Source organism: Helianthus annuus, chromosome 13 (genome assembly GCF_002127325.2).
Source record: "Helianthus annuus cultivar XRQ/B chromosome 13, HanXRQr2.0-SUNRISE, whole genome shotgun sequence".
Taxonomy (NCBI): Eukaryota; Viridiplantae; Streptophyta; class Magnoliopsida; order Asterales; family Asteraceae; genus Helianthus; species Helianthus annuus.
Genome location: NC_035445.2, coordinates 143,270,395 through 143,342,483, shown reverse-complemented (window position 1 = coordinate 143,342,483; position 72,089 = coordinate 143,270,395). Strand labels below are relative to the sequence as shown.

General features: G+C 36.6%; 1 protein-coding gene across 1 annotated transcript; it reads left to right on the top strand.

Moving 5' to 3' along the window:
- The first annotated feature begins 30,611 nt into the window (after positions 1 to 30,611).
- LOC110899599 (serine carboxypeptidase-like 13) lies at positions 30,612 to 64,723 on the top strand. Its single transcript, XM_022146483.2, has 14 exons — positions 30,612 to 30,782; positions 30,933 to 31,078; positions 58,018 to 58,079; positions 58,177 to 58,299; positions 61,697 to 61,799; positions 61,899 to 61,933; positions 62,132 to 62,233; positions 62,314 to 62,400; positions 62,482 to 62,556; positions 63,497 to 63,568; positions 63,648 to 63,796; positions 63,872 to 63,985; positions 64,089 to 64,143; positions 64,435 to 64,723. Exons 1-14 carry the CDS (start codon positions 30,652 to 30,654, stop codon positions 64,528 to 64,530), a joined length of 1,350 nt encoding a protein of 449 aa, XP_022002175.1. The 5' UTR covers positions 30,612 to 30,651; the 3' UTR covers positions 64,531 to 64,723.
- The last annotated feature ends 7,366 nt before the right edge of the window (positions 64,724 to 72,089 follow it).

The following is a 72,089-nucleotide window of genomic DNA, read 5'->3' as shown; positions in this document are numbered from 1 at the left end:
ATCAAAACATTGGTCATGCTTTAAGTAAAATTAGTTCATGCTCGTCCTCCCCGGTACGGTGTGAGGGTGCCAAACCTAATAGCGCTATCAACTAATAACCTCGTTGCCTCCCCGGCAACTATGGGTAGATGTAAGGGGTCTTATATGATAGAAACTGAGTATAATAACAAATATCCCAATAACCTAACATTCCTCCCCGGAACGTTACCCGATATCCCTCCCCGGGATGCATGCTTGGAAAAAGAGCAGTGAACTCACCTTTGGTGTGCTCGGTAAGATTAGCGTATGTGTTCCCAGTTGATCAACTAACCCCTATTGTGGTTACCAAATCAGCCAGTTTTGTGCAAACATAACACAAGTGTTCTTTGCATTCATTACACAGGTTGCAACCAAGCAAAATATATTTCATCACGCAAGTCACAGTAAGTATCCGTATCATTAAACATCGTATTCATAACATAGTGAGTGTTCGGTTCATAAGTGATCCACATTACCAGTCCACACAACTCATGGCAACTAAACCATTCAACGATTACCCTAGTGTTTGACTTAACCGTATTAATGGCCCAAATACAATTTATCATTCCACTTTAATATTAATACTTGTTTACCAAATTAAGACTAATATCGGTCCATTTGGTTTCGGCCCAAACTAACACTAAATCACAACCCAATAGAAAGATAATACACCATGTTTCATGAGATGTGCGACCCGTCAACGAGTAGGGCCCAATACCATTAATCTTATGCATAAGGCCCCATAAGTCATTTGGTTTTTGCTCGGCCCATAAGTCTTATTACTAATTCAGTTATCAATTATCACATGCCTTATACATTCTGAAATAATCATGTGCATAGACTCGGAACCAGGAATCTTGTATAACTCAGATTTTATAACTAACCTTGGAACAAATAAACTCAAGCCAACATCACAAATTAAATCAACAATATAACTATCATCATACAATAATTATCATACTTGTAGATATATGTTTAGGGACCTCAAGCTTCACATAATCCGATCACGAGTTTACATTAACATAAGATGACCAATAAAACACATGATCAAAGGACTCACCAATTAACAAATACATATCACATATCTTTACAAATTAACCTAATGTTACCTATAACCTATCCTACTATTGACTCCCTGATCATATTTCAAATAGCATGCATACTATCATGTAGTCCTTGTCGTTCACGAGTACACGTCGACATCAGTTTACATATAACACATACCATTTATTCAGTCAAGATTTCTTTTATTACATCACCAATTTATATATATATATATAGTACGAACATAATGATATCATCATGTGATCTTTAACTCTAGATTGACATCCTATCTAATCAATTGCACTAGACCCAAGAACATCCACCTATTAACTCTAGTGCACATGGACTCTAGATGATAACCGATCCACCCCTTTGAATTTGTGACATGCTAGCACATGGGTGGACCTCCAAATCTTTCCACTAACAGGTACAATCAAATGCAAAAGTCCAAGCCCACAATCAATCATCATGCACCACATTCATGCAATGGTCAGTTTGACAACACATTCATGCGCATACATATATACTTTGACAACAAATACATTACAATGATCAGTTTCATGTTATCAAATATTCATGCAATTAAATGTTTTATGGTTAATCCGAAACATACCCGAATATAAGGGAAAGAAGGAAGGCTTCGGTTATAGCCGTCGTTTGCAAGAGGGTGGGTATTTAGGGTTTGCAATGTTTATTAATGATTGTGCAATCAGAACACAAATGTGTACGCATACATAAAGAGAGGAAACTTGGGCCGAACCACTTAAGGTGTCACACCCCCAAAATCCACCCGCGGTGTACCACCGCTTGGAGGCGTGACATGACCAGGATCAAGCCACCAATCATATTGAACATGTAAATAAGTAGTAATAGTTATCCATCAATACGAAAGGTGTGTATCAAAACCAACATAATCAAGTGTAGCGGAAGCATTAATGTAAAAACCCAAACATAAGTATTAAGTGTGTAATGTCATAAACGTTTAATAAGCATTCACGTTCCATGCCCACAACGACCTGCTCCTCCTTGTGCAAGCTCTATAAGTACCTAAGGTCCTGCAAGGCATGCAGCAGAGAGTCAACAACTAGTTGAGCGAGTTCACAGAAAGTAAGTTCAGTAATTGCAACAGTATGAGTAGCATTATGTTCGTTCGTTTAGTCATGTATCGTATTAGTTTCCATCGCGGCCTCCCAGGCAGGTATGCGAAGATATTAGGGGATGTTCTTCCCACGTATTCTAGACTAGGTTTATTCGTATCGCGGCCCCCAGGCAGGTGTGCGAAGATTAGTAAATTTAGTTCGCGGCCTTCCTAAGGCAGGTATGCGAAGTCAGTCATAATATCGCGGCCAACCCTTGGCAGGTATGCGAAGATCAGTTCAATAAGTGTTACTAGTCTAGCCGTATCTTGTCGTTAGGTTCTATCATCCGAGTATATACAATAAGTCATCCAATCCCGTTCCCACCCGGGAACCCTATGCCTTGGCTGTGTGAACTCACCTTGGTTTGCTCGGCAGATACACAGAAAGTTCGAGTAAGCTATAGGGTGATCAACCACGTCCTAGCATGGTTATCATACACGTCAGGTTCGTATTCGAATATAGCACGTATGTTCTACACGTAATGTACACAAGTAAAATCATGGCATGCACAAGTATTCATAGCAGTCCAATAGCAGACACGTAAACAAGTCCAAGTACCCGGCCCAAATCAATTGGGCTCGTGACAGTGCAAGTCCAATAATAATGTGCAAGTGTTCACGGTCTCGAGTCGAGACTAACGATCCCGAGTCGAGACTAAGCGGTCTCGAGTTGTACTGGTTTCGAGATCTCGAGTCGCAACAAGGAGGTCTCGAGTGGTCATGGTCAAGTCGAGACTACACGGTCTCGAGTCGCAACGGGACTCGCAAACGCTGGTCTCGAGTTGTGCTGTTTGTGTGCGAGTGTTGTGGTCTCGAGTCGAGACTAAGGGTTCTCGACTCGCAACCCATGTCAAGACAAAGTGTAACAGATTTCCTTAATTAATCAGTAACAATCATTCCGTAATGTTAGCAAACAGATTTGGCAGTTTCACAATCAGATCAAATCAACAACATTCACAGTTTCATAACATCTTCAAACATGTTCATATACGTTCATATCATATTCAAGAACAACCATTTACCAACATGCAGAACATATGATCGGATTCATGTGATTAACCAAGTTATAAACTATCATGCAACCTAACTCATAGTCACAAATCATAACATCACAGCCGACTAACACCCATACACTCAAACCGATTAGCATATTACCAATCCATGTTAATCATACAATCTTAGCATCATACAACCCTTGTATAGCATCTAAACACATGAACCGAATACCTAGTATTATCAATCAATATTACTAGTATAAAACCCTAGTTTATACATGACAAGATCACCTAGCATGGCAACTAGATAACAATGAAATACTAACCAGAAGTATGATTTGACAAGCTTGATCGTGAGAAAAGGCTTCGAGAGAAACAAGGGCTGCCTTCGGTTCGGTTAGAGAGAGAGAGAGAGAGTGTGTGTGTGTGTTCTAGGATTTGTGTGTGTGAGGATGTTTTTGTAAAAGTGTGAGATAGTTACCACATCTCAAAGTTTATGCGATTAGGGGATGGGCCGAACCCTCCCTTGGGCTGCCCCATGGTCTCGAGTCGGATGTGTGTGGCCCGAATGGGCTTGTGTAGTCGAGTGGGTCACGCAAACATATAAACAAACATTCACAATTTCACACAAGGCGCGTATAACATGTTATTCAAATAGAGTTCACATAATCACGTAACGTTACACAAAAGTAGGTTCGAAATACGAGTTGTCACATTATCCCCAACTTAAAAGAAATTTCGTCCCGAAATTTGGTACGCACTCACTGAGGAAGCTAGGTGAGTTGTATCGTTCACTGGTTTTCCTGGGGTGTCACATCCTCCCCCCGTTGATCTGGAATTTTGTCCCGAAATTCCGCAGTAGTAGCTTCAGCCTCAGTAGTGGTTGCATTGGTTCTGAATAACTGGGGATACTTTTCTGTCATCTGGTCTTCGCGTTCCCAGGTGTACTCTGGGCCATGTTTGTAGTTCCAACGAACTCAGACAAGAGGGATTCTCTTGTGTTTGAGGACCTTAACATCCCGGTCCGTGATTTCAACTGGTTCCTCGACGAAGTGCAACTGTTCGTCGATAGTGAGTTCCTTAAAGGGGATTATGAGAGTCTCATCTGACAAGCACTTCTTCAGATTCGACACGTGGAAAACGTTGTGAACTGCCCCGAGTTCAGCTGGTAGGTTCAGTCTGTAGGCTACTTTTCCTATTCTTTCTATGATCTCGAATGGTCCGACATACCGCGGATTGAGTTTGCCCCGCTTACCAAAACGAACCACACCCTTCCAGGGTGAGACTTTAAGTAAAACCCGGTCCCCGACCTGAAATTCCAAAGGCTTCCTACGCTTATCCGCGTTGCTTTTCTGATGGTCGCGTGCTGCCGCCATGCGTTGCCTTATCTGTGCAATCTTTTCCATGGTGTCCATTATAAGTTCTGGACCCGTGATCTGACTATCCCCCACCTCTGCCCAACAGAGAGGTGACCGGCATTTACGCCCGTACAATGCCTCGAATGGAGCGGCTTGTATGCTGGTGTGATAGCTGTTATTATACGAAAACTCCACCAAAGGGAGATGCTTTTCCCAGCCGTTGCCGAAATCGATAACACACGCCCGAAGCATGTCTTCTAGAGTTTGAATCGTGCGTTCAGACTGTCCATCCGTCTGAGGGTGATATGCTGTGCTCATGTCTAACTGTGAGCCAAAAGCTTTGTGCATTGCTTGCCATAGTTCTAAAGTGAATCGTGCATCGCGATCCGAGATAATAGAGGTGGGCACCCCGTGCCTTGAGACTACTTCCTTCAAGTATATGTCTGCAAGTGTGGAAAACTTGTCCGTTTCTTTGATTGCCAAGAAGTGAGCAGACTTGGTGAGTCGATCCACGATCACCCAAATAGTATCGTTCCCACGCTGAGATCTAGGCAGGCCTGTAACAAAATCCATGGAAATTTCCTCCCATTTCCACTGTGGTATCTTTGGTTGCTGAAGTAAGCCTGCTGGTTTCCGATATTCTGCCTTGACTCTTGCACAGGTCAAGCATTTGCCGACATAAGTGGCAATGTGGGCCTTCATGCTAGGCCACCAATACGTAGTCTTGATGTCGTGGTACATTTTATCCGACCCTGGATGTACCGAGTAGCGAGACTTGTGCGCTTCGTCCATCACAAGTTCGCGTAAACCGCCATATAGTGGGACCCAAATACGCCCCGTTACGTAGTAGGCACCGTCTTCCTTCTGCTCTAGTCGTTGCCTTGAGCCGCGTAGGGCTTCAGCCCTGACGTTTTCTGGTTTCAATGCTTCTACCTGAGCATTTCGTATCTGTGCAGGAAGACTAGACTGAATCGTAAGCTGTAGCGCTCGTACGCGCCTAGGTAGAGTGTCCTTTCGACTGAGAACGTCAGCCACAACGTTGGCTTTGCCTGGATGGTACTTGATGGTGCATTCGTAATCATTAAGTAGTTCAACCCATCGACGTTGACGCATGTTCAAATCCTTTTGCCTAAGGATATGCTCGAGACTCCTGTGATCGGTGTAAATAGTACACTTGGTACCGTACAGGTAGTGTCGCCATATCTTAAGCGCGAAAACAACAGCTCCCAGCTCTAAATCGTGCGTCGTGTAGTTCCGTTCGTGAACCTTGAGTTGGCGCGAAGCATAAGCAATGACCTTGTCGCGCTGCATTAATACACATCCAAGACCCTGAATGGATGCATCACAGTAAACCACGAAGTCGTCTGTGTCCTCTGGCAATGAGAGGATAGGTGCACTGCAGAGTCTATCCTTTAAGTGCTGAAAAGCAGTTTCCTGAGTATTACCCCAACGGTAGGTGACACCCTTCTGTGTCAGTAGTGTGAGCGGCTGTGCGATCTTTGAAAAGTCCTTGATAAACCGTCTGTAGTAACCTGCCAATCCCAAGAATTGGCGTATTTCCGTTGGTGTACGCGGTGCAGGCCAGTTCCTAATCGAATCTACCTTGGATGGATCAACATGAATCCCATCCTTGTTTACCACGTGGCCTAGGAAATGGACTTCACGAAGCCAGAAGTCACATTTCGAGAACTTGGCGTACAGCTGTTCCTTTCGAAGAAGTTCCAAGATAAGCCGTAAATGCTGCTCGTGTTCCTCCTGACTCTTGGAGTAGATCAGAATGTCGTCGATGAAAACAATCACGAACTTGTCAAGATACGGTTTGCATACTCTGTTCATTAGATCCATAAATACAGCAGGCGCGTTCGTTAACCCGAATGGCATGACAAGAAACTCGTAGTGACCGTAGCGAGTTCTGAAAGCGGTTTTAGAGACGTCCTCATCCCGGACTCTCAACTGATGATACCCTGACCTCAAGTATATCTTGGAGTAGTAGCTCGACCCTTGCAATTGGTCGAATAAGTCGTCTATGCGTGGAAGAGGATAACGGTTCTTCACCGTCACCTTGTTGAGTTCACGGTAGTCGATGCACATCCTGAAAGTGCCATCCTTCTTTTTCACGAAAAGTACTGGAGCTCCCCAAGGCAAAGAGCTTGGACGAATAAAACCCTTTTCCAAGAGCTCTTGTAGCTGCTTTGACAGTTCTTCCAGTTCAGTTGGAGCTAAGCGATACGGTGCTCGAGCTATAGGTGCTGCTCCAGGAGCTAACTCAATCTGGAATTCGACTTGGCGGTGAGGCGGTAAACCGGGTAAATCTTCAGGAAACACCTGAGGAAAGTCACGTACAACTGGAATATCCTCCAGCTTCTTTTCCTTTGCTGATGCGTCAGTGACAAGTGCCAGAATTGCAGTGTGCCCCTTTCGTAAACATTTCTGAGCCTTCAAGAAAGAGATGATGCCAACCACAGCACCACTCTTGTCGCCTTGAACTTCGAGAGGTTCTTGACCAGAACGGGGAATACGAATGATCTTCTCGCTGCATAAGATTTCTGCCTGATGTTGGGATAACCAATCCATCCCTATAACGATATCGAAACTACCCAAAACTATGGGAATAAGGTCGATGGAGAAAGCTTGACCAGCTAAGACAATACTACAACCCTTGACTACCTGCGTGGCTTCTAGGCTCTTAACATTAGCTAGTTCTACTACATGCTTGGTGTTTAGGGGTGTTGGTGCACGTTTTAACAATTTACTGGCTTTCACAGATATATAACTTGTATCCGCACCCGAATCAAATAAAACAGTAACATAAATATCGTCGAGGAGAAACTTACCCATAACCACATTGGGATCGTTCATTGCGTCTCTTCGCCCCAGCACGAAAGCACGACCCCTTGCCTCGTTGCCATTGTTGTTGTTGTTTCCCCCGTTGTTGTTGTTCCCGTTACCCTGATTATTGTTGTTGTTGCGATTCTGGTTCTGGTTCAATTGAGGGCAATCACGTTTGTAGTGGCCTTCTGCCCCACACTGGAAACATCCCCGGTTCCCACGCTGTGGCTGCTGCTGCTGGTTCTGTGGAGCTGGCGGTGGGAGTTGCTGGTTCTGATTTGCTGGCCGTGAGCTTCTACAATCCTTAGCCTCATGACCCATCTTGAGGCATCTTTGACAACATTCCCTGCAACATCTTCCACTGTGGTGTTTGTTGCACCTACTACACCATGGGTGATTTCCCCGAAATCCACCCTGTCCCTGACTGCCTGATGATTGCTGATTCGGACTCTGGTAGTCATTTGTCTTGCGCTGCTGTGCTTGAGACTGAACAGAAACTGATCCCTTGCTGGAATCCCCCTCCCATTTTCTCTTGTTGTCACTGGGGGTAGCAGAAGTAGTGACAGCAGTAGTGGTAGCACTGACGCGTTTGGGCAGCTTGTTCTGTTCCACCGCCTGATCCGTAAGGCGATGAGCAAGACACTGAATGTCTTGGATGTTGTCGAGGTTTGCCGATGTAACATGGCTCTGAATCTCTGAGGCTAGACCCTTGAGGTACAATTCGATACGCTTGATTGGAGGGTCCACCATGGTTGGACACAAGATGGCCAGTTCGTTCGACCGTTTCGTGTAGGCTTCAATCTCTGCCCCGTCATCTTCAAGTGGTATAACTCATCCTCCAACTTGTGGATGTCGTCTCGCGTGCAGTATTCTCGTTTGATCAGTTCCTTAAAATCGTTCCAGGGGGTGGCGTTAGCAGCTGCCAACCCTAGGATCTGTACTTGCGCGTTCCACCAGGTTAGCGCGATTCCTTCCAACGTGCCAGTGGCGTACTTAACCCTGCGAGCCTCAGGGCATTCACACATCTCGAATACCGATTCGAGCTTCTCAAACCAATGGAGTAGTCCCACTGCTCCTTCCGTGCCACTGAATGTGCTTGGACGACAGTCCATGAAGTTCTTGGATGTGCAGACAGGTTGCTGTGCGGGTTGACCTATTGTGTACGAATAGGACAAAGTTTAAACACGAGAGTTGGTTTAGGAGTGTAGGATCTAATGATCCTGGTGTGTGCTATGACTACAGGATATACCTCCTGCTTGTGCGGCTGCAAGTGCCGCAGCAACTTGTTCGTTAATGAGAGCCGTCAACTGGGCTTGAGTCATGTTAATTCGTCCAGACATGATCTTCATAGCAAAGATAACATCGGTAAGAGAGAGGTTCGCGTAAAGTGCGATGACAGAAGAGTGTATGCACATAGGTATTCTCATGTAATAGGGTCATGTGTATCTAGGCATACTACGAGCAAAGTTCTATATAATTCTAGTATGTAGGCAATAAACATAAACCATATCACCTAGGATGTCGAGTCTTGCACGTGGAGCGAAGCGTCGTTGTGGATCGTTGAGAGCACTGTTCTGGTTATAGTCTGGTTTTAATAAAAACGTTTTCCCCCATATTAAAACCAAGTTCTCTATAACTAATGGCTCTGATACCAATCTGTCACACCCCCAAAAGCCACCCGCGGTGTACCACCGCTTGGAGGCGTGACATGACCAGGATCAAGCCACCAATCATATTGAACATGTAAGTAAGTAGTAATAGTTATCCATCAATACGAAAGGTGTGTATCAAAACCAACATAATCAAGTGTAGCGGAAGCATTAATGTAAAAACCCAAACATAAGTATTAAGTGTGTAATGTCATAAACGTTTAATAAGCATTCACGTTCCATGCCCACAACGACCTGCTCCTCCTTGTGCAAGCTCTATAAGTACCTAAGGTCCTGCAAGGCATGCAGCAGAGAGTCAACAACTAGTTGAGCGAGTTCACAGAAAGTAAGTTCAGTAATTGCAACAGTATGAGTAGCATTATGTTCGTTCGTTTAGTCATGTATCGTATTAGTTTCCATCGCGGCCTCCCAGGCAGGTATGCGAAGATATTAGGGGATGTTCTTCCCACGTATTCTAGACTAGGTTTATTCGTATCGCGGCCCCCAGGCAGGTGTGCGAAGATTAGTAAATTTAGTTCGCGGCCTTCCTAAGGCAGGTATGCGAAGTCAGTCATAATATCGCGGCCAACCCTTGGCAGGTATGCGAAGATCAGTTCAATAAGTGTTACTAGTCTAGCCGTATCTTGTCATTAGGTTCTATCATCCGAGTATATACAATAAGTCATCCAATCCCATTCCCACCCGGGAACCCCATGCCTTGGCTGTGTGAACTCACCTTGGTTTGCTCGGCAGATACACAGAAAGTTCGAGTAAGCTATAGGGTGATCAACCACGTCCTAGCATGGTTATCATACACGTCAGGTTCGTATTCGAATATAGCACGTATGTTCTACACGTAATGTACACAAGTAAAATCATGGCATGCACAAGTATTCATAGCAGTCCAATAGCAGACACGTAAACAAGTCCAAGTACCCGGCCAAAATCAATTGGGCTCGTGACAGTGCAAGTCCAATAATAATGTGCAAGTGTTCACGGTCTCGAGTCGAGACTAACGATCCCGAGTCAAGACTAAGCGGTCTCGAGTTGTACTGGTTTCGAGATCTCGAGTCGCAACAAGGAGGTCTCGAGTGGTCATGGTCAAGTCGAGACTACACGGTCTCGAGTCGCAACGGGACTCGCAAACGCTGGTCTCGAGTTGTGTTGTTTGTGTGCGAGTGTTGTGGTCTCGAGTCGAGACTAAGGGTTCTCGACTCGCAACCCGTGTCAAGACAAAATGTAACAGATTTCCTTAATTAATCAGTAACAATCATTCCGTAATGTTAGCAAACAGATTTGGCAGTTTCACAATCAGATCAAATCAACAACATTCACAGTTTCATAACATCTTCAAACATGTTCATATACGTTCATATCATATTCAAGAACAACCATTTACCAACATGCAGAACATATGATCGGATTCATGTGATTAACCAAGTTATAAACTATCATGCAACCTAACTCATAGTCACAAATCATAACATCACAGCCGACTAACACCCATACACTCAAACCAATTAGCATATTACCAATCCATGTTAATCATACAATCTTAGCATCATACAACCCTTGTATAGCATCTAAACACATGAACCGAATACCTAGTATTATCAATCAATATTACTAGTATAAAACCCTAGTTTATACATGACAAGATCACCTAGCATGGCAACTAGATAACAATGAAATACTAACCAGAAGTATGATTCGACAAGCTTGATCGTGAGAAAAGGCTTCGAGAGAAACAAGGGCTGCCTTCGGTTCGGTTAGAGAGAGAGAGAGAGAGTGTGTGTGTGTGTGTGTGTTCTAGGATTTGTGTGTGTGAGGATGTTTTTGTAAAAGTGTGAGATAGTTACCACATCTCAAAGTTTATGCAATTAGGGGATGGGCCGAACCCTCCCTTGGGCTGCCCCATGGTCTCGAGTCGGATGTGTGTGGCCCGAATGGGCTTGTGTAGTCGAGTGGGTCACGCAAACATATAAACAAACATTCACAATTTCACACAAGGCGCGTATAACATGTTATTCAAATAGAGTTCACATAATCACGTAACGTTACACAAAAGTAGGTTCGAAATACGAGTTGTCACATAAGGGGAGTGGGCCTGAGAGATAGGATGCATGAGGGGATTGAGTTATGTTATTTTTAAGTGCGGTAGTGGCCCAAAAGTACGTTGTGTGTGACCCATTCTATTCGTGGTCCAACTACACCCGCAGCCCAAAGATACAAACACCAAGCACACAGTCATACTCACTTACGTTTACATTTAGCATAAGAATAAAGCGTTTAACAGGTTTAATATAAATAAGGAAGCGTTGTAGAGGAATAATTAGAAGTTAAATATTACAGAACGAAATGAGATTAACCTTGGAAGTTCGGGCTGTCACAATCGAGCTCCTTGTAACTGATCAAACAAATCATCAATTCTCGGTAATGGGTACCGATTTTTAATCGTGACTTTGTTTAATTCACAGTAATCAATGCACATTCGCATCGACCCGTCTTTCTTTTTAACGTATAAGATCAGTGCTCCCCATGGCGATGAACTTGGCTGTATGAATCCTTTTTCTAACAGTTCGTCTAACTGTTTCTTCAGCTCTTACATTTCTGCGGGTGCCAAACGGTAAGGGGCTTTGGCAATTGGTGTTGTTCTTGGTAGCAGATGGATTCTAAATTCGACTTCTCTGTCTGGCGGTAGCAATGGTAGTTCTTCTGGAAATACATCTGAAAATTGAGATACTACGGGGATATCCTTTAATTCTTTTCCTTTAGTGCTAATGATTATAGAAATCATATACACTAGTGATCCTTTCCTTACACAACTTGCTGTTTTCATCACAGAGATGAATTTTGTGGATCTAGATGGCTTATCTCCTTTAATTGTGATCTTTTCACCCTTTGGTGAATTTACCTGAATTGACTTTTGATCACATAAAATATTGGCTTTATTGGTTATTAACCAATCCATTCCTAATACAACATCAAATCCTGCCAGATTCATTGGGTAAAGATTTGCAATAAACTTTTGATTTAAAAATTCTATTCTTGTTCCCTGCAAGATTTTGGTAATCTTAATGGATTCCCCGTTTGCCGTTTCTACTAGACATTCTTGTGCGAGTTTAGTTAATGGTTGATTGAGAAGTTTGCAAAATGAAGTATTAATAAAACTTTGGTTCGCACCAGAGTCAAATAATACTTTAGCAAAAACATCATTAACTAAGAACGTACCGGCAATCACGTCCGGGATCATCTTTTCTTCTTCGGCTGTCAGAACAAATGCTCTAGCATTCTTAGTAGTTTTGTTGTTCATGGCTGGAGCTAGTTTCGGACAATTTGGCTCAATATGACATTTTTCTCCACAATTGAAGCATACTCCGTTACTGGGTTTCTTCCTACAGTCTTCTTCCTTGTGTCCGGGTATCTTGTAGAAATTGCAGTAAGTGGAGCATCTTCCTAAATGCTTCTTCTTACAGGCTTTACAGTAAGGTGTCGAGGTAGAACCTATGTTTTTCCCATGGTTGGAATTACCGAAGCGGAATTCTTGGGTAAGCCTTTGAGCTAGGTTCTTCCTTTGGTTTTCATCTGTGTACGCACCAGTTCATCTGTCAAGGTATTAGCTAGTTCTACTGTTTCTTCTATAGTTTGTGGTCTAGCTGCCTTGACTACATGTCTAATATCACAGATTAATCCCTAGATGTAACGGGAGATTAATACTGGTTCTGGTGATGCTAGGGTTGGCACTATTCTAGCATATTCAAAGAATGTAGTAGTGTTAACCCTTACTATCTACTCCAGTCATTCTAAGGTTTAAGAATTTATTTGCTATCTGTTCCTTTTCATTGGGAGGACAGAATTTCCTTTCAACCATATTTTTAAACTCATTCCATTCCATATTATAGGTTCTATCACTTTGTAGGTCCCCTTGATGTCTATGGATCTTCACAGAATCGTCTTTCCAATCAAGAGTGCGGAATCCTCTTGATCAGAATAAGCAGAAAACGAGTAGAAAACAGTAACAGCAATTCCAATCAAATCGGGTTTTTATTGATTATCTATCATACTGAATTACAATCAATCAAAACCCTAACACTCTCTCAAATTCGTCCAAGACCAGTATCTCTCACGAATTCTCTCTCAAACACTGTTTTTGGCTGATTAACCTAAACCCTAATGTCTAACCTTGTTTATATAACACAAGGTTTACAAGTGGGCTAGGTTTACACTCTTGGGCTGCGAATTGGACAGGCCCAATTCGCCCCCATCACCCAATTCTTTGGGTTTAGTTAGCCCAAACATTACAACTAACTATTACAAAGCTAAACCCGCTAACTGTTTATCATTTAACCAATTACAAGATATCCAAAGACCAAATCCAAGCTGTTGTCACAAATATGCACCAACAAACTCCCCCTTGACAATAGCTTTATAAAAACTTTGTCTTGAGTCAAAACTTTGTCTTCGGTCTTCTTGCAATCTTCAAGTAGTCTTGCACTGTCTTTGGTCTTTGGATAGCTTCAGCTTCAATAGCTTCTGTCAGCAACAGACTCCCCCTAAGCTGATGCATCCAATCACCAAATCTTCAACACGTTAGCGTTTGAGTAAACTCCAGTTCAGCATTTGCACAGCAATCTTCAAACTCTTCAATCTTGTCTGCAATATAGAAAGGAGGTTCTACCATGCATCCAATCAAACTCTCATCTTCACACTTCACAGCAACTTCTCAGCAACAACCCGCTTCAATCTGTATACTATAAAACAAACATCTCGAGAAACCATAAGAATTTTTCAACATAAGTTAAACAAATTATTATTTTTCAAGAGACAGTTAAACTGTATCACAGATTAAGCATTTTCAACTTATCACCAACACGCAAAACTTTTTGTTCAACCTGCAAGATTTTAAAATTTTTGAGCTCACTTTCTAACACCGTCTCCCCCTATCAGTAACAATTCCTCCACGAATAACAGTTTTCCGTACGTTAAAAATTTTAAACAGAAAAAGACACTATTTTTGTATTTTTATATTTTCTGAAAGCAAATAAATACAAAAGCAATAAACACTCTATTTTTGTGAGAATCACTGGTAAGAAGATCATATCAGCACAAGCAAACTGTTTCACACAATTAGATCATTCTTTATGTAATTTTTCGTGAAAAACAGTTCAAGACGATTACCAGTATGTTTGTCCACCTAAACAAAATGCATGAACATTTCAAGTACCATTACCATATGATACGTTAAGGTAATTTAAATTACTGAAATATTAGTGTGTCCCACTTCAGGATATACCCCCACGATCAAGGTATGCACAAAGATTCATCGTAGTAGGTGAGTATACTCATGTCATCCTTTAAGATATCCTGACTGTGTCTGCATATAATCTGTTTTATCATGTTTTGATTGCTTAACTATGAACACCCAAATAAATACTAATCAAATCCTGGAAATATAAACAGCACACCCTATCATGCAAGTATCTTCCCTACCACATATTTCACAAGTCCAATCCTTATTTCTGAAATCTTAACTGGGAATAGGTTGAGAAGAGAACAGAATAGATCTTTAGCAGAGATGGTATAATATACAGATCAAATGAGATTTTCTCAGTTTGATATAGGTTTCTTGGGTTTCTTTTGGGCACTTGAGGGCCTCTTTCGGGTGTATTAGATCTATAGCGCGACAACGTACAGCTAGGTCAGCATGTATCTGGATGCAGCAGAAGCTGTCGTTGCCTAGCACCTCCAGGTCAGCATATATCTGGATGCAGCAGAGGAGGTACACGACTTTTTTCAGAGAAGATTTCAGAATCAGGTCAAAATTGTGTGTATCGGGAAATATACAGACATTCAAATAGAATTGAGCTAATTCCAAGTGACTATCTTTCCTGGGGTCATGTACAATTTTAGTTCTAACAGACAGACAGCCAGCCAAGATATCCCTAGTTGAAACAACAGTATAAAGACCCAAAACTTCAGATTTTGGCAATCTATCAACGCAAGAATTAAGGTCATTAAACCATACACCACTGATGTGTTCCCCACTCATATTCAGTTCATTTATGTTTATATCACATTGGTAAGTTGATTATTTCATGCTTTTTGCCTACTGGTACATCATATAATGAAGCTGCTATCACACTTAAGCAATTTTGATTCAATTTCAGTGTGACAGTCTAACTTGCTGATGTACTATCATTTCTTCTTTTTCACACAGTGAAATCTCATTTTTGATTTTCTATATTTTTTTTTGTTTTTGATTTTTCAATTTTTTTTTTTGTATTTTTGATTTTTTAGAAAAAAACAGTAAACGATTTACAAAATTCTTATGAAAAACCAGTTATTCAGGATTCCTCATCCCGTTGAGTTCGACTAAGTGTTCAAAGCGAGCCCTGTCAAATGCTTTAGTATAAAGATCTGCCAGGTTATCTTCTGTGTCGACTCAGCACTTTGAACTTCAACCTAAATCATTTAAACAAAATATATCAACAATCTCACACCCCCCTTCATGTGCCTGAAGCAGCCAATATCAACATAAGTTGATACTCCTCCTTAGCAGCTCCTGCACACACTAACTTAAGAAATTAGTTAGATTGGGGGACCCAAGCCTTAATGGTCTTGGGTCGTCCAAATTCACCAACTACCGGAACATCCATCCAATATCCATTACTCTTGACTGGAGTCTTGGATCTTAGACCTATTGGAATTTGATTTTGATTTCCACTAGGTCTTTGGTCCTGAGGGTTCCTATATACATTTGGACAATTTGACCTATGGAAATTTTGATTTTGAAAACTTGAATTTCGATTCCAAGAAGCATTATTGTTGTAATTTCTAAAGCCATTGTTATAGAAAGTTCGACCACCATTATTTTGGTATCAATTTTGATATTGACCTTGACTTCTGAAATTATTTGTATTTCCATTAAAATTGTTCATTCTAGGTGAACTGCTTCTAGGTCTCTGATATCGATGCCTGGTGGAGATCTAGGCTGAAATCTTGGTTGATTTCTTTGAAAACGTGGAACTTGTGGAGTTCCTGTTCCAGCCTTATCTACACCAACAGCAACATTCTGTGGTTGCTTAGGAACAGATTTCTTTGGAGAATTTGAACCTTTCTCCTCACTATCACCACTCTTCTCTGGTAGTTTCCCTCTTTGTTTGTCACTCATTTGTGCTTCACTATTTTTGTGAGGACAGCAGCTAGCTACATGTCCCTTTACATGACACCGGAAGCACGATCTCCTTTTCAAAGACTTCTTAGCAGGAGTCTTTGAGGTAGATCCCTTATCAGATGGTGATGATGCCTTTGAAGAATTTTGTTCAGTTTGCTTAATTTCAGATTTTTTCTTTGTTCTTATTTTTAGCAAACTCTACATTTGATTCTTTTTCAATAACGGCAGTTTCATTTTTCATATCACTACCTTGAACAAAATTAATCTTTTTAACAAAAGTTTGATTTTTGCCCTTTGGAGGTGAATTTTTCTTTTTCAAAGATTCCCTGTTATTGTTCTTCTTAGCATCACCACTCTCAGACCCCTCACCTTGACTTGATGAAGATCCGAAACTACTTGGTGCAGTTGACATATGGGCTGCTAGCTCATCTTCATCAGGGAGGAAAGAATAGTCATGACTAAGAGGAGGTGGGACTTCATTAAAGCCCTGGAAGCCCATAGTGGTCTTGTCATTACTCTTCTTTAACCCATCCATCATGTGTTTCATAACAAAAGACGAATCTCTGAATTGACTTAATTTCTGTTCAAGTTCAATAATTTTGAGTTGTGCATCTGACAACTCTCTGCATTTTTCAGAATTCTCTTTTGTTTTCTCAGCCATCATTTCGTGAGCTAAGTCTATTACTTGAAGTTTTTCATTTAATTTGCATGTTAAAGCTTCGATTTCACTTTCATAACCTTTTATCTTCTTCAAGTATAGAGATTCATTTCTTTTAGCAAAAAAGTTTGACTCTTTTATGCTAGACATCTCGCTCACCAGACTTTGATTTTGAGCTGACAATCTGTCAACCTCACCCTGTAGTTCACAACACCTCAAACACACAGAATTAGATTGTACCTCTTTCTCATGAACTGCTGTGGTTTGATCAGCAACAACCTGTTCAGCTTCACTCTCTTTCTCGACTTCAGCATCCACTTTTGCTTCAGTATTCTCCACTTGAGATTCAGCATCACTCATAGTAGTTTCAGCCTCATGCACTATCTCTGCCATGAATGCCTGAGTAGCCTTCTTATTATCTTCCAGATGAACACTACTATCATTTGAGCCTTCTTCTTTCACAGCATCTGCTTCTTCATCTAAAGCATGACCTCCTACACGCTGTCTTGATGAACTCTGATAACGTTTTTCTAAAGCTTTCCACAGCTCATAAGAAGTCCCACAGTGCTTGATGGTATGTTTAATTCCCTCAGGCAAGGACATCTTGATCACTGCTAAAGCTTTCTTCTCAGCATTAACCATAAGTTTCTCAGATTCATCCATCTTGTCATAAGAGATCACTTTCACTCTTCCTTCAACATGACGTGTAGGAGCAACATATCCATCTATTATACAAGTCCACATCCTTGCATCCTGAGATTTAATGAAGGATTTGAAGCTGTTTTTCCAAGTAAGATAGTTCTCCACCTTCATCATCTTAGGAGCATTCAAGTTGGCCATGTTCGACATTTTAAACGTAACAGACTGGTAAAACCGTACAAAATATCTCCGAAAACAGTGGTTACCAAATTACACCTTTAGAATCGTCTCGAAAAGACGAGTCCAATGATATATAATGTCAGAAACCGATTTCGGGATTTTCCAGAGTCTTTTTTTGTCCTAAAAATGCAACGAATCTAACGGCGCAAACGGTTCTGTCAAACGAGGTGCGGATCAACTTCTATTTTCAAAACACTGAAATTTTTTCGACGCTTGCCAATGAAAATTCCACCCCTTAATTATGCTGATAAATTCGCTGTATGCTGTTAATTTTGCTGCCCTAAATTCGCTCGCTGGTCAAACTGGTTAATTTTGCTAGCCTAGTTCGCTGAGATGTTCAAGTTCACTGATCAGTTAATTTCGCTGGTCAAGTCAAATTCGCTGGTAAATTCGCTGACTGGTAAAGTCCCCGAAACTCGTAATATTTTCGCTGAGGAAAATTTACGGTTACCAAAGTCGCCTTTGGATTTTAAGTTCGCCGACAAGTACGCAGGTCAGTTAAATTCGCTGGGACAGATCAACGTAATTGTTAAATTCCCCAGAGTAGTTCGCTGGTCAGTTAAATTCTCTGGTTTCTCAGCAAATTTAACTATCTTGTTCAGCAAGCAGTAGCAAATCCGCCAGATTTGATCAAATCTTTTCCGAAATTTTCAGATTTTATTCTGATTTCGTATCAATTTCCTGCAAAAATTGAACAACCAAATCAGTAGCAATTTTCGAAAATATTTATGAACTTAGCGAAGAACACGAAGAACACGAAAAACAATCTTCGAATCTTCAATCCTTTTCAGCCCAAAATTCTTCAAACAATCAATCAAGAACTGTCCTGCAAACCTTCAAATCAACAAACAAACAAACCAAAAGATCAAAACAACCAATTTTGATTAAAAACAACTTTCGAAAATAACTCAAAACCCAAAAATTTTCGAAACCCTAATTCAGGTTTTAAAAAATTTTCGAAAATTTCAAGCCAATCCACCCGAATTCTGCAGCAACAAATTCTGAACCGAGCTTTCAAGAGCCTAATGCTCTGATACCAATTGTAGGTCCCCTTGATGTCTATGGATCTTCACAGAATCGTCTTTCCAATCAAGAGTGCGGAATCCTCTTGATCAGAATAAGCAGAAAACGAGTAGAAAACACTAACAGCAATTCCAATCAAATCGGGTTTTTATTGATTATCTATCAAACTGAATTACAATCAATCAAAACCCTAACACTCTCTCAAATTCGTCCAAGACCAGTATCTCTCACGAATTCTCTCTCAAACACCGTTTTTGGCTGATTAACCTAAACCCTAATGTCTAACCTTGTTTATATAACACAAGGTTTACAAGTGGGCTAGGTTTACACTCTTGGGCTGCGAATTGGACAGGCCCAATTCGCCCCTATCACCCAGTTCTTTGGGTTTAGTTAGCCCAAACATTACAACTAACTATTACAAAGCTAAACCCGCTAACTGTTTATCGTTTAACCAATTACAAGATATCCAAAGACCAAATCCAAGCTGTTGTCACAAATATGCACCAACACACTTCCCCTAGACTGGAGGATAGTGTTCCACCATTCTAAAGTTGAATTCTTAAACAAATTGGAAGCAAACATTATCTTATCCTCTTCCACGCACTTGCTTATTTTTAAGACGACCTTAGTCTTTTCTATCTAGCGTAGAGCTGCAATGGCCCCTTCATTGCCAGAGAATTCTATTAGTTTACAGGACCATAATTCTTTGTAAGAACAACCTCAAGACATGGTTCTTCTTCTTTTTGGAATTGGCACTTGAAGTAAGGGTCCATTGTTTACGCTGTGATCAGGTTCAGTAGGTAGTCATTTACTTCCAGTATTACTTTTATTATTTTCTGCTTCCTTAACTGTTTTGATAATATATGGCATCGCATCTATAATCCCTTGTGCCACTATGTGTTAGATGACACTGTTATCTACTTGGTTTCCATTATTATCGTTATTCGGATTTCCTTGATTCACTTCGTTGTCCATCTGGATTATAAACATTTACCATGTATTAATATCACAAGACAATGTACAATGCAAACAATCATACAACAAGTATATTGATCAAAATCGTCGAACATTGCGACCTTTACTCTATTTTATATATATATGCGTCTATTACAAACTGGAACTGAAATCTAAAATTACAGTACTAGTATGCATCCGTAGCTATTATCTTTTTTAGGGGATATACATATATATATATATATATATATATATATATATTATTACTATTACTGATACGGGTTCATCCAAAATTGCATGTTACGCTCATCATATTTCCAGATGAGCCTTTTACCTATCTGTCTCATTCTTTCACTTTCTTCTAATATCTCCTCACTAAAGGTTCGGAGTTCTTGCACATTCTCATTACTCATGGGTGGGGCTGGTGCTGGTATTGTATCAGGAAACTGGGGCATCGGTTCTTCGTGTGGGTACGAGTTTTCTAAGATTTCCCTGACGTACTGGTCATTATCCCAATATGGATCCAGAGGGTCCAGGTTGGGACAGGGTGCTACTGGGTTCTGCATGGGTTCCTCTATTGGGTACAGTTCCTAATAATCTCTGTGGTCATCAAACCATGGGTCATAATCTGGGGGATGGGGTGCTGGGACTCTAGGAATTTCAGCTTGGTCAAAAGCAGGTGCTGGAATTTGGTCTACTAGGTTTGGCTCAATCTCCATAGGTTGTGTGGGAAATAGTGGTAACGGTTGGGGTGCTATGAGTCGTTCTAGATTCGGGTCTGTAGCTGTGGTTGCTAAGATATGAAAATTTGCTAATCTCCTATTGAGCATATCCTGGGTTTGAGCATTCATTTCGCTATTGGCCGCTGCTAAGGCCCGCTGTTGCTGAAGTTTTCTCATCCTTTTTCTACGCTCATGCGCTCCTCTGCTAAACCATCCTCTCTTCTTTTGAGAGAATGGCTCTTCAGATTGTGCTTTGAATACGAAAATCCCTTCTTCGGCGTCAACCGAATACCCCGAGGGGGTAGGCTGGGAAGAAGTTCCTTCGTCCTTAGGTGAACTAGGTAGTTGACGGTAAGCATCCGAAGTTCCTTGGTCACTCATACTGAAAACTAACAAATTGTCAAATAACACAAAACAATAATATATGCACGTAGTTCTGTAGATAATTTCCTAACGTAACAGATAAGATTTTGGTGTCAGCAGAACACTTTTGTGGCTGAAATTAGTGGCTGTAGCTCTGATACCACTTTCTGTCGCAACCCCCGACCCCTGCCTCAGGAGTCGGGCGGCCGCAGCTTACTCAGAGATGGTGGTATCGGTGTTTATCCTTATTTGGCAGCGGAAATTTCATCAGTAGCGTAGTTAGGAAATATTTTATCAGAGTAAAACACCACATTTTATAATAATAAATACATTGGGATAAAACCCAAGTTTTCGTTACAAACAGGTTTATAGGGATAAACCCTATTTTATTGAAACAAAACATATTCTTTATTTAGGTGACTTTTATAGCCACTTTTCCAAGCCTCCAGTGTTGTCCAACTGGCTTCTATTTGGATTTTACATTTTGTTACCTGAAATGCGTTTAAAAAAATTCAGTGGGAAATACTGGTGAGTGAATCCCAATTTAATCAAGATAGGTTTTATCAGTTTTACAGTATTGAGGGCGATCTCACAATTACATTTGTTTATTTTTCTACTTTAATTACCACCCACGGTACTGTCAACCCGACTTGTGGAAATGTTACTACTCACAGTGTAGTAACAAATTTTGTATACAAAACCCCAACATACCGATGATTATTGTAGAATTACAAATATTCAATCACTATGAAATATTATTTAAAAACATTGGATCTTTGTAAAGCAGTTTGCAAAAAGGAGGATTACTCACATTGCTATCTTAGATTATTTCCTATGGCTTCTTGGCTATAATATATAAATTTTAAATAATGCACACGTGTTAGCATAATAACCCAAATTTACATTAGCTATACCCTCCCCGAGACAGAACTCCAACGACTACGTCGGGCAGAGCCTCAACAGCCGTTACGGAGCGCTAGATCAATCGGGCAGCGTATCTAATACGTAACCGGGGGTTAAAATACTTACAACGAGGCAGAGCTTCGCTAATTAGGTGGGTGTATAATGCCCGGGTATTACTTCTACACTATAGAAAAACAAAGAGAGAATTTTGAGAATTGAACAACGGAAACTGAAGGCCGATCGATCCAATTTATAGGTTTTGGCTTTCTCGCGGCCCGTGACATAGGGTGTGTAGGGCCTATCTATGTCCAGTCAACACTATAGGTTCGACACAACACCTGACACGTGGCAGCAGGGGGTGGGCTCTGGTCTTGAGCTGTCGCGGCCCGCGTAAGCCTTCACTGGCTACGTCGCGGCCCGCGAGCGAGTAGTAAATCTGGATTTTGTTTAATTTTTATAAAAATAAAGGTATTTAGGGCCAATTTACGTATACGGGGTGTATTTTAGGACGTATAGGGACGTTCTAAATATTTTTTAGGAGTGTTGGAATTATTTTAGGGGGGTTGTTATATTTTTTGAGTTAGGTAATCAACCAATACATCCCACAACTACGTATACTTGTTTTGGTGGTTAAAATCGGTCCCAATGATCCGAACCCCTAGCCCAGTTGGTCCCACGTGGTGGGGTTGGGCCGGTTCCTCCTTGGAGGTCACCGGTTCGATCCACGGCTACGGCATTATGGAAGGAGGACGTCCCAATGATGGATCGTTCCTACCGAGGCATGGTGCGGTCATGAGGGCAACCCGGTTTTCATCTAGCTGTTACCCCAGCGAGTCTCTCGTGTGAGGGCAATATGGTTTCCGGCCGAAGGTCAGTCAGAGCGGCATCCGGGGCCCGATAGAACATCGCGTCTGCGAAAGCTGGGCTGACGGGTAACTGTCCTAGACGGGGACCCGGTGACCAATGGCCCATGTACATATTGAAAGTCACCCTTCAAAAAAACGGTCCCAATGGTCATATAACGACTATAATCGGCCTTGTAGCCGTTCCGAACGGCTAGAATCGGTTCCTACGCATTCTAACAGTCATATCCGGGTAGGAACCATGTTTTTTCGTAATGGTTAATGCCCTCTAAGGGGCATTTTCCGCCACATCAGCACCATAATGCCCTTTCAAAAATGTGTAATAATTAATGCCCCTTCATGTCGTTTTAATCATTACTTTCCAATTTTTTTCACCTCATTTGACATTATACTATAAATACCTCTATTTCTTCATGCCCCTTTAATACCCAAGGGGACGATATTAAAGACGTTATCAAGCTCCTTTACACCCCTTTAATGATCCTTACACATGGAATAATAATTTAAAGGAATGAATCTTCAGCCAACTGAATCAAGTTTAATTAAAATAAATCTGTTTTGGAATTTTGGATAACTTTAATAATGGGGGATTCTATTCGCACATCAGGGAATCTATCCTCATATTTTGACAATTTAATACGGATCGTATAGGCCTATAATACGTAGTTTTTTTTTCTCAAAAGAGTGGCGGTGGAAAAAATATTTACCAAAATGGGTGATTTGAAAATATTTACAAAAATAGATGTTTTTTTTTAAGTTTTTTTTTTCCAAAATGATGGTGGCGGAAAATTTTTTTTTACCAAACTAGGTGATTTAGAAAAAAATATTTACCAAAATAAGTATTTTTATTTGTTTTATTAATTTAAACAAATATATTGTATTTTTTATTTTGTTTTTATTTAGTATCACGATTTTTTTTTTCAAACAACTCAATATGCTTTTTATTTTACTTGTAACTAACTTGTTAATTTTTTAAGGTTTTCCTTTTTTTTCCTTTATATTTGTGTAACTTAAATAATTCAAATATAAAGTTTTCTCTCGTAATTATTAATTCCATAAAATGAATATTACCAAGAGTATTGAATTGTTAATTATTTACACAAACCAAATAGGAATTGAATTAGTAACTTAAAAAAATAAATAAAAAAAAGTGGGTGAGAGGCAACAATTTCAATTGGTTTTAACTTGGTTCAATCATAAAATAAGAAAATTTTTTAAAATTACATATAAAAAATGATAAAATTACTCTTAACATGTACGTAATCGTAAAAAGGAAAATTGGTTTTTTAATAAACCAACCTTTGTCCCGTTGATAAATAATAATCTTACCTACGTAATTGGTATACAATAATCCTACCTATCAACATGTTGGTACTCAATGAACTTCTATTAATTTTTTTTAACTGAAGTTAATTTTTAAGTTTTATTTATTACACAAAAAGTCTCTGTAGTTGTAATATACTAGTTTTAACTATTTTATAAAACATAAAAACCTCAAGGGAAAGTAATAGTTAAAACTAGTATATTACAACTACAGGGACTGTTTGTGTAATAAATAAAACTTAAAAACTAACTTTAGTTTAAAAAAATTAATGGAAGTTCATTGAGTACCAACATGTTGATAGGTAGGATTATTGTATACCAATTACGTAGGTAAGATTATTATTTACCAACGGGACAAAGGTTGGTTTATCAAAAACCAATTTTCGTCGTAAAATACACATAATAAATGATAAAAATATCCTAAACATAAAAATATATAAATAAAAAGATTGATTATTAGAAGTTCTGCGAGTTCTGTAAATATTTATGGTTCTGAAATAATCCTGGCCCTATATATATATATAAAATTAATGAATTGATTAAAGAAAAAAAGTATAAAAATAGGTTATTGAACTAAAAGAAGAAGATTTATATTTATAATATAATTAGTAAATAAAGAAAAATATACATTTTAGTAAATATTTTTAAATAGCACATTTTGATAAATATCTTTTTCATCTACGTCTATTTGAAAAAAAAAAAAAAAAAAAAAAAAAAAAAAAAAAAAAACTATAATACGACCCTCAATAATTCAAAGCAATCAATCTTCAGCAAACAGCTTTAATAAAGAAGTTGTCGGTAGTACGATGTTCAAAAAAATATCTTGCCAAAATATCTATAGCAAAAAATGTGGAACATGCCTTAAATAATCTATTTCAAGTAGGTGGTAATGAGACGTGTATTAATAATTTAATCATAGCGAATGGGGTAGTGGTGAGTAGTTAGAAAAAATTTAGTTGTTCGTTGTAATTTAGGTTTGAGTCCCACTCTCCATATTATTTTTTACGGTATTAAGGTGAAGTACGAATACGGGTGGCGCTGGTTCGTCTTGAATGTGAGGCGAATTGTTTTACCTATTATTCCACTGTCGTGTCTTCGGACGGGTGGAAGTCGGGTTTCCGAGCATCTGGGAGAGCCAAGAGCTGGCGGCGGTCGAGTAGTCGACCTTGGCCACGGTGCCAGGTGTCACGGTGGATGACACGTCGTTACTTGTCGTTCAAAAAAAAATTAATCATATATTCGGTTATAAAATGGTGTTTTATATCCAACTCTATATCTGTCAGATATATGTGGTATAGTTACCCGTTGGCTATTGGGTATATCCGTAAGTATCTAGTATACACGTTAATATAAAAATTGCCCTTTGAAATTTTTAAATACCTTTTGTCCTACTTTTTTAGTTTATATACAATTACAAGCAAAATTCCCTCGCGCTACGCGGCAAGGATTCAGTCAGTGTTTGTTCGTTTCGTTACGATATCAGTACGGTAGCGACACTCGATAAAGCAACCAAAAGATAAAATCCAAATTAATTCTCTAATATATATCATAGATGAAAAACTCTAAACAACTCTACTAATAATATAAATATTTCAAAATTGAAGCGAAGAAAAAAAATAATGCGACCGTGTATTTAGTCTTTATAAAAAAACGAACAAACGAAAAATATAAGAAAAAAACAAAACTATATGGTTAAAAACGTATATTAGTTATAGTATAAGACGTGTAATAGAAACTTATAAAAAAGTCAAAGTTACCGTTCACGCAAGCTGGTAATTGTTAAAAACTATAGGGTTAAAAACGGATATTATTTATACGATAAGGTCGTAGTTGAAACTAAAAATAAATTAAAAAAGTCAATATCAATATTCACACAAGTTGATAATTGTTATATATATATATATATATATATATATATATATATATATATATATATATATATATAGGACAAAGATCCGTTAGGAACCACCCTTTATTGCGAGAACCGCGAGAACCAGTGTGAACACAAACAGTAATAGCTAAAAAAATCTAAAAAACACCCAAAAAATTTTTTTTTATTTTTTTACTATTTTTTATATAAAAATCGCTACTTTTAGTATCCAAAAAAAAAAAATTTTTTTTTTTTTTAAAAATTTTTTTTTTAAAAAAAAAAAAAATTTTTTTTTTGGCTACAAAAGTAGCGATTTGAACATAAAAAATAGTAAAAAAATAAAAAATAAATTTTTAGATTTTTTTTGATTTTTTTAGATTTTTTAGGTTTTTTGGGGGTTTAGTTTTTAGCATTTTAGCTTGGGGGGGGGGGGGTGGGGGTGGGGGGGGGGGTTTAGGTTTTTGGGTGGTGGGGGAGGGGGGTTTAGGTTTTTGGGGGGGGGGGTGGGGGGGGTTAGGTTTTTTTTAGGTTTTTTGAAGGTTTTAGTTTTTAGCATTTAGCTTGGGGGGGGGGGGGGTTAGGTTTTTTTTGGGGGGGGGGGGGGTGGGGGGTTTAGGTTTTTGGGGGGTGGGGGGGTGGGGGTTAGGTTTTTTTTAGGTTTTTTGAGGGTTTTAGTTTTTAGCATTTAGCTTGGGGGGGGGGGTTAGGTTTTTGGGGGGGGGGGTTAGGTCTTTTTTTGGGGGGGGGGGGGGGTGGGGGTTTAGGTTTTGGGGGGTGGGGGGGTGGGGGTTAGGTTTTTTTTAGGGTTTTTTTAGGTTTTTTTAGCTATTTTAGTTTGTGTTCACATTGGTTCTCGCGGTTCTCGCAATAAAGGTGGTTCTCGCATGAACCTTACCCTATATATATATATATATATATATATATATATATATATAGGGAGCCGCTAGAATGAGAACCACCTCGAGTTGTAAGAACCGCGAGAACTACACCCCACGGAGCGCTGTTCGCCATGATTTTTTTTTTACAAGTAGATGTGTATATTATAAACACAGCCGTAAAAAATCATGGCGAACGGCGCTCCGTGGGGTGTAGTTTTTTACACCACAAGTTTGGTGAAAAAAAAAAGAAAAAAGAAAAAAAATTAAAAAACACCAAACTTGTGGTGTAAAAAACTACACCCCACGGAGCGCCCTTACAACTCGAGGTGGTTCTCATTCTAGCGGCTCCCTATATATATATAGGGGGCTGCTATATTTATATATATAGGATTAGGTTCATTTGTGAACATCTTTAGAGTAAACTGTGTGAACTAATCTGGACCATTGATTTCATTTTTAGTTGTTAAGGGTATGATTGTAATTTTATAATAAATAAGATATATTTTTTTAATTCTTGATTTCAGTTACTTATTTCCTATTTTGTAGAGATTATCCACAATATCTTTTATTTTTTAAAAAATTATCAAAAAGATTTAACAAATCCTTTAGCCAGAATTCCAGTTCGATTAAAAAAAACCCAGATTTCAATTATGTAAAATATCAAAAGCACCCCAAAATTCCAGTTCGATAAAAAGAACCCAGATTTCAATTACGTACACATTCATGAATCTCGAAAGTACACATGTGTATTTAAATTTATAAAGTCTATGTCCAGACATATATACATTTGTGTATAATCATTTTTTAGATTAGTAAACCCACACTACTTCCCATAAACCATAATATGTCCCAAAAACAAAGCCAAAAACATATTATAAAGTATACCAACCAACTAAACATCCAGTTTGCATAAAAAAATAACCCAACCAAACAAACAAATAACCACATATCGAAAAAACCAAAAACATAGTCTTTATTACTATTGTCTGCATGGAACATTTTAAATGTTAAGCCTATTCGCCACGTTGTATGCTACCGATTCAACCATTACTTCATCGCGGAGCGTGTTATCATGGGAGCACACAATCTTCACAGCATACTTCTTCCTTAACCAGGTCAAACACGCCTTTTTTTAGTGTGCGCAAACGGAAACCCACTATCCCATTTTAATCCTGTTTCTCCAAACCAAGTCTCCATGTGTCTCATGGCGAACACCCTAGAATCGACACTATTGTCGACTGTCGCCCATTCTATTTCCAACCTTTCCGGTGTTATTCCTTCAAATTGCCCACATTTCGGATGATTCACTGATTTCAAGTATTTGGAGAAAATGCCTTTATGTGTTTAAAATCAAATTACTATACGTTACCAACTGTAAAACACAAATACGTTTACACAGGTCAATGAATGTCTTAGATAAATAAAAAGACCAACACTGTATACACAGGTGTACACCCAATGTGCACAGGTGTGTACACAATTTATACCTACAATCAATTTGCATACACATGTGTACACCAAATGTATATATAGGTGTACACCCAATTTGCATACACATGTCAATGAATGTCTTAGATAAATAAAAAGACCAACACTGTATACACAGGTGTACACCCAATTTACATAGGTGAATACACAGTTTATGCCTACAATCAATTTGCATACACATGTGTACACCAAACGTATATACACTGTATACACAGGTGTACACCCAATTTACATAAACAGCAGACACAAGTATTTGAAATATCACATAACTACTACTATACACATGTGCACACCCAATGTATTAAACACAAGTTATAAACGCTATACACAAGTGTACATTACCAAGGTTAAATCACATTAACAAAAAACACAGCATAACATCGCGACACATATAATGCCTAAAAAACAGAGTACACATGTGTACACCGACCTCAAACACAAAACTAAACCCTAACCCCCGATCGGTCTCGTCAGCACATACACACTCAACATCAACATGATCGAAACAAATTCTTGCAAAAATTAAACACTAAACAACTTAAATCGGAACCCTAATACACCAGTAGATCAGAAAAATAAAAAAGAAGATATTGAATACAAGCCCCAGATTGAAGATTCTGGCATTAGTAACGACAACAAAACATACTCATTCTCATATGATATCAATGTACCTTGGTGGCTGGATAACCTCTGCAGATTCCGGCGAATCTTAATCGTCGACGACAGTTATTCTCCTTCGTCAACGACAGCTCTTCTTCTTCGTCAGCGGCAGTTGCTCTGTCTACTTCTTTTTTTATAATTATAATCAAAGACAGAGCAAATGAATGTCGACGGCAGTGATTCTTCTCCGTCGACCGCAACTTTCTTCTTCGTCGGCGGCAGTCTCTATGCCTTCTTCTCTTTTAGAGCATTCACATCCAATCCATCAAATTATACATACATCCCACTAAAAAACAACTCCTATATCAATATATTTTCACTAAAAACAAATACTTTTTCTCTCTCCTTTTCAATTAAATAATATTATCATTACATTTTTCTCTCTCCTTCACTCACAACCACTTTCAATATATATTAAAAAAATTATACTGGGTGAACAGTGTCCCCCCAAATATACAGATGAACAGTAACATTTTCTCTCTCCTTCACTCACAACCACTTTTTATACCCTTTATAATATAAAAACCCTCCCTCACATATTTTGATGGATAGAATGTGAATGCTCTTAGATAATTATATTCAATGAAAGAGAATATCAATGATTTTGAAATAAAGTTGAAAGTATATTGAGGGATTGTGATATATTCTATAAAATTAAACTTTTCAATACCCGGTTTCCTTATTTTTATCATGTATATGTACAATAATACCCTGTATAATTTAATTAAATATATAAAATTAACCCCTTATTTACCATCATGCCATTGAATTAAAATCTTAAGATTATATAGATCAAGGGTCCAGATCAGTTCACAAGTTTCACTCTCAACCTAGTGTTCACTCTAGAACTCTACCCTGTATATATAGGAGAATGATCCATTAGGAACCACCTTTTATTGCGAGAACCGCGAGAACCAAGTGTGAACACAACCAAAAAAATACCTAAAAAAATCAAAAAACACTCAGTTTTTTTTAATATTAAAAAAAATCGCTATATTTCGTCACAAAAAAATCGAGTAACAATTATCCATGCACATATGCATATGTATCATTTCTTTGACAAATTCCGTAATACATTACTAATATCAGACAATTGCACTTTCATTTACACTACCATTCATAATACACTACTTTTTACATTAACAATATTAGAAATGCACATGTGCATCTATATGTATGAACTTCTTATAACATTAACAACACTAGAAATGCACATGTGCATCTATACGTATGAACATGTTAAAACGTGTTGTGGTACACCACTTTGAATACACTTTCCCTTTAATTCATCATACCATCCATAATACACTACCATTACCTACTACCATCCGAAATACAATACCGTTGCCTCCTACCATCCATAATACAATACCATTACCAATATTTCACTTTATTACATGTACATCAACACCCTTTATACCATCCAAACAACATATTACATCATAAAGTGACAAATATAATCAAACTATCAACCACTAGATATAACTAACCAAAACACATGTATATGGGCCTACTTCATCATTTAAAATCACAAACTTTTTGTAACAAAACACGTTATCTCATGGTTATACATAATGATGCACATGTGCATTCTTAATATTGGTAATGTAAAAAGTAGTGTATTGCGAATGGTAATGTAAATGAAAGTACATTTTTCTACTTTGTCCAAGAAATGATACATATGCACATATGCATCCATAACTGTTACTCGAAAAAAGTTATTTTTTGTAACGAAATATAGCGATTTTTTTAGAAAAATATTAAAATTGGTGCCCATTCCTCAGATAATTTATTGAAATTCCTATATAAGTTGAATTCTTCCGGCAATTGTTAAAAGCCACATACCTATCCAAAAAGCAAGCATGAGTGTGAGTCTATATTTTGTTTTCATTCTCATCATTCAACCATGCCTGATGACCAAATCACATTCCAAATCCACTATCACAACACTTCCTGGATATCCAGGTCTTCTTCCTTTCAAACTAGAAACCAGGTATACATGATCATATTGTATCTCTTTCAGATTATTTTGGATTTTTTACTCTATGGTTACACTAGTTTAATTAACTTCCCCTTTTAATTAACGAAAACAAGTGTCTATATATGTTCTTCTAACTAAACGTTCAAGTATATTTTATGGAAGTTATGTGGGAATAGGGGAGAAAGAAGACATACAGTTGTTTTACTACTTTGTTGAATCAACAAGAAATCCTGAAGAAGACCCTCTTATATTTCATATTAGCGGCGGTCCAGGATGTTCGGGCTTACGTCCCTTGCTGGGTGAAACAGGTATGTCGATCTCGTCCTTTTAGAGTTGCTTTTAGTCACTAATCATGTATTATGAAACTCAATAATCAATACTTAATTGTATATAAAGTAACTTGTAAGCTATGTAGTTAATATATCACCGATATCAGTCCTCTTCCGAGATATTTGACCGATATTGGACCTATATATCACTAATTTTCCCAATATCAGTACCTTTCTTCCAGGGCCGGTTTGGGCCAGATGCAAGATGGGTCACCGCACAGGGCCCAACCTCCCAAAGGGCCCAAATTTTATTTTATATATATATATATATATGTTGTGTGTACATATAGTTTTTGAAATGCAAATGAAGCACAAAAATTACATAGTCTAGTGGCCTAGGCCCCTTTACTTCTATAGATGATGCTGAAGTTCGAAGCCTGTTCTTGCCTCATTTCTTTTTTTTTTCTTAACCTGGTCTACCTATTTTTGGGTTTTGACTAGCCCATTTTTATAGCTTTTAATTCTTTTTTTTATTTCCTAGAAGCTTTCTTTTTTATTTTTATTTTTAGTTAATTATGTATATGTTCTTTTTAAAATGTTTTATATAATTACATCTGTAATATAATTTAAGTTAATATAAAGTAAGTTAGTTCTTATCTAAAAAAGCATATTATAATACGCTAGGATCCGAGATATATTTAGTTTTGACTCATTTAGGGAGCCATATATATTGTTATATTATTGATTTTTTTATATATAAGTTTATGCTTAGGGGCCCATTTTTTCTACTCGCACAGGGCCTTAAAAGACCCTTGGATTTTCGAGGACGGCCCTGCTTTCTTCTTAGTTCTATCATTCGTCTTTCTTCTTATTGCTGCTATCAGTGTTTTAAATCTTAAGTGTTAGTTGTTAGTGTTTTAAGTCTTAGGGGAGTGGGGGTGGTCACTACTAATAGAATTTCATCACTCACAAACATCCAATCAAGTTACGCCATGTCATCAACCACTATTCTATCCCTCACAAGCCTTTTTTGGTGGCGGTGGTCATCACTAGTGATGGAATTCCATCACTCACAATTTTTTTTTAAATTAGAAATTAAGAATAAAACACTAAATTATAATTTCATTGAAATTAAAAAATAAATTACATAGCAAAATAAAAAACAACTAAACATTGGAAAAAAAAAACTTAAATTAAATGGGTGGCATCTCCTAACCCCACATTTCGCAAATCTCGCGCTTTTGTTGAATTACAACCGACTTAAACGGTTCATCGAGATGGGCAATTAAAATTTATATAAAGATGAGGGATCTGAATTGCAATTAAAGGAAAGCTATTTAAAAATAGCTAACAAAAGTTGAGGGGCTAATTTGCACTTTTCATCAAAGTTGCTATTAATTCAATTTCATAAAACGACAAAACAACCTAAAAGTGATTTGTTTTCAACGCGTGATGATTTTAACGCGTTAAATAATTCATGCGTTATATTTGTGGCGGCGGCGGTGTGCTATTTTGTTCCACGCGTGATGGGGTGGCCATCACGGACCACCCCCACTCCCCTTAGTCAGTTTCTACTTGCTGCAATTGTTAGCGTTTTGCAAGTTGCAAAAGATTAGTTTGTGAATGGTATGAGAGTATACTGAATTGTTAGTATTAAATTGTTATATGTATAAAATTAGCATAATATTAAAATTACGGATATCCTAATGCAATAATCAATATCTCAAATATTGGTTATTGGCCGATATCCGATATTTTACCGCAACAAGTTAGCTTGTAACCATACAAAGAGCAATTATAAAACATTTGCACAGAGACCGCAACCATCTATGTTCACAAAATCCATAATATAAAACGTATCTTGGGATCACATAATATATTTTTAAGATCAGATATTTTAAAATCAGTTTTAAAGAAATTTCAAGTGAGTATTACTATTCGCTATTGTTTACATCCCAAATTGATGCCTCAGTTGTATAAAATAACAAAAACGTTCCTAATATTTCTCATATCAAAGCAAAATATATAGAAACTATAATGTGAAATTCCAATTGTACCATCCAAGTGAAGGGTCAAGGGCAGCGTGGGTAGGTGGTGACAACAAAGATGGTTGGTGTGGGTCGGTGGCAGTGGTGGCGGTGGTGGGGTCGAGGACACAAACAAGGGTGAGCGTGGCGGTCGCCAGATGCGACGAGGGGTGTGTGGTTGAAAATTCTATTTAGTTAGGTTTAATTCCTTCTAATTATAGAAGAATTGTTTATTTCCTTTACATGAATGAACTTGGTTATAGAAGAATTGTTTATTTCCTTTACATGAATGAACTTGGAATTATTTCCAATTCATTTCCCACACCAAAAACCTAAATAATAGACTAAAGTTAAAATTCTAGTAAATTATGCGAAACAGAAACAGTAAGAAATCGAATTCAAATTCCAATTTCATTACATTTAGAGAATCAAACACAAGCAAAAACCACACCACATATAACAGAGTGAAGATTATTAAAACTTTATATACGTGAGTTTTGTTTTGTTTTTTTAGAAGATAAGGTTCTAATTATCCATGGTTGACATTATCATGTTTTGTGTTAAGTATCATGTGATGTGTTATATTCATAGTTGTATGATGTTGTGTTTGAAGTTTTATGGATTGTTAGGGTTCTATTATAGTGTTTTAGTAATATTCACTCTTTATTTATGAGTTTAGTGTGTGTTTTATGGCTTACATTATGGTGTTTATAACTTTTTACACTTTTTAGGAATTTTAAACTTTGTAGCCGAACCTCGTCTCGAGGTTACCCTAATTTGTTAAAGGTATGATCAGTATTATCGTTTTATAACCTCTTTTCTTAGTTGGACTTGAACCTTTCTAATAAGTATTTTTCAGTGAACTTTATAGTGTCGAGAAAGGCGAGGCCTTGACTTTATTATTCAATTATATTAATCATGTGGTTATAAAAATATGGGTTATTGGATTTTATTACTCCTAACTATTGGATATTGGTCGTTTCCACTCTTAACTATCACTTTGACTCCCACCACTCCCAAACTTCGGTTGAGTGGTTTTTGGCTCCCTATTTGTCTTTTAGGAGCAGATTCACCTGCAGTCATTAGTAATTCACAAAGTGTTATCCGAATATCACCAATAACAGAAGTCAAACAATAAGAAATGTTCACCTGCGGAGTGACACAACACACAAAGTGTTATGTTGGGAGTGGTGGGAGTCAAAGTGATAGTTGGGAGTGATAAAAACCAATAACCCATATTTTTATAACCTTACAAAATCACAATTCCAGAAGTTATAACTACGAGAGTTTAAGTTCTTAGATTAAGTTAAAATACCTAGATTAGGTCATAATAAGTTATCAAAATACCTACGTATATATAACAAAAACCATCAACTACCATAAAAGGACGTTTATTAGTTAGATCTTAAATATAAACAGACTGAACGAGTAAAACCTTAAATCACCTATAACATTTTGAGATCCAACAACACCACGAAGTACACTTGGCTTTTTGAAGGGTTAATTGAAGGTTAAGTGGATCGTGGTGGAGAAGAAGGAGGTGTAGGTTATGTGTGGTGCGTGCATGTGATCGTGGTGGTGCATGGTGAGTCTTGCCATTAGAGAATTGGTGGTGAACGGAGGGGAGGAGATGGTGACCAGATGGGTTTTGGGGGAAGTGATGGATGTGCAGTATGATTAGGTGGGGAAACTCAGGGGCTTCTTAAAGTAGATAGCGTTTGGAGTTCTGAAAGGACAATAATACCCCTGTGGGTAATACAATGATACCGGTCAACAAGATGGTCAACTAACAGAAGGTTATAAAGTGTAGCGAGTTGGAGATGTGAATGATATAAATGTCCAAATGTTTCTTAGGGGCGTCTAAAGTGTTAGGAAGGTCAAACCACGGAGTTATATACTAAATTTTTGAATTTATTGACAGAAACAGAAAAAAAGTAAAAATATCACAATATAAAGTAAATAAGGGGGGTAATAAAAATTTTCTTACAATGGGTTACAAGAAAATGGCTCCTGGATGTGAAGGCTGAAGCTCGAGCAAACCTTGAGATTTATGCACAATGGATTGAGCAAAGGGTAACAAAAGGTAAAAAAGACTCTTTTTTTGGAATATAATATGAAGAACAATGGACAAAACTAAAGAGCTAGGAGGTTAGGCTAAGTAGTGACGGAGAGAAGTTTAGTGTGCCATAAGGATGATTGAGAATGCACGAAATTTTATTGAATTCTCTAGGATGATATTTACAAGTGAACTCTATGCCTTATACAGGAAATAGGAAAAGCTATACTAATAATGTACCACTATACACACTGATCTAATGTCAGAAAGATAAACGAATACAAATTTAAGAAGAAAAAAGACAACATGCATTATATATAATAATGGATTCATTATCAGCTATATGTGCTTGACAACAATCATGGTTGTTTAGAAATGTTGTGTACACCTGTCTCTTAATGTCCATGCTTTCATCATTTCTTTTTAGAAATCTCTGTGTGTTGAATCTTCGGACTGTGGGCTTCCAGGGTCTGAATCTTGCTCTTGGTCTTCGGTATCTGTATCGTCAAAATTAACTATGTGTTCAATTTCAAGAGCTTCTCTATCTCCTACAAATAGTAGTAACATACTCCATTTGGGAGGTGTGTAAATCTGAACATAATACCCTTCGCCTGATAATTTGAATTTTGCCCAGTGAAAATACTTAGGAATTTCAGGGGTCTTTTGATGTGTTTTGATAAAACTATTCAGGGCTTCTGTAGTTTGTTTATTCTCAACCTCTAACCATGGTAATTTACCAAAGTCTATGTTGATGTTTATAAATCTGTATTGTAAATAGCATTTGTTAGGATTATCTGTGATAAAAATCCTCTTCCTGACTGGCCTGTATGTATAAGCATCTGTATATGGGAAAAAAAGGAATATTTTGCTGGAATTATAGGACACAATGCCCTAATAGCAATATTGTCTACCATAATTACTATCTTTTTCCCATTTTATTCAAAAGACTTGTTGTTCTGACATTTGTCTTTATTTCCATATAATCAATCATACCATTATGGTAAAACTGAATAATCTGATTATCTGATAACTTTTTAGGTGAGTAGATTTGGATTAGCCGCAATCCAGTCCCTCTGCCTTCTTGATCTGTTCTTTCAACAATTCTGAAACCTTGTCTTTCGGCATCTTGTGTAAAAGCCATATCTTCTAGCTGTTTTTGTAATTCGTATATAATTATTGGAAATTATGCACAAACTTTCTGTGAAACCAAGGTTTTGAATTCTGGAAATTTGTCTGTAATTGGTTGAAGACACTTCCACCATGGTGTATCAATTATTCTTGCTTTGAAGGAATCATAGCTTCTGTTTAAGACTGTAATTGTTTCTTTTTTCTGAAGCTTTTGTAATACCTGTCTATATTTTTTTCGAGAATACTAACTTTTTGTTTTAACAAGCTATTTTCAACCTTCTCTTGTATAGAATGTGTATTTTTCCTTGTTGTACAAGCTGATCTTGTAGCTTAGTGATCAGCTATTCGTGATTTTTAATTACTTGTTCAGGCTTAGTTTTTGCCATGTCTGCAAATGTTTGAACCTCTTCAGGTTCTATGTAAAAGCCACTTACCCTACAATGTTCTTTTGCTGATTCTATAGCCTTTTGAAAATATGTAAAGCCTTTGTAAATTGGGTTGGGGCATTGGATATGCTTAGCCACAGTCTCCCATTTATTAAAAATACCAATTTTAGTACCTCGAAAGATGACATAATGGGTAAACTTAGGATTTTGTTGTTTCTCGGGTGTTTTGCTACTTTGTTCATAAAAATAAATGCTTAATGCATTTAACACCTGGACTTTAAAGGTTGAGGCCTGAGGCATAGTTTGAATATGCCAAAGGTATCTAGTAAACACCGTTGTTTTTCTATTAATTTCATCCTAATAATTGGACGAAACGTTTTATTGGGATCATCACATCTTTGCAATGCATAATTTCCAAAGGTGATGACCGCGTTTTGTGTATTCTGTGACTGAGAGCTTGTCTTTTGTGTAAAATGTCTATTTTTTGGAGGACGAACATTTGTAGCCTTTGATTAACTTGGGTTGTAAAACTGTGTAACACTATTGAGATCTGTTAGTGTTACATGCAATTGTCTAAAATTCTGTGTACTTGCTGCTTAGATTGACTGGCTCATGAGTTTCTCTGTCTTCTCTTCTTCGGATGATATATTCATCCGAGAAGATTTTGTAGGTTGTGTAGGATGTATAAGTTTTGCCTTTCTTTTTTCTCTTTTCATGTCCATCTAAAAGCAACAATCTATTAGTATTACGAGATAACATATCAGCTATCCCATTATTTTTTCCTTTAATATGTTCAAATTTATATGATATCTACTTCCTTGGATGATGTTTTGTAAATTAACCCATCAGGTCTTATTTATCTTTTTTGCTTTGATCATTTTTTTATAAATTTTACAATCGCTTCACAATCGGTTCTTACTATAAATTCTTTGTGCAGAAAAAGTTCAAATTTTCTAATGCATATATATATCAATGCCTGTATTTCAAAATCGATGCTAGTCCAACTTGTTTTGTTTCGAAAATTACTGTTTGCTTAAGCACAAATTATCTCTTCTTCCTTAGGACTATATTTATTTGGTTTGCAGAGAATAACTGCTCCCCATCCTTCTTTGCATCCATCTGTCTCAATAATTATGTAAGTGTCTTTATTAGGGATATTATATCCTGACTTCAAATTTGATTTAACTATAAAGAGGTAAAGCAAGAATAGTATATAACTATAAACGACTAAATGATAATACAATAGATGATGGATATAATATCCCTAATAAAAACACTTACTAAATCTTACACAGAAAAAGAAAGTTTTTCCAAAATTTGATTTGAAGTCAAGAAATAATATCCCTAATAAAGACACTTACATAATTATTGAGAGAGATGGATGCAAAGAAGGATGGGGAGCAGTTATTCTCTGCAAACCAAATAAATATAGTCCTAAGGAAGAAGAGATAATTTGTGCTTATGCAAGCGGTAATTTTCAAAACAAAACAAGTTTGACTAGCATCGATTTTGAAATACAGGCATTAATATATGCATTTGAAAATTTTAAACTTTCTCTTCACAACGAATTTACAGTAAGAACTGATTGTGAAGCTATTGTAAACTTTATAAAAAATGATCAAAGCAAAAAAGATAAATAAGACCCGATGGGTTAATTTACAAAACATCATCCAAGGAAGTGGAAATCATATAAATTTGAACATATTAAAGGAAAAAATAATGGGATAGCTGATATGTTATCTCGTAATACTAATAGATTGTTGCTTTTAGATGGACAGGAAAAGAGAAAAAAGAAAGGCAAAACTTATACATCCTGCACAACCTACAAAATCTTCTCCGATGAATATATCATCCGAAGAAGAGAAGACAGAGAAACTCATGAGCTAGTCAATATAAGCTGCAAGTACACAGAATTTTAGACAATTGCCTGTAAGACTAACAAATCTCAACAGTGTTACACCGTTTTACAACCCAAGTTAATCAAAGGCAACAAATGTTCGTCCTCCAAAAAATAGACATTTTACACAAAAGGCAAGCTCTCAGTCACATAATACACAAAACGTGGTCATCACCTTTGGAAATTATGCATTGCAAAGATGTGATGATCCCAATACAAAGTTTCGTCCAATTATTGGGATGCAATTAATAGAAAAACAACGGGGTTTACTAGATAACTTTGGCATATTCAAACTATGCCTCAGGCCTCAACCTTTAAAGTCCAGGTGTTAAATGCATTAAGCATTTATTTTTATGAACAAAGTAGCAAAACACCCGAGAAACAACAAAAGCCTATGTTTACCCATTATGTCATCTTTCGAGGTACTAAAATTGATATTTTTAATAAATGGGAGATTGTGGCTAAACATATCCAATGCCCTAACCCAATTTACAAAGACTTTATAGATTTTCAAAAGGCTATAGAATCAGCAAGAAAACATTTTAGGGTAAGTGGCTTTTACATAGAACCAGAAGAGGTTCAAACATTTGCAGACATGGCAAAAACTAAGCCCGGACAAGTCATTAAAAATCAAGAAGAGTTGATCACTAATCTACAAGATCAGCTTGTACAACAAGGAAAAAATACACATTCTATACAAGAGAAGGTTGAAAATAGTCTGTTAAAACAAAAAATTAGTATTCTCGAAACAAAATATAGACAGGTATTACAAAAAGCTTCAAAAAAAAAAGAAACAACTACAGTCTTAAACAGAAGCTATGATTCCTTCAAAGCAAGAATAATTGATATACCATGGTGGAAGTGTCTTCAACCAATTACAGACAAATTTCCAGAATTCAAAACCTTGGTTTCACAGAAAGTTTGTGCAGAATTTCCAATAATTCTATACGAATTACAAAAACAGTTAGAAGATATGACATTTACGCAAGATGCTAAAAGACAAGGTTTCAGAATGTTTGAAAGAACAGATCAAGAAGGCAGAGGGAATGGATTGCGGCTAATCCTAATCTACTCACCTAAAAAGTTAACAGATGATCAGATTATTCAGTTTTACCATAATGGTATGATTGATTATAAAGAAATAAAGACAGATGTCAGAACAACAAATCTTTTAAATAAAATGGGGGAAAAGATAGTAATTATAGCATGAAATATTGCTATTAGGGTATTGTGTCCTATAATTTCCAGCAAAATATTCTCTTCTTTCCCATATACAGATGCTTATACATACAGGCCAGCCAGGAAGAGGATTTTTATCACAAATAATCCTAACAAATGCTATTTACAACACAGATTTATAAACATTAAGATAGACTTTGGTAAATTACTATGGTTAGAAGTTGAGAATAAACAAACTATAGAAGCCCTGTATAGTTTTATCAAAACACATCAAAAGACCCCATAAATTCCTAAGTATTTTCACTGGGCAGAATTCAAATTATCAAGTGAAGGGCATTATGTTCAGATTTACACACCTCCCAAATGGAGTATGTTACTACCATTTGTAGGAGATGGAGAAGCTCGTGAAATTGAATACATAGTTAATTTGGGCGATATAGATACCGAAGACCAGGAGCCAGACTCAGACCCTGGAAGCCCACAGTCCATTGATTCAACACACAGAGATTTCTAAAAAGAAACGATGAAAGCATGGACATTAAGAGACAGGTGTACACAACAGTTCTAGACAACCATGATTGTTGTCAAACACATGCAGCTGACTATGAATCCATTATTGTATATAATGCATGTTGTTTTTTTCTTCTTTTGTATCCGTTTATCTTTCTGACATTATAATAGTATGTATAGTGGTACAATATTAGTATAGCTTTTCCTATTGTCTATATAAGGTACAAAGTTCACTTGTGAATATCATCCCAGAGAATTCAATAAAATTTCTTGCTCTCAATCATCCTTATGGCACACTAAACTTCTCTCCGTCACTCCTTAGCCTAACCTCCTAGCTCCTTACTTTCGTCCATTGTTCTTCGTATTATATTAAAAAAAAGTCTTTTTTACCTTTTGTTACCCCTTGTTCAATCCGCTGTGCATAAATCTCAAGGTTTGCTTGAGCTTCGGCCTTCACATCCAGGAGCCATTTCCTTGTAACCCACTGTAAGAAAAAAAATATTACCCCCCTTATTTACTTTTTACTATAATATTTTTACTTTTTGTTGTTTCTATCAATAAATTCAAAAATTTAGTATATACCCCCTCTAATATATAGTAGTGAGATTTAGGGAAAATGCCTAAAAGTGTGAAAACAGTGAGAACGATTTTGGTATTAACATGTGGCGTTGTTGCTAACTTACACTAAGGGTAATATTGTCAAAAAGCCCATGCACACGCCACTCACATGTCAAAGACCATGCACCTTTCACTCACATGTATATTCCACCATCTTTTTTAAACTCTCGTAAATTTCTATACGTGATTATTTAAAAAAAATACACCATAAAATCGAGTGTTTTATTATCTTTCTAACGAGTGTACTATTGCTATACTTTTGAAATTAAAAAAATAACATGAATTGGGTGTTCAAATAAAAACGCCATAAAAACACACAGTTTAGAAAACGCCATGAAAAATACCCAGTTGAAACGCTTAAAGCACAGTTTAGAAACGCCATTAAAACTCAGTTGAAAACGTCATAAAATACCGAGTTCAGAAAAACGCTATGAAAATACCCAGTTGAAAACGCCATAACACCCGGTTCAGAAAAGCAACATGAAAAACTTAGTTGAAAACACCATAAAAACACTTGACTCAGAAAACGTCATAAAAAACTGGTTGAAAAACGCCATAAAAACACCCACTTCAGAAAAACGCCATAAAAACACAGTTGAAAACATTGTAAAAAACAAAGTTTAAAATGCCATAAAAAACCCACTTCATTTTTTCAAAAAATATATCAATTGTATGCTCGTTGGAAAGATAAAAAAACCATTGAATTTTATGGTGTGAGTTTTAAAAAAAAATAATCGCGTATAAAAAATTATTGGTGTTTAAATATGATCGGGGGAAATGGCATTTGATTAGCATGTGGACCCTTGTTTGGATCTTCCTCTTTTACCCCTCCTGGTAGTTTCAAGGCCCCTAGTATTTACAAAAATGTCACCGCATCAATCTCAGGCTCAAAACCACTAAGATCTTGTGGCTGAGAATCGTTCTCACCATTTTCACACTTTGAGGCGTTTCTCCTGATCCCGTTAATATATATATATATATATATATGTGTGTGTGTGTGTGTAACTAGGTTATCTCTCGCGTGCTTCTCGGGCTCGAGCAAGTTATTTATGTTAATTGTTATTTATGATTAATACAAACTTAAAATCATAAAAAAGGTTAATAAATTCGTAAGTGTTTTACAAATTATCGGACACGAAACAAAAACGTTGAAAATAGGGATGCGCATGGTACCGATCCGGTATCAAAAATTAGAAAAAGTGGGTATCAGTACCGGAAATGAGCGGTATGGTACCGGTATTTACCGACAAATCAACCAAAATACATGTACCAAACCGGTTCTTCTTATGGGTGAAACTACTTATTGACAAATTTATATATGTAGGGTTAAGACCCGCCCACGTTGCGGCGCGGGTACATCGTAAACATTGAATGGATTAGTCCAAACGTTATATGATGCATTAACCATATCAAAACACACATTTCGACGTATCCAGTTGAACTCGGTGTAACCTGTATAAGCATTGTGATTGGATCAAACGTAAAGTAATGGAATTCATATCGAACAATCATAACGTATTACATGTGACCCAACTCATTCATAGAAAACGTAACGGGTATGAAGGAAAATATGCATGTGTAATCGAAAGGGATTAATTAGAGCTTTCGGAAAAAAAGGGGAGAAAAAGAAACCATAATTTGACTCCACTTGGTTCGAAAAAAAAAACTTTACGAAACATACATAAAATAAACACGAAAACATATTATATTTGACCTGAATCATTTCCCAAAAAAGTTTACGTCGAAACATAGAACAACTTGAATTTATACCAAAACGTACATAAAAATATGCACATAAAAATGGTTTCTTTAAACAAAAACGTATTATATTTGACCTGACTCGTCTATAAAAAAAGTTTACGTCGGAATGTAGAACAAATCATATTTATACATACCCGTACATAAAATATGCACGTAAAAAATAGTTTTTAAGTAAAGGAAGTATAGGGCTAATCGAAGCAAAATATTAGTAAAAATTTTAATAGGTTAATAACGTTCGTAAAACCGTGCCAAGTAGCACCAATGCCACAATGACATCGACTCTAAACATTGTAAAAATAAAATAGATAAAATGGTAAAAATTACACTGAACGAAAAGGAGACTAAAATCGTTGAACCACGCACAATGTCTTAATGCGAAGAAATTAACCAAAAATGTAAAACGTACAAAATAATAACTTAGTCCATCTAGGACCCGCCGATTGCGGGATAGTTTTCAAAAGGGAAAAAATGGACGTGTTGCGAAGGGTCTGTCAAATATGAAAAAATAGAGCAAAAACGTTGAACCTCACATGTACGCTACGACAAGTTAACTCGCAAAACTTAGAACGAAACGTAAAACGAAAAACTTGTGAAAGATAAAAAGTATGGGGGACCAAAATTATAAATAATAAGGTGTTGTGTTAAATTACAAAAGATGAAAAAGTTTGAGTTAAAAGTAAAAATTTCAAATAGGTTAAAATGTAAAAGAAAAAACTTTAAGGTTAAAAGTAAAAAATCAAGGTTTTTTTTTTTTTTTTTTTTGAAAAAGTCACCAAGCATGAGGTACAAGTCATGATGCACAAAAAAACTTGCTAATTTTGTATATGGAATAACTAGAATTACGATCCGCCGTAATGCGACGAGGATTCTTTAGTCATAACTAAGTCGATTTAGGACCCGCACGTTATGTTGAACATGTCAAACGGGAAAAAAATAGACGATGTAAAAGCGTTCACCCACACATGCACGTTGCGTCGTGTTAACTCGCAAAATTTAGAACGAAACGTTAAAACGTTAAACTAAAGACGCACGTTGTGATGTGTTAAGTCACAAAATTTAGAACGAAGCACAACTACGTACTTAAGTTTTTAGAAAAAAAGTTATAAACGTAACTTATTAAAGAAGTATCAAATTAATCGATAAATTAATAAATGTTCAGAAAAAGCAAAAAATAATTATTAAAAATAGGTAAAGGAAATATATGTTTAAAAAAATATGTTATTAAAAGTAAATATAATAATAAACTATTATATTATAATATATTAAATAATAAAATAATAAAAACTATATATTATTATAAAAATAAAGTTGCTATTTATTATCTCTCAAAATCGGAGTTTGGTGCAGACGTTTTTGGGTTGTATGCTAGCACCCTGCTAGCCTTTCCTTTTTATATTTTAATGAATTTGTTGGCCATTAAAAAAATATCAGTTTATTTTTTTTTGTTTGTTTAGTATCATTATAAAATGTGAATGTGAATGTGCTCAAAATAGGTTGCATATGGTTTTCATAAGGTAAATCAGTTTGTAATTACTTTGTATGTTTACAACTATTTTCTGGTTCATTTGTTTTTTCCTTCGTAAATTTATTAATTTCTTTGTCTCAGTGGTAGACACGTAAACTTTTTCATAGGGTGCGGAAAATTTTTAAAGGGTCTTTGTCTATTGGTATATAATATTTTTCTCGGTTCGGATTGGATCGGAGACGGGTTCTCATTCAAGTCAATAACTCAATAACATATCTCAATATCACATATTCACTTTAAATTTAAGTATTTAACATGTCAAGATTTTTTTTTTTAAAAACAACTTCATTTTAGTACTTGTAAAAACGTTCTTTTATATATTTTCTCCTCATTTCCAATCCTCTTCATAGGATAAATTTAAGTATTTAACATATCATGATTTTTTTTTTTTTTTTTTTTTTTGTAAAACAACTTCATTTTAGTACTTGTAAAAACGTTCTTTTATGTATTTTCTCCTCACTTCCAATCCTTTTGAATACTAAACAAATAATAATTTATTGGTTTGACCATAGGATAAATTTAAGTATTTAACATATCATGATTTTTTTTTTGTTTTTGTAAAACAACTTCATTTTGGTACTTGTAAAAACGTTCTTTTATGTATTTTCACCTCACTTTCAATCCTCTCGAATACTAAACAAATAATAATTTATTGGTTTGATCATAGGAAACAACAATCTCATTCTTATACTAAACTTTCTTGGAGTGCCCTTGATATCTAATGATTGTATGAAATATTTGATTAAAATGTTTTTACATATATATATATATATATAACTTTTAAAACATTTTTTCAATCCTCTCAAATACTAAACAAATAATAATTTATTGGTTTGATCATAGGAAACAACAATCTCACTCTTATACTCAACTTTCCTGAAGTGTCGTTGATGTCTAATGATTGTAAGAAACATCAAATTAAAACGTTTTTACATATATAACTTTTGAAACATATTTATTTATGACAAGGACAATAAAAGTTGTGATTAATAATTATATAAATAATTAAACTTGATCAAGTAGTAATAAATAAATTAAGTCAGATATAATAAAGATATTTGAAAAGCTTAAAATAAAAATAAAAGCAAAACTCATACACAATTATTAAATTAAATTTATATATAGTAAATAAAATAAAGATACTTAAAAGTTTAAAATATAGGTCTAGTTCAATAACAATTTTTTTTGTGTAAGACTCCGTAGTGGGGCGTTTTTTTTTTTAAATTAAAAAAAACGCCTAAAAACGCCCCCCAAATCATTACACCCGGCGTTTTTTTTTAATTCAGAAAAAGCCCCCTTGGCGTTTTTTGAAGCACGCCTTGCCCCCTTCTCCTTGTCCAATCATCTTTCATCTCCCTTTTTGTTATTCAATAAAATTTTTAGGTGTTTTTTCTTTATTTTATTTAATGCCCCAATAATGCCCCATCCCCACTACACCCATTTTAGAAAACGCCCAATAATGCCCCTTTGCTGACTGGACTGTCACATGGCGTAAAATGCCCTAGGGTGGGGGCATTATCTTCCCATTCCATTACACATGGTCTAAGGCCACACTGGGTGGCACGTTATTTTATCGTGATAAACTCTATCACGCGTTAGTACACCGCCGCCTCTACTCCCTTCACGCGTTATAAATTCAACGCGTCGACTTTATCACGCGTTGAAAAGTTTGAATGTTTGGCTTATTTACTTGACGAACCTTAATTGGGCTTGACGAACCTTCTCTTCATTTGATGAACCCTTCTCTTCGTTTGACGAACCTTCTCTTCATTTGACGAACCATGCTTTTAGACGAACCTTTAACTGTTTAGACGAACCCTCAATTGGGCTTTTGGGTTGTTCATCAATTTGGGCTTTTGGGTTCGTTCATAAATTAATTGAAATTTATAATTTTAGTGTGGCTCGGTCATTAATTTAAAATAAAAAATTAGTAAAATTTAATTTAGTGTTTAATTTCTAATTTTAAAATGAAAATTAAAAAAATTTGGGAGTGATAAAATTTCATCACTAGTGATACCACCCCCCTACATTTCTATCACTAGTGATAAAATATTGGGTGATGACATGACATGATTTGATTGAATAATGGGAGTGATAAAAACTATCACTAGTGAACCACCCCTCCTCCCCTAATAGGAGTGTTTTTTCCTTGTGGGTCCATATTAAAAATAACAATATCCCTTCTTTCTCTTTCTTATTTCTTATTCCCACCATTTTTTCCGGTGAACTGATTTTTTATTTCTTTTTGTTTTTTTTTTTTTTCGTATCTTCTCTATCATGAGGTCCAAGCTCAAGGGGTGCGATTACAAAATTTTAAGGGGGCGATCGGGATATCGGCGTAAAATAACACTGATTTTTTTTCAAGGGGTGCGCCCGCCCATCCACGGCTTAGGATGGGCCCGCCCCTGCTTTGTCTTATATGTTATGTTCTTCAAATGCAAGCTTTATTGTTACGTTCTTCAAATGCATGCTCTAGTTTTCACGATAACGATTACGTTCTTCAGATAAATATAAAAATGGTAAATTGCTAATAAAAATCAAAAGGTTGTATATAAAGAATTTTGGATATCTATGTATCATAACTATAAAGAGTAAATTACAAGTTTTGTCCTTTATGTTTACATCAAATTTCAGGCGCTGTCCTTTAAACCAAAACTTGACAGGCGGTGTCCTTTATGTTTTCAAAATCTTGCACGTTTTGTCCTTTAGGCCAAACCCAGTTAGATTTTTTTGGTTAAATCTGGTCACTCAAGGGCATTTTAGTCTTTCTACCCCATTTATTTAATATTATCTAAAAATAAAACAAAAAAAAAATTAAAATATTATTATTATTATTATTATTATTATATAGAGTAAATTACTGACCACCATCACCCCACCCTTCGTCACCATCACCACCACCCTCCACCGCCGCCACCACCACCACCGCCACCACCACCACCAGTTTACCTCGTTTATAAACAAAACCCCCAAATTAAAACATCATCCAATCTTCAACCATTGTTCATAAACAAAACCCCCAAATCACCACCATGACTTAAATCAAAAATCCCAATTCTAATAAATCAACAGACGAATGTCCAGATCTAATCAAACAGCTTGTTACAAGAATATCATCAAACACATAAAAGCCACTGTTATGACCGTGAACCGAAGTTCCCACCACCGTCTCAACCAAATCTCCACCTGCTGTCACCGTCTTCCCACCTCGACCACTGCCATTCTCCATCGTCATCATCATCTCAGTCAACATTATCATCGTCACCACGTCGCCGGAATTTCATCTCCAGTGGCTGGTTTTAGAGAGGGAAAGAGAGGGGAAATGATAAAGGGGCTAGGGTTCTATTACCTGAAGGTGTGACTGCCATTCATCCGCCTGATCACCACCATCACTGTCACATCGGATCACCACCATCACCGTCGTCGAACTAACCCACCACCACATCCACCCCTTCACCTTCATCCATCATCACGACCATCACCGTCACCGCACCTAACCCACCACCACAACCGCCCCAACACCTTCACCCACCACCAAATCACCCACCGCCGCCCCTAACCCACCACCACAACCACCCTTCACGGCCGTCATCCATTCATATTATTTTAGAGAGAAAGAGAAGAGAAGAGAAGAGAAGAGAAGAGAGAGAGACCTTCATTGTCCTCGCAACTTCAGATTGTGTTAGAGAGAGAGAGAGGAGAGAGAGAGAGAGAGGAATCGTAAGTTTAGAGAGAGAGAGAGGGACTTTCAGTTTGAGAGAGGAAGATAGATTATATTTATTTTATTTTTCATTTTATTGCAAAGTAGTCCCTAAACCACAAGTTCTTTTATATAACAGTCCCTGAAAAGGTGAAATGACAATAATACCCTCATGTGCAAGGCACATGACCAGATTTAACCAAAAAATCTAACTGGGTTTGGCCTAAAGGAGAAAACGTGCAAGATTTTGAAAACATAAAGGACACCGCCTGTCAAGTTTTGGTTTAAAGGACAACGCCTGAAATTTGATGTAAACATAAAGGACAAAACTTGTAATTTACTCAACTATAAATCTATTTATATACCCAAGCAACACCCTTGATTTCTTTCTATAACATTCTGTTATAAGTTTTATTAAAAACGAGGTTATACTTAAAATAAAGTAATTATTTGGTATCATAAAACGATATGATGATAAACTAAATCATTCTAATGGTTTGACTTTCTAAATAACATGCTTTATTTTCAAATCACGTTTGTTTTACATTATCATTTGCTCGGTTTCGTTGCAACGCGCGATATAAAAAACTAGTTTACATTAAAACTACTCCAAATGGTCCACTCCAGATTTGGCTGCTTTGCATGAGTTTTGACACATAAATATCTCAAACCTTTAATGTCACCTATAGCCTTCTACATTGAACAACTCCTTTGAGTAAACACAGCTTCATTTTATGACTTCCACAGGCACCAGAGAGCCGTTTGACAAATCGCCTGAATCACTTTCTTGTACTTCGCCTACCCTACCACATATAGATGCATATCTAAGATGTATCTAGAACACATAAATCAGTGGGTTTTACACCACTATGAAACCAACTGCCAAACTGTTTGTGCAAAACCGCACGTGATAGAAAAGTGTGTCGACTCTTATGTCTCACCATATACTGGACACAAACCACATGCGATGTTTATATTCCTTCTAATCAGCGAGCACCTTGTCAGTAGCCTATCCAGGTCCGCCCTACATGCCCGAATCCCGACTTTCTTCGGCAACTGGTTATTCCACCTGTGCACGTATTCCAGAACAGTATATCTTTATTGGTGTAGGCCCACCTTTATGCTTTTCAGAGTATAAAAACCTGACCAATCCAGCAGCCATCTCCACTGACGTGAATGCAAGTGTGTATGATTTTTTTATATATATTTTAAGTACTTTTTACTCGTTTATCAAGATTTAAATATATAACCCCCTTCCAGGCAGTTAACACTGAACGAGGAAAGAACTTTACCCAAACCACCCTCCTAACCCCTCTTTCAGGCAGTTAACGCGCTTTATATCGACCGTAAAGATACGAATGAGCGAATCAACAAAATATGAATAGGTGATAGAATAAAATTAACTCTCAATATAAAAAACTAGTTATTAAAGTCACTAATACACACCCAATTAAAAAGCTAACCAAAGTTTGGAAATCAAAAGTAATACACAAAAGATTTTGTCTTCACCAAGTGATGTAAGAGACTAGCAAAGCATGGTCATAGTTTCACAAAGGGTCTTAAGATCGATCTTGGATCCCGAGACTACTACGCACTCTAAACTCTAATGGTTGGGGTGGATGATGGTGGTAATGTGGTTGTGGAATGGAGGCAGGTGTGAGAAAAGAAGTTTGCTAATTGATGGATTGCAATTGAACCAGGCACTCCCTATTTATAGTTGGAAACAGAAGCTTTACACGGCCCTGTACCTCCTTTTTCTATGTCTTCATTTAATGAGTTGTGTTATTCGGATACTTGCATGGCCCCATGTGTCAACTACACGGCCCCGTGGCCATTATACTTGTACTATCCAAAATTTTCATATCTAAGAGTTGACCACGGCCCGTGTCTCTTATCTACTTCTGTTTGTCTTTTTCATTTTGGAATCTTGAGTGGGGCACGACCCCATGCCTTGGTGGCATGGCCCCATACTCATCTTCTGAACCGTTGTTTTTGTTCTTGGGGTGAAGCTCGAAGGGTCGGTATGAGGTATCAACTTTCCTTCTTTTGTATTTAAGTTGGTTTTTGCCGTTAATTTGTTCCTTTTGTACAGTTAAGCACTTTTAATCCTAAAAATCCAAAGTATATACAGAGAAACACATTTTTCCAACATTCGTACTAAAAAGAGTTGATTTTATACCTTATTTGATATAATTTATATGTTACATTTAGTGCATATCATCCACCCATCCTACCGACTTGACATAGTCAGCCTTTGTATTAATCCCATTAGTTGTTGCAGCTGTGCACCCTCCCCCTCATTTCCAACGGGGCTTTTCCACTACCAATTCCCACCAAACACCCGATATCAGACAACAACCTTCTTCTTCCTCTCTTAGTGCAAAAAAAGCTGGAAACTTTGGAGCCAAACTTTCATCCCCAATCCAATAATCCAACTAAAACATTACGCTTGACCCCCACCCCACGACTCCTTTTATAGATTTTTCTACCTCTATTCCCATACCTTGAACCTCCGAAACTGAAAAGCGAACTAATCATAATAATAATAAAATTGAATAAGTAGTTTTGTGATACGTACAGATTTTTAGAGAGAGATAAGAGAGAAAAACAAAGAAGAAGATTCATTCAACTCAACCATACCTAATTACTACAACTCTCCTAACTATATAACCAACTAACTAACCACTAAGTCCTACAATATACAACAATTGCATTTTGGTCCCTCTACATATTTTGACACATATCAATACTTCCCCCCTATAAAACTTTTGACCTCAAAAGTACAAAATAACAGAACCAAACCCACTAATCAAAAGTGTCGAAAACAAAAGAAAAAACTTGACCACCGCACCCCTGCTCCACTTCATGTTTTGGTGTCAAAAGATAAAAAGATATTATTGAATTGTCACCATATTGACTAAGCCATGTTCCATAGCAGCCAAATACTGTCACTATAACATGCCAAACTACATCTCCACCGCTTATGCTAAGCCTTTCCCCATCAAAGACTTTTGTCCTCAAAAGTCCACTTAGGAAACAAAGCCCCATGAACTGTTCTTTTTCACCGTGAAGCATAAAAGTGCCATTCATAAGTGAAGCTCGGTTTTTTGCTGAACCACCCGGGTACCAAAATGTTGCAAACCCCCCCCCCCCACTGAATTGCAAACAGAAATAAGCAGGCTAACCCGAGCCATGAATGCAGGCTATAAAAATTACCAATCCCTCTATCATTGTGAAACTTCCAAGCAACCCATAAACCGATTGCTCCTAATACTAATGCTGAGAACTGGAGTGTGAGATGAAGCAGCTTTTTAAAACCTTTTGTTCCTGATACAGTCTTGTATGCCAGCATTGCTTCACCATTTAGCAGTAGAAGACCAATTACCACCAAAACAGGATGATAACAACAACCCCTTATGATAACAATCAGAAACATTAGTTTTGCTTTCCATCTGTGCCATACGTACCCTTTTGCCTTCCTTTTCAAACAACAACCATCCATGAACATAATGGAAAACAACCATTTAGATTTCCATTTGTGCCACGTATACACCATTTTTTTCTTTTTTAGTACAACCTGATCCATAGCACATAATTTCAGTGAAAACCTGAATCGTCCGTCCTATCAGCATCTTTACTTTCCCATTCAAAGATATTGAATGTCAAAAACCTATGCAACTTGATGCTATTATCTGATAGCCTTCTTACTCTACTACAACATAGTTCAAGAATCTCTTTTCCAACCATGTAATTATCTCGTGCGAAGTGGCGAGAAACATTTTCCTTCCCCAAAGTAAGTTGTTCCAATTGTAACTCTTGTTGGTAAGTCCCCATCTTGATTTTATCACTCGCAGTTGATCCAAGACCAATACATATGAGTCTTCGTACATGCTTTTCTATACTTGTTTCACTCACATTTGCAATGCCATTTATGTTGTCAGTTCTTAAGCTTTTAGTTTTTGGTTCGTCTGGTACATCAGGTTCTTTCTTTTCTGATTATATCACGACCAACCAATTCCATATTGATACTTAAATTCTTGATGCCATTAGTTTCACTTCCAGCCATGTGACTATGTGGAACTTTTGTACCTTTAATATCACTTAAATTCACCCTGTTATCATCATTACCCTTCAGAAGTTTCCCCCCAAGATCTTTATTCCTGTTTACATTTGGACTATCATCCAACAAATCAATAGTTGGATCTGACTCAGCTAATTCATTAAATACCTTGTAGGCGTCAAATAGAGAAGAATTTGGATCATAAGGAAAAAAATGAATCTTTCAATTCATTCGAATCTAATTCTTGACCAATTATTTTTTGTATCTCAACCTCATACAAAACAGAATTACTTATTTCTTGAGACTTATTTTTAAACCCACTTGTTATTTTTAAAGACCCAACTTGAACCGTGGAAGTTAACAAGCCCATAGCATCATGGAATAAATTTGTAGAAAAACAATCAATGATATTTCTAAAATATTCAGACCAAGTTACCTCAGAAATTGGTTTAACTAATGTCTCGAGATAAGCAGAGTGCCACTTCATAGCATTTCCTTCCAAGTTAATAGCAGCAAATCTTACCTTGAAGTTTTATGGAGTGTTGTCAACATCAAAGAAGTGTTCACAACGACAAACCGAATCTTCCACTTCTGATCCATTGAATTTAGAAACTCTATCTTGCCCAAACAATACAATCGATCAGTTCTTGGGTCGCCATTGATTTACAATTATGATGCCGAAGTTCCACCATCCGATTTCGACTGATTATTGACCAATTTTTCAAGAATTTGCCTAATTTCATGGAAGAATTTGTTTGTTTTTTCCATGAATGCATCAAATTCCAACAGTGAAGTAGTATGAGTTGGAATCGTTTTCTCAATTTCAGCTTGGCTTCTTGTTGTAGTCATGATTGTTATTTTGTAGAGATCAAACAAAGAATATAGTCAATGGATTGGATTGATCTAACAATAATCAACCCAGGGTTTTGAAATGAACAGAGTACAAGAGTCAATTGATCAAAGAATGATCAATTAACAAGCAGGAAACGAATCACAGGAAGAAGTAGAAGAAGGAATTAGAACTCCGATGAGGATCAGTGGCTCTGATACCATTGATACGTGCAAATTTTTAGAGAGAGATTAGAAAGAGAAACAAAGAAGAAGATTCATTCAACTCAGCCATACCTAATTACTACAACTCTCCCAACTATATAACCAACTAACTAACCACTAAGCCCTACACTATACAACAATTACATTTTGGTCCCTCTACATATTTTGACACATACCATTTTGAAAAACATAAAACCATATATGCTTAAAGTCAACAATAAAAAACGCCAAAAACATATAAAGAGATTTTAAAATTTTGATGAAAATAAAACTATATACAACTTATGTGCACTTAATAAAAAAACTTGGGGAAGTTCGCTGTTAAATCAAAGATTGGAGAGAAAAAATGATAAAGAAAGAAGGTGAGGTCTGTAGTCTTGCTTTAGAAGAAGTGGAAGCGTTAGAATAGACTTTAGAATTGAGGGACTTGACAGAGGAAGAGGAATGGGTGCTTGCGGAAAATAAAAAGGTTCTCGCGAATATGGAATATGCTAAGAATATGGATTTGAAACAAAGATCTCGCATTAGATGGGCTAAGGAGGGAGACGAAAACTCGAAGTTTTTTCACCCTCAGATTAATCGGAGAAAGGCCTGCAATGTTATACATGGGATTAGTGTTGGTGGGTCTTGGGTCTCTAAGCCCTCTTTGGTAAAGAAGGAGGTTTTCCCTTTCTTTAAATCTAGATTTGAGGATGATTGTTTGGACCGGCCGTGTATTGAATGCCCTAATTTAAAGAGGATTTCTAGCTTGGATTCGTTATGGTTGGAGTCCGCTTTTTCAAGGGAGGAAATTAAGAGTGCGGTGTTTAAATGTGGTGACGATCGAGCCCCTGGTCCGGACGGGTTCAACTTTCGTTTTTTAAACGTTTATGGGATTTATTTGAGGAGAATTTCGTGAGTCTCTTGGCGGAATTTCACGATACAGGTCTTATTAATGTGGGTTGTGGCTCCTCTTTTATCACTTTGGTCCCGAAAAAGAAGGACCCTATGAGTCTTGGTGATTAGAGGCCTATTAGTCTTGTTGGTGCGATTAACAAAGTGGTGTGGAAGGTTTTAGCCAATAGGCTTACAAAAGTTATCGGTTCGGTTATCTCGGATTCTCAGTCGGCTTTCTTGGGCGGCAGATATATCCTTGATGGGCCTCTCATTATTAATGAGGTTTGTTTGTGGCTTAAAAAGAGTAAAAGGAGGGCGCTTCTATTTAAAATTGACTTCGAGAAGGCCTACGATAATAGTAGTTGGAGGTTCGTGATTGATATTCTTCGTCAAATGGGGTTCGGGTCCAAGTGGTGTAAGTGGATTTGGGGTATTCTCTCCTCGGCTAGGGCCTCAGTTTTGGTTAATGGCTCTCCTACATTCGAGTTTAAGTGTAGTAAGGGGATGCGGCAAGGGGATCCTATTTCCCCATTCTTGTTCATTGTTGTTATGGAAGCGTTATCGTGTATGATCCATAAGGCTGTTGAGGTGGGAGTCTTCTCTGGGATCCATCTCCCAAATGATGGGCCTTTGTTATCTCATTTTTTCTTCGCTGATGATGCTCTTCTGGTCGGGGAATGGAGTGAAGAGAATTTTTAAACATCATTAGATTGTTGAGATGCTTCTACATTTGTTCGGGCCTTAAGATCAACTTAGACAAATCCGGTATTTTTGGGGTTGGAGTATCTCTAACGGAAGTGGGTGTGATGGCTGGATTGTTGATTGTAAGGCAGATTCGCTTCCGTTTAAATATCTTGGGCTTAAGGTGGGGGCAAACATGAATCGCATAAACAATTGGAGACCACTTTTTGATATTTTCGAGTCTAGATTAGCTCTTTGGAAATCGGCTTTATTGTCCTTTGGAGGTAGAATCACTCTCAATCGTTCTGTCCTTGAGAGCCTTCCACCGTACTATTTTTCGTTGTATAAGGCTCCGGTGCAGGTTATTGCGGGTTTGCAAAGGCTTATTAAGAAATTTATGTGGGGTGGTTCGAGCGATGTCAGAAAAACTCATTGGGTGGCTTGGGATAGATTGACGTTATCTAAGAAAAACGGAGGGGTTGGGATTAGTAAAGCTTAAATATATTAACATTGCTTTGTTGAGTAAGTGGGGATGGAGGTATAAATATGAAAAAAAAACAATATGTGGGTCAAGGTAGTGGATGTTATCCACTTGAAACTTGAATGAGCTAAATTGGTCCTTCAATTCCTGTGAAGAAGTCGTGTGGTGGCGTTTGGAGTGGCATTGTCTCGGTCATTTCTAAACCCATTGTTGGCAACGTTGTGCTTCAAGATTTTTATAAAGGGATTGTGGGCAACGGAGATCGGATTTTATTTTGGTTGGACCCGTGGTTGAAGGATAAGCCCCTAAAAGATCTTTATCCGAACCTTTTCGCGCTGGAAGTGGTGAAATCTTGCTCCGTTCGTGACCGAGTGGCGGGTGATTGGTTGTGGAGGCACGATTTGGAGATTGGAGAGGAGTCGGCTGAGTTTTCCTCCCTTTTATCGGCTATCTCTGCTGTGTTTCTTCGGTCTAGTGAAGACGGGTGGAGGTGGTTAGGCGATTCGACAGGTTTTTTCGCTGTCAAGTCGGTTAAAAGTAAATTGGCGGAAGCTTCAGCGGTTCCGGTCAATTTCGTCCTCAGCTGGAATAAGTGGGTCCCAAGCAAGTGCAATTTGTTTGTTTGGAAAGCGGAGATGAACCGGATTCCCACGGCGGATGCTTTGAGTAAAAAGGGGATTTTGGTGGGTGAAGGGCCCTGCCCTCTTTGTAAGACGGAAGCCGAGTCGGTCGACCACATTTTTACTTCGTGTTATGTTGCGGTCATCCTTTGGCAGAAGGTTAGTCGGTGGTGTCGTATTCCTCCAATCTATGCTTTTTCTTTTAGAGACCTGTTGGAGATTCACAAGTAGATCCATTTGAATATGGCCGTGAAGACGATTGTTCAAGTTATTATCTATTCGGCGTTATGGTGCTTGTGGATGGCTCAGAATAAGGAGATTTTCTCGGGTGTTGAGGTCAAAGTGGAGAGTATTTTTTGTGATTTAAAGTCTCTTGGTTTCCTTTGGTTCAAGTATAGACTAGAAACAACCACATCTCGTGACTGGAGTGGTGTAACTTTACTTTTATGTAGTTCCTTCTCTGTTTTGTTTGATGTTCCCGGCTCGGTTTTCGAGTTCAGGTGTAGTTTTAATGAAGTTTTCCTTTCAAAAAAATATACAACTTAAAAGTTGAAACTAAACCCCCCATGCAAATCCCTTTCAACTTAAAGAAATACGAAAGAAAATAATAATGTGTAGTTCGTTTAAGAGTAAAAGGAACAAAAAACAATTTCTTTCCTCAACTGTTTTGACTCGACAATTTCACTCAATTAACAAAGGGAACATGAAAACCAAGTTCAATATCTTGAAAATAATCACACAATAAACGAGACTAGTAAAATAATGATAGAAACTAAGTAGAATAGTGCTACAAACTGAATAAGAATAATACTAACTAGTTATACCATAACTTTGAACATTGTATTATGCAAAATATACCTTTGTTGGAAGAATCATAAGAGGATTTATGAAGTGATGTCCAAAGAGAAGAAATACAAAGAGGTTTTATGCCTTGAAAGTGATTTTGACCATACTAAAACATAAAGAAAAGCATGCTATAACTTTAGATATCTTTAAGCAAGCTTCATATTCATGTTCTATACCAGTCTTCAAGCTTCTACACTCATCTCTTCCACTTGAGGATGAGCATCCTACAATACAACAAAAGATTAAAGACTATTATATAGCATTTATTATTGTTCGAATAATAATAGGTAGTTACTTATTTCAAAAAACAACTAGCATTCTCTTACCATGTTCTCTTTGGTTTATTCTATCACCCCATCCTTAGAAGAGGTGCCTAATTGAGCTAAAAAAAAACATAGGTAGCATCTGATCACACCAACTGCGATAATCGCAAAACATACCATTTCACCCTAACTATGTCTTTTGAACAATACACATACATGTTGCATCATTGGAAAAGGTTGTTGCTGGTTTTGTGGTTGAGAACTTTAATATTAAATGGCTTAATTGTAATATATACTTAAATAACAAAATGTACCATCTGCATGAGTAAGACTAGTAATGCCTCCAACAGCTTCTTTAACTATGCGAGGAACCGAATGAGAATTAACATGATAACCTTTAATGGCTAACTCCTAAAGATGCAGGAATTGCCTGAGAAAGTAGATTCGTGTCTTTGTAAAACATCACCCATCTCAAACCAACATCTTTCCTGAATAAGATAATTGTACATGATAAAACACTTATGAGAGAGATAAGTTTTTGTATATACAAAACCCGGTCTAATAAGAAAGCTACAATTCTCGATAGCTAGTGTTCGTCTCACATCCATAAACACCTCTATGCGACATAACGTCCAACATGTCGATCGCATCAGTCACCTTGCATCATACTCACAATAATCCATTCACTAATTTTATAATTACCATAGAAACACAAATCACTAAAATAAAATGACATCGATACACACAGTTTTCCAGATACCTATGTTGGATAATTCAGCAACAAACCTAGCCCCAAATGGCTTATCAGGTACTAGCAACACCCCCACCTGGTTTTACTTTACTGAGTGCTTTAGAACCCGACCCAGACCAATGTAACGCACTTGTCTTGTTTTTTCCACTGCAACGTAAAACACCAAACAATCTAACATTCATAGACATCAGATTGAAAGAAGACATTCTTGAAAAAAAAAAAGTGTAACCGATTCACTGAAATCAAAGATGGGTACCAGCAGTTTGGGTTGAAATTAGAACGAAGAAGGTGATTAGGGGCAAATCTTTATACGGATCCAAACTAAATAAGAAACCATTAAACATATGAATCGAACCGAAGAAACAAAAAAAATCTACGGCTTACCTCAAATCTAGAAGGAAACAAAGCAGATGATAAAACTCACCAAAATATCCATATCTCTAACTCTCGATCTCTTCTATGATATAATAGATGAAATGTAATTTGTATCCCTATAAACTAAACAATATATTGGTTTTTTCTTAAATAATCTATATGGCTAATACATTGCTTTCGTGTAGGTCCACTTAACATAAATGCGGACGGTCTAACATTAGCATTGAATCCAGGCTCATGGACACAGGTTCACATGTTCAATTTGTTTTACATCAGACCAATTCTTAAGATAGCGTGTTTATGTATTTAATTCTTTTTGTGAATGGTTTCTTGAAATTTTATAGATGGCTAATATGATATACATGGATATGCCCGTTGGTTCTGGCTTTTCCTACGCAGTAACCGAAGAAGGGTGGATTAGCAGCGATACCATTTTTGCCACCCAAGCTCATGACTTTATTAAAAAGGTTAACGTAATGTTACAATTATTCAGTATATATATACAGAAAGGATGATAAGGAATCCCTTATAATTTAAAAAAAAAAAACTCAAGAAACTCCACTATCCATATAGAAATCCTATGGTTGAACCACATGTTACAACCTTTTTCAAAATTCTGACATGTAACATCTTTTGTTAAGAGAGAGAAAGGGTACATGTTTCACCTTTTTCATCTGTTGCGTACTTGTAATATCACATGTTACACTTTTTTTGGTTTTCAACAACAGATTTTTGCAGAGTTTACGAAGTGTAACATTATCGCACTTAGTTTTTACGAGTTTTCATTGTGTAGTGCATGTAAAAATTATGTTACATATTTTATAGAAAACTTTTAGTGTAACAGACAAAACCTCAAAACCTACACTTTTTTGTGTCAGACAGAAAAGTGAAAAAACAAAAGCTGTTACGTGTACTTTTTGTCAGTATATTACATAGTCAGAAAAAACTGCTTTATGTAACATCCAATCTCAACCATATATTTTTTTTTGATGAATGGTGGAGATTGAGTTTTCAAAGTTTTCTTAACTCAATAGAGTTTTCTAGATATGCTTTCCGTGTGTGTGTGTGTGTATAGGGTTAGGGTAAAATAAAAAGTCCTACAAGTTGTGAGAATTTAGAGAAGTCGGTCTTACAAAAGGTTTTTTTTTTTCATTTTATTCACCAAAAATCCTTAAAAAACACTTGCAGGTGGTGTAAATACTGCTATTGTCAGCAGGTTTTTACAACGGGGTAAAAAGACCGAAAACGTCACTTTGAATGTTTATTAAAGTTGTATATGTAACATTCTAATCTACATGTGTGCATAAAAATGGGGGCAAAAATCGCACGGGAAGTCGGAGTTCTCTAAGTTCTCACAACTCAAAGAAGTTTTCTCTTGATTTTGATGGTGTATATATATGTGTGTGTGGGTTGAGTTATAGTACAAAGTGTGTGTGTGTGTGTGGGGGGGGGGGTTGAGTTATAGTACAAAGTGTTTAAAAATAGGAAGGGTGATAAAGCCACCATAGACTGACAAGTCTCAAATGAGGAATCAAGTGTGAAGGATAATTTTGTCCAAGAGAATAAAAGAATATGTATATGCAAGTCACATGATATTTCCACGTATTATATGCCATTTGTTTTAAAAAAAATTATATCATAAAATGGAGCGTATTTTTATATTTAATATAAGTACCCTATTGTCACAGTTTAAAAAAAGTAAAATCCTAGTTGCATATTACACAATGGACATAACGTAAAACACAATGAGTATCAAACTAAAAACACAAAGGAAAGTAAACTAAAAACACAATCGATGACAACATATAAAAGAAACAATGGACAACATACTAAAATACAATGAGTATCAAACTAAAAACACAATAGAAAGTAGACTAAAAACACAATTAATAACAACAACAAATAAAAGACAGTTCACCAAAAAACACAATAAATAACAGACTAAAACACAATAGACAACAGACTAAAATACAATGAACAATAGATTAAAAGACAATGGACACCAAAATAAAAACACAATGCCCAACATATTAAAACACAATGGATAGTAGACTATACACAATGACCAGAACCTAGAACACATGTATAGAAAACTCACCCAATTGAAAAACACAATAATTAGAACCAATAACACAATGTAAAGAAAATCCAAATATAACACCATCTTCATTGTGTCATAAATTTTGTTATCGGTTCTAATAAAAACGCAGTGATCAGAACCCAAATTAACATTGTGTTATAAGTTTTGATAATAACACAATGTATAGAAATCCTAGTAAAATGTAATAACCAAAACGCAGATGAAAGACACAATGACCTAAACCTTTAATACAATGCCAAGATAACCCAGTAAAATGAAATTTTTATTTGTTTTTATATAGCAATATCATACTTATATTACAGATAAAAAAACACTTGTTATTATAGTGTTTTTTTTCTAAATGCCGTATGAAAAAGTTAATAACGCTTTAAATTTGATTGGGAGAATCGACATGTGTCTTGCATGTGGACAAAGAAAATCAATAAATGTTGGTTTCCTTTTATACCCTTCCACTATTTTCTTTTCTCTAAAACTAATCTCAACCATCCAAATCTAAGATCAATGGACTAAAATCTTTCTTAACCTTCTTATTTATTTTGCCCCCTCTATTTGATGCTAATATATATATATATAGGGTTAGGTTAACGTACAAGAGCCCTTATCCTACATTACGTACGTGATCATCTCAGCCGTCAGATCTTCATCCCACATTGAATTCGCATGTTGGTTTTTTGTAACAATTTCGCATGTTGGTTTTTTAACATGCGATTTCATCAAAATTACCACATGCAAAATTGTTACAAAATACCAACATGCGATTTCATCAAAATTATTAAATGCGATTTCATCCATGCTATTTTATAACATGCGATTTCACTGTATCGTACGTATTATACGTTAAGGGATATTGTATTTTACACTTTCACTATATATATATATATATATATATATTTATAGGTAGATGATTCTTTACATTAATCCAGAAGTATGAGAAGTGTATTATAACACTATATAACACCATATAACACCATATAACATTATGTAACACTATATAACACTATATAACAAATATAACACTATAGTTTGTCTGATAGCATGTCTATGATAGATGTATAGTGTTATATATTGTTATATAGTGTCATATAGTGTTACATAGTGTTATATGGTGTTATATGGTGTTACATAGTGTTATATGGTGTTTATATGGAGTCATATAGTGTCATATATAGTGTTATAATACACTTCTCACACTTCTGAATTAATGTACACTATCCCTACCCTTTATATATATATATATATATATATATATATATATATATATATATATATATATATATATATATATATATATATAAAGGGTGAGAGGAAACTAAGCAAATGTTAGTATGGCTCTTTAAAGTAATAGAATAGACAAAGATGTTCTTGATACGATGGTGTTCCAAATTCTAAGTAAGCATATGATAGTCGTTTGGTAAAATTATTAGTATTTGTACGTACGCCAATCGATAGAAGTAGTATAATCTTGTTTCGACTTTATTAGACTTATTTTTACCAATTAACAAGTATTATACATGGACTTTGGATAAATATATACTACTTAATGTCCCCTATATACTTAGGTGTATAATAAATGTATACGAGCGTAGAGAGGAATGATAATTGCAGTAAAAAATGAGGGGCTTAGTAGCCATTCGACAATGTTTAACTTGTATAACTTTTTTTATTTGATGTTTACATAAGTATCCTATTGGATCGAAGAAAACACTTATATCAAGATGGTTTTTAGTGAGCTTATATTTTCCTTTTTAACATCTAATCAACAGTTTTTGAGCGAACATCCCAAGTTTTCGCACAATCCATTGTATATTTCAGGAACTTCTTACGTTGGCATTATTGTTCCCAAAGTCACTCTAGAATTATATGAAGGTAATTCTCATAATATCTATATATATATATATATAATCTTCTTTTATTTAATGCATGGTGGATGGCGTTCTTATCTTTGAAACATGATCACATTTATAGGTAATGAAGATGGAGATCAAATATTCAACATTCAAGTAACTCTCTGAACTTTCTAAACTTTAATATAATATTTCCTAGACTTCAATATTTGTATATATAGTGTAAAAATTTTATGATTAATTTCATATATTGTAACCCTTAGACTTTTTATAAAGTATAATGACAATTATTTAAGTTATACATCAGATGATGATGGAAAATTGTAATTCTTGTATTTGTTCTTAAACATGCAGGGTTACATTCTTTGCAATCCTCTAACCAATAAGTTCATGGATTTCAATTCTAGACTTGAATATGCTTATCGTATGGCTCTCATATCAAATGATATCCACAAGGTGATCTTACTACTGAATTGGTAATATTAAAAAGGCTAAATCTAGATAATTGACGCCTCTCTATGCTAACTAATTTGTAGTCCGCCATAGACAATTGTCATGGTAACTATGTAGACATCAATTCAGCCAACTCAGCATGCGCAAATAGTCTTCAACGTTATGAAGAGGTAAGAATTATGAACACAAGTATCACAACATATGAACTTGGTGAACTTGATATAATTCATGCTCAAAATTTCAACTTGCAGTGTACAAGCCATATTCAAACCAATAACATTCTAGATCCATTTTGTGATGAAAATGATCCAACATTAGATTGTGATGTAATCTCTCTCTCTCTCTCTCCCTCTCTCTCTCTCTCTCTCTCATTTTCTTCATTTTCCTTTCTTCTTTATGTGTCTGATTAGAAAACCTTGACAATCTTATCAACTGCTCCTTGATGAGTTTATAAACATATGCAAAATAGCTAGTAGGAAGAAAAGTGTGTAGCATCTGTCATCTTACACCAACCAATATTGATAGCTTTGCACACTAGGAGCTCAAGGATTTGTTTAATTTGGTTGTCACACGAGGTCACCTATTCATGGATTGCTTCCACTTAAGCACGCGTACTTGTATACATCTCCTCTCATCCCCAACAGATGCATCCAAAATGCATTGGTCGGGTCACAAATTCACCCATGATATCACATTTATCTAACAGTTAAAAAGGATAAAAGCTAGTTATCCTTGAAGGATCTAATCTTAATATTTATATGTTCAAAGGGTTATATAGGGGAAGTAAAAAGTGGAAGGATGGTGAATTATAAATATAACCGAATTATCGGGAATTAATTTAGAGACTTTATAATTTGAAATAATTGTTTTGTTTAATTGGGTTTGAGTTAGATTAGAAGTATTAGAGTACTTGGATTGTGTTTCCATGCTATTGTTTAGTATAAATATGGTTATATGCTTAGGGTTTAATTTGTGGTTTTGATAATGAAATCGCATATAACATGAAGTGTGAGTGCAGTATTTATGTATTGTGAATTTATGTAGCTATGTGGATTTTTGTAGATGAAAAATGTTGTTGCTCATAAAATTCATTTTTTTATGATCACAAGGCCTATGTTTGGATTTTGGTACATGACACTCACATATACTGGATTGCTTACTTTTATAAATAATTATTAGTTTCCAAAGTTTTTGATTATGCTTATCCAAACTTCTTAGAAGTGTGGAAGTCTTATGAAACTAAACCATTAAATTTGATCCATATAGACTGATGAAGTTAAGGCCATAAACAAATGGGCAAACATAGAAGTTGTACAACAAGCTCTAAAAGTTCATGAAGTAAGTAATCAAGTTAAACTATTGTTTATATACCTGAACTAGAACTGTCAATGTATCTCAATCCACAATCTTTTTTTAGGGAATGATTGGAAGATGGGTAATGATCAACCAAACCTTGCGTTACATTCAAGGAAAGAATGACACATCTTGTTATTCTTATGATATATTTAGTAGTTTTTCCTATCATAAGAAACTTTCTAGTAAAAGATGTAGAGCTTTGATCTTCAGGTAATGTTACAATATCTTCAATCTCAAACTCTAATAGAATGTGCATGCACATGAAGTGTTTTTATTTATTTATAGCGGTGATCATGATATGACATTTCCATACGTTGGCGTTGAGCAATGGATAGCTTCTCTCAATCTCCAAGTAGAAGCACCGTGGAAACCTTTCTATGTTGATGATCAAGTCGGGGGGTAAGTACAAGTCTTAAACTAGAACTTGTTTATGTTAACATTCTAAGCCATTATTCTTCCTACAGTTTAATAGTTAATATTATATTTTTATTATGTTGTGCAGATATGAAATGAAATATGCACAAAACAATTATTCATTGACATTTGCTACGGTTAAGGTGATAAATAATTATCTTTATGTTTAAACTAGTAAATTCAGTTATATTAGCTTAATTCAGGATTATACAACAATATACCCTATGAGAGAGTGGAATCACATTATCTATCAATACTTCAAAAATTGTACATGTTTCTTGGAGCACCAATTTTAACACCTAAATACCACTTAACCTTGCACTTACAAGGATTTTAACACACGCCACTTTTATGGGACAAACACCATACCACTAGACCACTATAATATACTAATATTGTCCACAAAGCATGCGTTAATGAAGTTCATGTCATAGGGAGGAGGGCATTCACTTCTGTTAGGCAATCAGAGAGAATCTTTAGTAGTGGCACAACGGTGGTTTTCTTCACAAACTTATTTAAGCGATTCGTAGATGAGATAGTGTGGAGTATCATGTGACGCATCACCAAGCTGTTGTTTCTCTATGGAAGATGTTTAGATCTGCATTATTTGGGTGGTTGACAATTTTATATATGAGTAAATTACAAAAAAATGTCCTTTGTATTTAAAATTTAAAATTGATGGCTTTTGTACTTAATGTTTCCAATCTTGCATCTTACAACCTTTGACCCTAATCTAGTTAACTTTTCTCATTAAATCAGATTACGTAAAGGTAGTTTAGTCTTTTTACCCATTTATTTAAAAATATATTAATAAATAAACAAATAGAAATTAGTTAAAAAAACTTAATATGTATATATAGATATTACATTAATAAAAAAGCATTTTTTCTCTCTTTCTCAATATGGGAATGCCTCAAATCAAATGAACCCCATCTTTCAAGCAAACAATCAAAGGGGCCAACAATATCAAGGTGGTTACAAAAGAAATTCTTACAATCAAGGTGGTAACCAAAATTAAAATAACCAGGAAGGTAATTTCTTAAGATACTACAATCAACGAAATGGGTCATCGGCTGGACAAGGTGGTGAAGATGACTTGGTAAATGCAAAGCTTGATGCGTTGATGAATGTTCTGAATATTAACTACATATTATACGGTTTAGAATGTATACCAAGGTTTTTATTGAATACGTGTATTATTTTTAAATAATATATAAAGATTAAATTAGCTTGAAAATATATCAAATTCTAAAGACTATCACAAGTATGTCTAAGGCTACAACAAGAATAAAACACCAAAAAGCATGAATTATAGTGTCAACAAGTTGGTTAACTTGTTTAAAATTAAGAATCCTAAAAATCCCCAAATTAGTGTGAACCCTAAAGTATGATTCTTCAAATTGAAAATCAGTTACCCTTTATCAACAGCATTGATAGGGTCTTTTGCAGATGATGGTAAAATAATAAGATTAGTCTCAAGAATTACCCAAATCGGATTAGAATCGAGGTTGAATCGATTGAAGGAAGTTCCAAGCCCTTGAAGGAGAAATATTGAATTGCATAGTGTTTTAGCGAAATTGATGGTGTGTATGACTGCAAAGAAGTTCTAAATGGGTTATGAAAGGTTTTTTAAGTTTCAATTTTAAGTGTAGCATCCTCAATTGATTATGTCTTGATTGAATTTTATTACTTTCAAGAAGGTATTGAATTGAAAGTGCGTGTTAGGACCGATTCTGATTCACTTGAATGCTCCGTTGATTGTGTAGATCTCGTATCTTGTGTGGAATCCAAGTATGAGAGTGGATTGAACAAGAACAAGCTAAATTTAAAGTGATTTCTATTAATGATTTGTAAGTACACAACCACGAAATCACACGGACAGAGTTTCCCCACTCAAGTCTTCAAAGTTACCAATGAACAAGACTCAACACACACATATATAAGCCATGCAAGTCCGCACCAAACAAGTATTCACGGATGGACATGTTCTATGCGAATGGACAATGTTACGGGTCAAGCTGCTTATGAGGATGGACTTGCGCCGGTCTGTGCGGATGCGCATATAATAAAGTCAAAACCCTAAAAGCTCGCTGGTTCGTGCTGATCAATAATCCTCCATCCGTGCGAACCTACAACTTCACTTTCTAACATTGTCAATTCATTTTAACACCTTGTCTTGTATCATCTTTTCAGCTATGATACGTAATTGACGGAAGCAATAGACATATGCACTCACATACTCCCCCTTGGATATTGCTGCAGTCAATCTTGTAGCTTGTCTTTATTAACTCTGAGTCTTCAAGAAGCTTTAACAGATCAGAACCACAGAATCCCCTTTGTATTCTGATTCATCTGTTTCCCCTTTTAACAAACTAGGGGTGTGCAAAAAACCGAATTAACCAAACCATAACCGAATTAACCAACAAAATCGAACCGAAAAAACCAAACCAAATAAAAAACCGGTGGGTCGGTTAATGGTTTTTTTTAAAACCTAATGTAGCGGGTCGGTTATGGTTATCATTTTCTCCATACCCACCATAACCGAACCGAACCTATCACACCCCCAAAATCCACACACGGAGTATCATCGCAGGAGGCGTGACATGACCAGGATCCAGCCACCAATCATATTGAACATGATAAATTAAACAAATAAAAGTCCAAACCAAACAATATAATTGGTGTCAAAACAATTCAACAAAGTTTAAGTCAACAACGGAAGCATAATGTTTAAAACCAATTCATAAGTTATAAGTTCATATAGTTTAACATGGATCCCAACAGTCCATGTCCCACAACGACCTCGTCCTCCTGTGCAAGCTCCATCTAAGCACCTTACGACCTGCAAGGCATATAGTAACAAATCAACAACAAAGTTGAGCGAGTTCACTGTTGGGTGTTCATTTTAAGTTGTTTCAAAAACATAAGTTTCCTTTAGCTGGCTTACCATATCGAATGCTGACTGAGAAAGTTGGGTGCCCTAAGTCAATGTCTATCATCATTGACGTGCCCAGATCCATTAGTCCACTCCCGTCCTCTGCGGCACGGTGTGAGGCTTGTCAAACCTAATAGCGCTATTTAACTAATGACCCGCTCGCCATTGGCCCGGTGATTAAGTCGATATAAAAATGAGGGACTTAATGATAGAGTTTTTGGTCTAGAATCAATGTTTTCACCCTTCAGTTAAGAGGGTGGAGGTACATGTCCCATACAAGGAGATCATGCAGGTTCCAATGTTGTCACCCTTCAATTAAGAGGGTGGAGGTACGTACTCTAATCAAGGAGAATATGCAGGTTTCCTTTCAATCAATTACTCATTCCCAACCACCGGGAATCCATGCCTTGTAGAAAGTATGAACTCACCTTAGATTAGCTCGGCAGATAAACAAAAAGGTCACTTGATCTATTTGTGGTCAACCACGTCCTAGCATGGTTACCATATAAGTCAGGCCCAGGTTCAAGTAGTGCACGTAAGTTTACATATAAGTTAACAAGTTACGAACACATAACGGTCATGGCATTCACATAGGTCATGTTAACAGTAGCAGTCAAGTACATATAAGGCCCAACTTGTGCGACTCAGATGATTGGGCCATTGAACTTGTGCGAGCCCAATCATCTTGTGCGATTCAATAAAAAGCGTCGGTTTTCGTAAAACACTTTGTTTTAGTTACTTTTTATTCTTTAATGAAGTATTTCTTCAAACAAGCTTTTTGTTTTAAGAGCTTTTTTTGTTTATTTCTAACTTCATCATTTTTTTTTCAGTCACACGAAAACCGAGCTTGTTTACTAAAATAAAGGGTAAAAATAAAAAGGGTTTTTGGTGGGTAAAAAGGTTTTAGGGTAAAGAAATGAAAGGTTTAGGCTCAAAGGGGTTAACTAGGGGGAAGTTTTTGGGTAGGTAGAAAAGAAAAATAAAAATAATGGTTTTGAAAGAAAAAAGGGGTTAGTCCTAATGCCTCCATCATTTACTTACTTGGGTTTAAGTTGGTAAGGAACGGGAATGAATCGTCGTGGCAAGTTCTAGAGTCGTAAGAACCAAGCGGCTATTCACACAAGAAACGAAAAATGAGCATTTAGTCTAAAGATGTGTATTTGTATGCTCAATAAAGGCTCAAAACTCACTTTTTGTGGGAATGGGTTTTTCTATGTGATCAAGTATATATAATCGAATTTTAACTAAGCTTGTCATGCCGTTTCATAATTTTCTTATGTTAGTTCTTTTTATCACGACGCTCTCGGTTGTAAATTTGTAAAAATATAACCTTATTAATCTTAGAATTCCTAACTTAAACTTTAGACAAGTAAAAAAAATGAAAATTTTTGAAAAAATTTGGGGTGATTAGTGGTTCCAATAGAGTTTTGTGTAAGGCTTGTTATTAGGACTTGCAAAATTTCATGGTTTTAGCATCCCCCCACACTTAAATTACACATTGTCCTCAATGTGTCCCAAAAATAAATTTTTAGGTTGATTATATGTGTAATATGGTGTTAAAAGCAAAAAATTATGTTACTGGCAGTCTGGACACGGCCCCGTGGGGACCGGACACGGCCTCGTGTTCAGGTGCCAGTAACGAAAATTAAAGAAAAGAAACAGAAGCCTGGACACGGGGGCGTGTCTGGTGAATACGGCCCGTGTCCAGTTACCTGAACTGGGCATTTTTCTGCAGGGGGTTCAGCACGGGGCCGTGTTGGCTGGACACGGCCCGTGTTGAACCTTCTGTAATGGAGAAATTGATGTCGGGTGGCCTTGTTCTTGTGCATGGGGCCATGTTTCTCGTTTCCCTTGTCATCCTTTACCACCATGAGTGTGTTTTATTTATTATGGACCATTCAAACTTTAAAACCATCATTCCATTGAAATCATAGAGAGATCTTACATAGTCCTAAATTTATATTAAACTAGATAAGAAAACAAAGAAGCATTAAACCATGGAGTTCTAGCCTATACTTTATTTTAATTAGCAAAATTTCCAAGAAGCTAATAATCTTGGTTAGACATGGCCTTATAGAACTCCTTCTTCCGGGTGTGGCTTTCCTCATATGTCGGCGAGCCACTCCTCCACCTCCTTTGGAAGGAGAAAAGAAGGCTCATTAGCATTAGTTTGAGGAGTTTCGATTTCCACCGGAATCTCTTGTTGGTGTTCCATGGGAGGTTCCGCCGGAAAGTCGTCCCACCCGGTAGGGTTGTTAACTCCGAGTGCCAGGTTCCAATCCTGTTGAGGGAGGATCGGTTCCATCGGGGTTGCTACAAGAATATTTAACCTCTGGTGCAAGAGGTTAATCTCTTGGAAGCTTCTCTCGAGTCCCACCGTAAGATCGTTAATACGGTCGATTAGGACCTCCTCTACCGACGTCATTTCATCGAGAGCCTCTCTTAATGCTATTACATAATGCACAAGTGTAGCTTCAATGGAGGGCCTCCTTCCTCTTCGGTTGTCTGATGAATGCACGGAAGATGTTTCGCTGTTTTCACTCGACATTCTACGAAAAACAAACTAAAGATAGTTTATTTGCTGAAACAGTAGACCGGAGACGGCCCCGTGCTCAATGAGCACGGCCCCGTGTTCATCTTTCTGCAGAGTTTTGGATCAAGGAAACTTGAAATTTTAAGTTATTTCTGAACTTGTGGGGTCTTTTTAAACATTAGTAACTTAAAACAATGTTATACAACATATTTTTACTAAGATTCCTTGAACAAAACTCATCAATCCCTACCATAAAGCTTGAAAAATTCAAATTTTAATGGAGGTTCTTGGAGAAAGATGAAGAAGAAGGAAATGGTCAAGAGAGGAAAGGACAAGATGGGTTGTTGGAACCTTCTTTTAGAACTTACCTAGGATAGTTGAGAGAAGATTCCTTCAAATCTCTGTCCCAAGTTGGTCCAAATGTGCAGAATTCTTGGCTGCATTTATAGAAAATGACAGCATCCTGGACACGGCCCCGTGTTCAGTGGGCACGACCCCGTGTGCAGGTGGAATTCTGACACAGTTTGTCTGTATTCTGACGTAATGATCAGAAGGGAATCTTTTGGTGGACATGGGGGCGTGTTGGCTGGACACGGCCCCGTGTTGAGAGACTGTTTTATGAAGTTTGTCTAATTTTCAAGGAACTTATCAGTACCGGGTGGCTCCTGACTGGTTGGAACAACCCCAAAGTGCCTAAGATACCTTAATTGTCCTAGACTAAGGCGAGAACGTAAGAGGTTGTCGGTGAGGGTAATTCCTATTTTCATTCTAGGTGGACAAGTCCAACCCTTTCTCGGGCTCTCGTTAAAGAAGGTGTATGCCGAATCGCTCAGGTCTATGTATGCACCGAACGAAGTCGATGGAGAGTCCTTCACGGCACAATCGGCACAGGGACGACTATCGTCCAAGTCTTCGCTAGGTATGAAGGTATTTTTGGGAGCAACGAGGTTGTCGGAATGTGATCCCAACATTTCTTCATGGTCATCGTCTTGGGGTGGATCAATAAAATCCTTCCTAAGCTCTTTTGACCAATTTAAAATTAGCTCTTCTAGTTGAAATAACTCCTCAAGGAGCATTTCTCCTAGAATATCTGGCTGGGCGCATTCGAGGGAGAGATAGTGATTGTTTTTACTTTCGCCCCTCTTAAGGTTATAAGGAATCAGTGGGTCTATGTAGTGGGGCCTATAATTTAGAAAGTAACATTCTAATTCTTTATGTTCGCCTCCACATAATTGACACCACGTACCATAAGATTGCCGAAAGTAAAAAGAATTACTATCACTCATGTTTATGTCAGAGATTAACAACCGCCGGGATCTAACGGTTCTGTTTTCAGTAAGTGAATCTTGGGCACGGGGGCATGTTGAGTGAGCACGGCCCCTTGTTCAGCTTACTGTCTGACTTAAAACAGGATTGCTAGTTCCAATGATTGAACACGAGGGCGTGTTCAGCGGGCACGGCCCGTGCTGAGCTCTGCAGAGGCTGAAAAACTAAGAAAATCCTAAAAAATTAAAAAGAAAAATAAAAAATATGATTAGGCCGTTGATTCCTAACTTTCTTAAAATCCTCGTGTCCCCGGCAGCGGCACCAAAAATTTGATGCGTGTGTAGTGTAATATTTTTTAGATGTATATTTAAGCCCTTTTTACACTTTTAGCCAAGTTTTAAATTTATAAAACACGATATTTACTAACACTAAACACACATATGGGCAAGTGCACCCATCGTGGACGTAGTATAGTGTTGGTAAGATACCGAGGTCGTCCAAGGACACAAGAACTTTTAATACCGGTTTATCCTCAACGTCTAATCAAAAATGTTAGAAAAGATTTTTAAACTAAGAAAATAAAAACTAACTAAATGCTGAAAAATAAAAAATAAAAACAGATAGACAAGATGAATCACTTGGATCCGACTCGTGTATTAGTATAACCTTTGATTATTTTCGCACTTTTGCACTTGTTTAAGAGATTATCTTAGTTATTGTAGTAGGCCCCTCTTTTGAAGGCGACGTCACCCTCAACCCAGTAGTTTGAGTCAGCAAGGATACAATCCTAAAGGGTCGGATTATTGAAAGATAATGAATTAAGTTATTAATGCAAATTATGGTAGGCCCCTCTTTTGGAGGTGACATTACCCTCGACTAAGTAGTCTGAGTCAGCAGGGATACAGTCCTAAATAGCCAGGTTATAGTATTAATAGTAGTTAACTTATGAGGGGGTCAAAGAGTTTGGATCCCCGCCATCCAATACCTATGGGCATTGAAGGAGATTCTACTAAATTTGACCCAGGTCCCTTGCAGGACCTCTAAACGCTGAACAAGGGCAAGACCCTTACCAAACCGTTCCCTTAACCCCCGACCAGGTAGCCAACATACCTCCATATAGACCGTGGAGATATGAATGGTGAAAATCTTTTATTTTATATAGACAGTAAAATAATGCCAAGACACCACGGACAAACGATAAGGAAAGATCACCTTCAACATAAGCAACTAGTTATTAAAGTCATTAATACAAAACCAAATAAAAAGTGCAAAAGATTAAAAATAAAAAGTATTATACTAAACACTTGTCTTCACCTAGTGACGTAAGAGAATTAGGCAAACATGGCCTTGATTGT

Coding starts and splice junctions, on each gene's coding strand:
- LOC110899599 (XM_022146483.2), top strand. CDS start 30,652: ATGAGTGTGAGTCTATATTTTGTTTTCATTCTCATCATTCAACCATGC. Junction 62,557..63,496: donor ATCCAACATTAGATTGTGAT/GTAATCTCTCTC, acceptor TGATCCATATAG/ACTGATGAAGTTAAGGCCAT. Junction 64,144..64,434: donor TGACATTTGCTACGGTTAAG/GTGATAAATAAT, acceptor TTCATGTCATAG/GGAGGAGGGCATTCACTTCT.